Here is a 70,127-nt window from a genome sequence, read left to right as displayed (position 1 = left end):
GACCCCAACTTGTGTCTCTAAATTCTAGACCCTTCTCCGAGGTCACTGAAGGAGACCTGGGGTCGGGGTGGGGGTTGACATCACACAGGCACAGGACCTGAGGTCTCTCCAAGTCCCACAGTGTCTCTGAGGAGTCTCACGGTCGCCTCCCCAACCCTGTGAAAGACAAATGTCCCCTACGTGGCAGTGGCTGGCATCCCCAGTAGCTGCAGAAAGCTGCACCCAGGATTGCAGCCCCGCCTTGCCAGAGCCCGGAGCCCGGCAGCAGCTGAAAGCAAACGTGTCTCCTCTTTGTCACAGAGTAATAGACTCTTGAAAAATCACATCCTGGGAGGATCGCCGCTGAATCTGATACTCCGGGTCCCTCTGTCAGAGAGCCACGGAACCATAGGCTAACAATCTCCATGCAGGAGCCCTGAGTGCCACCTCTCTCCATTAGGGCTGGATTGTGGCTGGAAGGCTGGGGGTTTGGTGTGACCAGGAGGCCTAGGGGGTGCAGAGAGAGGGGTGCGGGGGTGGGGGCTCAGCCTGTCATTGTGCTAGAGCACTCGATTGGTGGGTGAAGCCTGGCTCTGTTACTGATGGTTTTTAATTATGTAAATCAGCCGAGGGCCTGCGCCTGGCACAGGCTCGGCATCCATCAGCTGGCAGCAGAATTAATCAATAAATAACCAGCTGGAGGGGGCCTGGGTATGAGAACCAGCCACTCCCCGCCCCCACCCAGCTAGAAGGAATGGAGAGAACATGGGAGCTATGAAGGGCTGTGAACACAGGTGTGCTGAAGGGCTCACCATGCTTGCAAATGGAGTGGCTACTATAGACTTGTACATTAGCACAGGTTAGACACACTTGTGCAACACTGAGGCATGATATGCAAAACACACACACACACATATACAGAGCCTTCTAGTACCCTGGCACACCCAGGATCACAACAGTAAGGGGCAAGGTCCCCATTCCAACCTCACACCTGTTCGCCCAACTGTGCTCACAACACTCTGGGAAGATGGTCGGGCCGAGCTGCGGCCTGCATCTAACAAGCTAAATTGCAGAGAGGGATGCCCAAGGTCATGCCCAGGGTCCTCCCTCCTCACCCCCAGCACTGCTCAATAGCTACAAACTCAAGGAAACTGAAGAAGAGATGGGGATGTCAGAAGGGGCTGAAGAAAGCCCCCATCCAGCTGGCAGGGTGGTGGCCTGGTGGGGGTGCAGGCAGGACAGGCAGAGAAACTGGCGTCGGCCTCCCTGCTCTCCAGTGAGCCCTGATGGATGGCTTCTCCCACTGCTGTGCTGGCTCCCTGGCACGGTCCATAAATCAGACCCTCATCCCAGCCATGGCTGCTCCTTTGATCACTTTCCAGCATTTAGGGAATGGGGCTCGGCATCCCTGGTGGCAGGAGGGGTTGGCAGAGGGGACAGTTAAATTGATGGACAGGTTTCCTCTCCCTCTGTTCCTCGTCTCTGCGCCCAGCTGTCTGCCAGTCTCTGCGCTCTGCAGAAATCATTAAATAGTGAGGGAGAAATGAACTGAGATGTGGGCGTGTCTCTCCTTGATGGGTCCCTGCCCCTGGGCCCAAGAACTGCTCAGCAGCAAATAGCCCCCAGGCCAGGTTCTGCACAGCAGCCCAGGGAGTTCCCAGCAGTGCCGTGGGGGCAGCAGAAGGTAAGGTGCCCTTCACGGCCATTGCAGGTTTCACAGGGTCTTGGGCTTGTGACCAGGAAAAGGCTTTGAGAACCTTGTGCCCTGAGCAGTCAGTCTTGGCCCATACCGTGGAACAGCTGACGGCGTGGGGACTTGGAAGCCGTACAGAGCAGCCGTGGATGGTGACTCAGCCTCAAGTCCTAGCTGTGTTCCTTGGTAGCTGTGTCACCCTGAGGAAGCAGCTCTACCTCTCTGGTTCTTGTGTGCCCTATGTACAGAGTAGGGTAACAGGTCCTGTGTGGCCAGAGAGCTCATGCGTGAGTCAAAGACTCTCGAACATAGCCACTGTCACCATTAAAAAATACACAGGCTCTCACAAGTCAGCATCTCTCGGAGCCTTTAAAACCCAGGTGCTGCCCCTGCCCCTTCCCCAGCATACCCCAGAATCCCTGGCTGACTCTGGTAATAGGGCCACACTCTGAGAGCCTCTAAAGCCCACACACGGGCTGGCAGAGCCAGCTCAGCTCCCACCCACTCTCCAACCCAAAATAGGAAGCTATACCCAAGGCCATGCAGGGTGAGGGTGGTGGCCCAGGCCTCAGCCTCCCAGGGCAGGGCTTTTCAGCTGGTAGGGGGAGGTTCTGCAGTGGGTGGGGCTCCTATGCCCACCCCCATCTCCCCTCCCCTCCCCACAGGAGCAAAAGGGTAGAATCTCCCCAACCTAAGGTAATCTTTTAATCTCTTTGGCTTTAATCTTGCAGCCCAGCATAAACCCAAATCCTCCAGGGGAAGGAATGGGGTAAGGGGGGCAGTCCCCTGTCCTAGCTGGCTGTTAATCTAAGCCTTAGGATCTTAGGAGGGCAGATCTCCCCTCCTATTCTGCCCTCTTCTCAGGAGACTCAAGATCAGGAGGTGGATCTAGGAGAGAAGGCAGGGAGCACAGCCAGATGAAGTGATAGGGTGGTGGCTGATGGGGTGATGGGTCATGGAGTCCTGGGATCATGGGTAATGGGCAGTATGGTAATTGAGTGGGCTGATGGGGCAATGGGGTGATAGGGTGAGGCCAGGTGGATTCACTGTGACCACTATGGCCAGCAAAGTCTTTTTAACCAGGACACCAAAAGCATTAACAATGATAGAAGGAAAGTATACATTAAGTTTAATTCAAATGAAGAACATATGATTAACTGGAAGGAAGGAAGAAAAGAAGGAAAGAAGGGAGGGAAGGAGGGAGGGAGGGAGGGAGGAAAAAAGGAAGGGAGGATGAGAGGAAGGGAGAAAGGAAGAAGGAGAAGGGAGAGAAGAAGGAAAGTGAATTCATAGATGCAGACAGAATGTCCCAGCACTACACCCGACAAGGCCTAGTATCACATAAAGAACTGCTAGGACCAGGACAGGCTCTAGAAACTACAGGGAAACCCTGTCTCGAAAAACCAAAAAAAAAAAAAAAAAAAAAAAAAAAAAAAAAAAAAAAAAAGAACTGCTAGGGCCGGGGGTGGGGGTGGGGGGGGAGATGGCTTCGACAGTAAAGTGTTTGCTGTACAAGTAAGAGGACCTGAGCGCGAGTCCCCAGCACCCACGTGAAAAAAAATGGCACATTATGCACCTGCAATCCCACAATCAGGAAGGCAGAGACTCAAGAGTCCCTAGGGCCATTGGCTAGCCAGTCTAGCTAAACTGGGGAGTTCCAGGTTCAGTGAGATGCCCTGTCTCAAAAACTAAGGTGAAGAATGTTGAGGAAGATAACCAATGTTGACTTCTGGCCTGCACACACAAACACACACACACACACACACACACACTCACGCACACATGCATGCACACATTAATATGTGCACACACACACGCTCACTAACTCACAGCACAGAAGCCAGATCTTATCTCCAAAACTATAGAGGGTGGGGCGTGGGTTAAACATCTGTGTACCCTTTCAAATCCACAGTGAAACTGCCACCAGTGGGACAGGATTAAGAAGCAGGGCCCTTACAGAGTGATTAGTCACAAGGGAAGGGCCCTCCTGAATGGGATCGTAACCTATGGAAGAACCTCAGGGGAGTTCTGCATCCCTTCTGGAGGACAAGGCAAGAAGGCTCATGAGCTCAACCACCTGAGGCCCCCCCACCCTTTGATCTTGGGTTTCTCGGCCTCCAAAACTATGTGAGATAGATTTCTAGTCCTCATGAACTACAAGCCTCGGGCATTTTGCTATAATAGCAGGAATAAACTAAGATACCTAGCTAAATATACAGCTGCTCTCCGACCAAACCATCCCTCTCCCTGGAAACGAGCCCAGGAAGAGAAGGTCTGTCAGCACAGTAAGCACGGATGCTCCCGGGACTCAATTTGTCTCCAAACTGGCTGGGCCAGGGAGATGGTGTGGCCATTAAACACACTTGCCAAGAAAGCCTGACCACCTGACTTCAAGCCTCAGCACCCACGTTAAAGTACAGGGAGAGAACCAACTCCACACAGATATCTATGGCCCCCCATGTCTGTGCCATGACATGTGTGTCCAAACATATACATTACACATATACATGTATATACATATACATACACAAAATAAGAATTAAAATATAAAATATATGCTTTGGGGGCTGTGTTTCAAGACAGGCTCTCACGACATAACCCTGGCTGGCCTGGAACTCACCAGGTAAATCAAGCTGCCCTTGAACTCATAAAGGTGTATGCCACTAAGCCCAGCAAAATATATACTTTTAGAAGCTTTAGTCTCTAAAAACAAAAACAAGACGCTGTCTCAGAGGGAGTGGAGAGGGAAGAAGGCAGGGGGTGGGGGGAAGGAGAAACGACGGGTTGTCGATGGCACCTTTGCACCACCACCTCCCGCCATGCTCTGTGTGAGAGGCACGGCTCTGTCAGGTTTCAGTCACTATCATCCCAGCCTCTGTCGTCACAGTGGACAGCAATCCCTCGCTGTATACTCTGCCTTTCACACTCACACTTTGCACATGTACCCTCATCCCTCTCTCCAGATATCTGTGACACCCAGAAGACCAGCGTTCTACACCTCCCATCCAGGTGCAGCGGCTCGTCCCCGGCCAACCAGTGGCCCGTGGCTGCCATGTCAGTGGTGTCCCTTGAGAGAGTAGCCACCGAGGGTTTTGACAGGGGCATCCGTTGGGCAGCCGGTGGTAGCCTGAGAGACATCCTGCTGCATTGAAGACGAGGGGGGGAGCAACCCCTCTTCTGTCTCTCCTCACCGGGCAAGTGGTTGGTCACTCTGGCCACCTTGGGCAGACGTATGTGAAGTGGTCTTCCACCTTCAGGGATGGAGTGTGCTTTTGTGGGACTCATGCTGGAATGGAACCCAGGGCCCGTGCATGCTAGGCGAGTGTTCCACCGCTGAGCCATACCCCAGGCTGAATGTCATGATTCATTCTGCATCCTAAATCCTCAAGCTTCTGGTGCGTGAAATGAAAAGGAGGCTTCTCCTTCCATCTAAAACCTCCGAACAGTGGGCGGACAAGAGGCTTAAGAGCCCTCGGGGGGAGCCCGACCCCTGACCCCCAACATCTTGTGTCTCAGTGCTCAGAGCTTCCTGGCGAAGATATTAGAACCATAACTTAAAGGATGGGCAGCTTAACTGCAGGTGGCGCCGTGAGCTGCTCCCATGCTACCTGCCACCTGGGGCAGCCTAGGGAGCAGCCACATGAAAGTGGCAGCCACTGGGCATGGTGGCTGGAGTAGTGAGGTGGGCCTGGGAACAGCAACGAAAACCAATGGGGTTGGAGTGGAACAAGGACATCAGATTCTAGGGGTACCTGGGCCCTGAGGCTGGGTGGGAGGTGCTGTATAGACAAGCCCCACGCCTTGTGGAGAGTTCTGCATCCCCTAGCCCTGTGCTGGGAGAGTGCTCGGCTTCCTGAGTTCTTAATGCTGTGGACATGGGGGTCCTACAGTTTTTGTCTTGCCAGGCCCTATGAAATCTATAGCAAGACCAGACTGGGAGGTGGTACCAGCTCAGAATGGGGTATTTCAGGTAGGTGCTGGGCAGTCAGGCTGGGACTGGAGAACCCTATATCAACGAGTAGCAGCAGCTTGCTAGGACCACCCCAGCAGGAATTGGCAACCCGGGGATTTGAACCCAGTCTGTAGGACTCCGATATTATCAACACTCCATTCTGCTGGCTGCTGTTGGACCCAGAGCTGAGCAGTTCTTTAACTGTCTCTGCTGTGTCTCCCTCCTCCTGGGAGGGTCTGGCCAAGTCCTGATCAACATGCCTTCCTACAGACTTCCTTCCTTCCCTCGGCCAGCCCTTCTCCACCTTCCCGCTCTGGAAAATGGGCATCCTCGAGTGGGGTGGGGTTCCAGGAGCTTCTCTGGCAGCAATCAGATGTATATGAGGGGTATAGAGCAACAGCCACCCTTGCTGCTTTGTGGTGAGACCACTTCCTCATGGTGTGTTACGGGGTTTCTTGGAGAAAATCACATTCCCTCCCTGGTGCTGGAACATTCCATAGCTCCCCTCTCAGGCTGCTCTCATGACAATTAACCCGTGTTTGGTCTCCTGGCATCAGGAAAAGCAGCCCAGCGCTTTTTCCTCTTGCTTAGTTTGGAGATGGAAATATGTGCTTGTGATCAGCAATTCATTTGTCAAACACAAGGTCAAGAATCCTAATTTGTCTCATCATGGAGGCGGCGTGAGGCAGCTCCGTGCATCCCACAATATTTCCCCTCTGACCTTGGCAGAAATTCCACCATCTGATCTAGAGAGCATGGAAGAGGAAGGCACAGCATCCCAGAGTGCATGCACGTATCCAGGTCAGCCGGGAGAGGGACCAGGGCAGAGAAGAAGAGCAGCCTTGAGCACGAGGTTTGCAGGGTGGGGGGACGGATGCTCTCCAGGTACTGGGGAATCTGCAGCCACTAAGAGCTGTGCACTCAGTCAGACACACACTCACACACACGGGGTGGGGGGGCGGGTACATAATCCCTTGGCCCCCAGCACTAGGGACTTAAGCCTCTATCTAGGCTAGCCAGGCTCATACCCCCAGCTGCTCTGGCTACCTCTGTCCCAAGTCTAGGTTTCCAAAGGCTCAGCAAGGAAACCCTACATGGCTAAAAGCCAAAACCCAGTAGAGGCAGCTGTTACTGGTGGGAATGTCACCAGAGCCACACACCGAGCACAGGTGTACACATGTGCTCATGGACACAGATGTGCAGCCAGGGAGGCACATTAGACACGGGCACACACCGATTTGTGTCCCCAAAGGCAAGATAATCCCAGAGAGACACAGAACCTGCTAAAGAGAGTGCACACAGCACACACACAGTCTACCCTGTAGGTATTCTGCACCTCAACTCTGGGCTGCAGGGGGGAAATGACACACCTATTCTTGTCCCTAGCTGGGCACTTCATCCTGAGGCTCCCAGCCTTCTGCCTCTGTGAGCTGAACCCAGTCCACCCCCGCCCCCTTGCTCTTGTTGCTTTCCAAGTCTGTTAGCCCTCCCAAAATCTCATCCCTTCCTCCTGCTTCCTGGCCTGTAGGCCTGAACCATGAGGACTCGGGGTATAAGGACAGCCTGCCATTGTCCTGCAGCCTCCCAGCCCCAACACAGAGGTTACTGCACAGAGTAACGCCAGACCCCAAACCTCCCACCCCCTGACTCTGGCTCCCTCCTCCTCTGCCTTCCCCAGAGGAGCTCTCCAACTCTTCTTTACCAATGAGTGTGTGAAAATACAAATTAGAGTGTAATTACAGCGGAGTCACCAGAGATGGAGGCAGAGCCCCTACCGCACCATCACGGCTTCTGGCAGGCCGAGGCAGATGCACCCAAACGCTCAAGTAGGAGGGGCCAGGCAGCTCCCTTGTAGATCGCCTGTCTTTGTTGTTTTTGTTTAACCTCCTCTCTAATGCCTTCACGCCCTCCCAGAGGCAGGCAGTGTGGGCACGGCTTCAGATCCATCTCTCAAAACAGGAAGCAGACACCCAGGGTACTGTAATAAATAGCTAGCAGAAGGCCCAGTATGCCCAGACCGGCCTCAAGATAGATAGGGATCAGGGTGGCTCCAGGCCCCAAGGAGGCATGTTTGTTGATCTTGCCGGTGAGCCTGTGGTCTGGCCCCCTCCAAGCCTACCCAAACCCAACTTGTTCAAAAGAAGCCAGTATTGAGGCATGAGTGCCCCCTGCTGGTCATGGCCTGCACTACACACCAGGACTCCCTCAGTAGGTGAAGACCACCAGGACACACCCTAGGGCTGCCTGGAGGGGTGAGGGGACTCATGGAGTCCTGAGAAGGCGTCTCAATGGGGCATGAAGATGGTGAGATTCCTGCTTCAGTAACCAGAGTGTGGCTATGAGTGACAGACACTCATGAGGGTAGCCAGTGGACGCCAAGTAGGGCCAAGCAAAAGAGCAGAAGCAAAGAGCTAGTGAGGAACATGGACTCTTGAAGGACCAGGACAAATGAAGGAAAATCCACTGTTTTCTAGAGGGCGGGGCAGACAACACTAGAGGTACGATGTGAGCCCTGGGGAGAACAGCAATGCTCTTGTTCTCTGAGTATCTTAGACATAATGTATGTGGCCCATCACTCATGGCATTGAAAAGTAAGGGTTTAAGGTACAAAAGGACATTGTGACAATGTAGCGAGTACCCACATACCACACGCCCAGCAGGGAAATCCCATAAATGCTGTCTGCGAATGAATGGAGGCGCGGGGAGAATGACTACAGATGCATTTACAGAGCGGTGGGGTCCACAGCTCGCTGTCCTTTAAAGTCGCTTGGTTAAGTCTGTGACCTTGATTTCCAGGGGGCTGCTGATGTGTGCCCCACGCAAACCTCCAAGGACACAGATACCCAACTTAGAGTGAGACTGCTGTCGCTGGAGGAGCCACCTGGCTTGGTGACAAGAGACTCCTCTAAAGTCTCGTGTGGAAATAGGGACACGGCTCCCATGACAAATCACGGCTGGCCTTGGGCTCATAGTCATCCCCCTTGTCACAGCCTCTCAAGTGCTGGGATGACAGGCATGTGCCCGTCCCACCCCCGGCTGGCATAGGTTTATTGTGTGTGTACGCCTAAATGTATGTCTGTGTGTCGCGTGGGCAGTGCCTGAAAAGGCCAGGATAGGGCGCTGTGTCTCCTGGAACTGGAATTACAGATGGTTGTGAACCACCTGTGAGGGCTGGGAATCGAACCCTGATCCTCTAGAAGAGCAGCCAATACTGTTAGCCTCTGAGCCACCCTCTTCTGCCTCTGGCATATGTCTTTATTACCACCAGATATAAATATTACATCAGCCGCTGTGCAGAGCACAGAGGACTTGCCATCCTGAGTTTATTTATAAGTTGGTTCATTCACAAGACTTTTCTCCCTGTGGGGGGGAGAAGGAAAAAAACCTTCCATGACTGGCTAATTACAAGCATGTATTAGTGTGCTGTAGTTAAAAGTGGCTATAATCTGTGCATCCCTCATAAGTGTGGCCCTGACTCACGCATAACAATTTTCTTTTTTCCTTGATTAAAGTTAGAAGGTGTGTGGTTCTGCGTGGGTTTGGAAGAACGATTGCCACTCACATCTTTAAGCCCATAGGTGGGACAGAGCATGAGTCAGGACAGTGTTTGGCAACGGAGCTGTTCCGTTATCTTGCCAAACTCTCTTGATAAGAGAAAGGGAATTTCCAGTCGTGGAATCTCGTGGTTGTACCCCTGGGAGAGAACTGAGAAGAAAAAAAATGGACATTGAACTTTTTGGGAAAACTGGCAGATGTTAGGTTTATTTGTGTGTGTGTGTGTGTGTGTGTGTGTGTGTGTGTGTGTGTGTGTGTGTGTACATGAGTAAGTGTACTACGCATGAGCAGGAACCCTTGGAGGTCAGAAAGGGAGTTGGATCCCCTGGAACTGGTCACAAGTAGTCTGTGAGCCACTTGATATGGATGCTTGGGACCTCTGGAAGAGCAGCAAGTGTTCTTAACTTCTGAGGCATGTCTCCAGCCTGAGTCTGCCTTTTTGAGGTGGGGAGACAGGGGGCTGAGACAGGATTTCTCTGCATAACAGCCCTGGCTGCCCTAGAACTTGCTCTGTAGACCAGGCTGGCCTCAAACTCACAGAGATTCATCTGCCTCTGCCTCCCGAGTGCTGGGATTTAATACATGCTCCACCATGCCCAGTTCAGGAGGATTTTAAAACATAAAACAGGCCAGTAGGTGATAGGCCAGTTTGACTGGTATTAGGAAATGTCAGGTCTATGTCCCTGAGAAAGACAAAATCTTTGGCACACTGTGGAAGACATATGTGCTTTGCTTCAAAGTCAGGCCTTGTGCTTACTGGACTAGTGGGATTCAAAACTAGCAAGTCTGTTCTCAGGGGTGGCTAGACGGTGAACACTGAACCACAAACACATCTTTCCTTCGATGCTCAGTCTCACTCCTCAAACTTACCCACCAGTGTGCTCACCTGACATCCGCGAAGACTCACGGAGACTAGTTTGAGGGACACGAGATTAGAAATAACTCCACTGTTCACAAGGAGAAAACTGATTGGTAGAAAATCAGAAACCGTGATGGGCGCACCGTGGAACTGTGGGAAAGAATGAGGGCTCAAGACAGACAATGAACTGGAACAGTCAGACACTCCTGCAAAGGAGGACTACGAACAACCAATAGGAGATCAGGTCCTGGGCATCACTGGTCACTAGGGAAATGCCATGGCACAGCTAAAATGAGGCACTGCATCATAGCCATGAAAGGTTATTGCATTAAAAACACTGACACAGTCAGGAGAGGGAAATAGCAGGGTCAGCGGGCTATGGAGAAATGGGTGTGGTAGCCCACCCTTGTAATCATAGTCCCTGCGAGGCAGAGAGGAAAAGAGCTGGAGTTGAAGGCCAGCCTCAGCAACATAACAAGCTCGAGGTCACTCTGAGCTGTAAAAAGATTCTAGCTCAAAACATCAAAAAAAAATGGGAATCATGGTGCATTTCTGGTGAGAATATAAACCATGTGACTGCTGTAGAAAACAGTATGGTGGTTCTTTTAAAAACTTCAGTACTTGGGCCAACAAGACGGCTCAGAAGGCAAAGGCACTGGCCACCAAACCTGACGACCTGAGTTCAATTCCCGGGACCCACATGGTGGAAGGAGAGAACCAGGCCTCACAAGCTGTCCTCTGGCCTCTGCATACACTTCATAGTGTGCTCACAACATAAAAGGTGTTCAATTATGATATGGTCCAGCAATTCCACTGTTGGAACCAAGAGCAGGGACTCAGGTATTTGCTCCTTCACCTTCATAGCGTCATTATCCACAACTGTCAAAAGATGGGGGCAGGCAGGGTGTGGTGGCTTACGTCTTTAATCCCAGACTCAAGAGGCAGGCAGACAGATCTCTAAATTCCAAGCCAGCTTGGTTTACAAAGTGAGTTCCAGGACAGCATGCCTACACAGAGAAACCCTGTATCAAAAAAGAAAGAAAGAAAGAAGAAAGAAAGAAAGAAAGAAAGAAAGAAAGAAAGAAAGAAAGAAGGAAGGAAGGAAGGAAGGAAGGAGAGAGAGAGAGAGAGAGAAAGAAAGAGAAAGAGAGAGAGAGACAGAGGAGAGGAAGGAAAAGAAAAAAGAACAGAAGAAGGAAGGAAGGAAGGAAGGAAGGAAGGAAGGAAGAAAGGAACCCAGATGTCTGTCAACAAATGAATAGTTGAACCAACCACAGGCCATACCTAGAGCAGAACACTGTGCTGCCATAAAAAGAAATAGAATTTTGATGTATGCTCCAACATGGATGAACTGTGCAGATATTATGCCTTAATGAAAATGTTTTGGTGAGGGCTTCACATTGTAAATAAAACCAATGCTGTGGAGCTGTACACTCACACTCAAATATGATTAAAATAGCAATTTTATATGATACATACATTAACACAATTTTCAGAGATTAATGACTGAGAATCAGAGGGTGTGGCTTGGTGATAGAATTCATCCCTGAAGTGCACAAAGCTTAAAAGGTATAATTTCTCCTGTGTCTAATCTCCTCAAAGACACAAAGCTACTCTCAACTGAATGCTGGGTGAAGCCTAGACCTAGGGGCCAGAGATAAAGGACAGATTTCCAATGACACTCTCAGGGCTCCTGGTCACAGGACCTCAAAATAATGCCCAGGACATAGTGTTAGGCAAGCCACCTGCCTATCAGATCCAGACTACAAGAAATTTGGGTGGGCATGATCTGACCAGAACAAGAAGAACACAGAGGACCCTTGAGGGCTGGGGGCTTGTTTGGATTTCAGGTTTTATTATATGTACATATGTATGTGTGTGCTAATGCATCTCTGCTGACTGAAGATGGCCACTGAGCATCTTCCTCAGCTGCTTTCCACCTCAGTTTTTGAGACAGGGTCTCTCTCTGAACCTGGAGGTCTGGCTGGCTGGGCTGCTGGCAAGCAAGACCCAGTGATTCTCCTGTCTCTGCTCCCCCTGTCCTGGGGTTACAGGTCTGAGGGGTCAAACTCAAGTCCTCATGCTCACACAGCAAGCCCTACTCACTACTGCACTATCTCTAGATTTATTATGAGGCTTGGAGACCCTAAAAGTAAGCATGGAGTGTGTCCACCCAGTCCTTGCATGGCCCTCCTGCTGCTCACTTCCTTACCCAGCCCTCACCCTCCACGTCACTGCTTGACTTCAGCTGTTTGTTACCTGGACCAAGCACCAAACTCCCCCTGAGCCAGCGAGATCAGGAACTAGGGATCCCTGGGAAATCGCCCTTGAAAATGGTGAAGATGAACTGAAGATGGGTATGTGTGTGTGTGTCTATGTGTTTTTTTATCCCCAGACCCTTGCCCGATAGTGGTTCTGGGTGGTGCAGGTGTCATAGGAGGCACTGCTGAGAACAAGAACTAGGGACTCTCTGAGGGATGCCCTCTGGAAGACTGGCCAGCAGGGAAGTAATAAAGAAAAGATGAGAGGATAAACTGAAGGATGAGAGTGGATTTTTTTCAAGTCTACTTTGCTAGCAAAGATAAAAATAAGCCACATAACGATGGAATGTGCACAGAGAATTTGGATTATGAATATTATTGTGTTTTCTTTTTGACTGGATAGAGACATTTGATTCTGGGGATTGCTAAGAAAGGTATCTTGATTTCAAAATATGGGTCTAAGGATTTGTTGCTTCGGAGAAGAGGTGCTGTTTTGTTTCCACAGAAGATGAGAACCTGTGGAACCCTTCCAGACTAATGTGGTTTGATGGATCAAAACTCCCTGAAAGGTCGCTGTAAACACCCCCCAAAAATACTTTGCCCAACTAAGAGCAGGAAGCACTTTGGAGAGAACTATGCCCAAATTCCCTCAGTGATTGTTTGCTGAAGGTTGTGGGGTCAGGGAGCAGCTTGGGGAAGTCATTGGGATGCTGGAAGATCCCAATATAATAATCCCAGGATAGAAAGCTCCTGGCATCGTGCAGAGGAGATCCAGAGTGAGGAAAAAGCCCCATTTGGATTCCTGAACAGATTGTGTGCCCTAAAGAAGGTTCTCCTGACCATGAGCCATGGCCGACAGCTGTTGGGTGAATGAGATAGCTGCCGCTGTGGTCCGGCTTCCAGGCTTGGTACCTATCCAGTGAGTCAGCTGGTGCTGAGCTGTCCCCAATGAGACTTTGGGATCACTGCAGCTGTAATGGCCACTATTGTCACCACTGTGGCCTCCACATCAGCTGGAATTGCCACCAGCCAGACAGCTGCAACTATATCTATTCATGTGGAAATGAGCATGTTTACTAGGACATTTTCCAGCTTATTGCTATCATATTTGTGCTGTGCCCAGGACAGTCCAGAACCTTGGTCTAATTATATAGAAGAGGGGAGCTATTGGGGACTGCAGACCCTCACACCCTGAATTTTATATGACTCCTTGCCTGCTGGAGTAAACAACTTGTTTTCTTATGTTTGCAGCTGCTCTGAGCATGAGACCCTCACGAGTGCCTGATGGCAGGGGAGTGGTTTCTGGTGGGCTTGCAGCTGAAAAATCCCGAGAGCTAGAGTGTGGCCATTAGTCAAGGAGAGCCCCATATAAGCTGCTCTAGAACGCAATAAAAGGGGCATTCTTGTTTCAATGATGACCCATGTCTCTGTGTGTATGTGTGTGTGTTTCAGTCTCCAGCCCCTTGCCCAACTCGTGAATCACAGCATGGTAGACGGGTGGTACTGTACAACAGCAGCCAGCAAAGGAGTAGAAATATCCTTCTAGGGGTCCAGAGGAAGAAAGAAAAGGCCATGTCTGCCTTATTCCTGAGGTAAAACACCCTTATTCAGGTACGGACCTTCGGAAAATGTGAGGTCTGTGGGTGAAGGGCAGAGACACTGACACTGAGTTGAGTGGGTATTTTCCTTTTAGGTGCCCTGTGGGGGTCCAAGGAGGGATGTCATCACCTCCAGTCCTCAGATTAGGAGACGATGTTAAGTAGTATGTTCAAGTCCACATGATCCATCAGGGCAAATTCTGGCCTCAGAGTCAGAGAGCCCCTACCACAGAGTCCTTTTGCCTTTCCATCCCAGGCTACCTCTCCTTCACACCCTTACTCTCAGCCTGGATAAATTCAAGGCCACTTCTCTTTCTCGCAATCAATGCACCAGGCTTTGGGTTCCGTGAAGCAGCATGTAAATCTCCCCCATCCCTCCATGGTCCTTGGCTATCAACACTGCCCTTGAACACAGTGGGTGCTCAAACCATGTCTGGGGGATTAATTTGTTCAGACAGGCTCAGGCATCTCACTGTGCTATTTGCCCAGTGTGGAGCCGCATACAAGTTATAAAAAATATCAAGGGGAGAGATATTTGCAATAGGTCCTTGTGTGAAGTTGGAGTCATACCTCCTTCAAAGTCATTTCTGAAGCAGAGACAAAGGTGGGGTCACATGAGGGACCAGGACCACAGGCACTGCCTGGGCCCCATAAGGTGGTACTATCAATGTCTGTCTCGCGCACACATGGACTGCCCAGATCCAGTAAGTCCAGGAAAAACACTGTTAGCCAGAGTACGGGGCTCTGTCCATAGTGCTGAACTCTCCAATGCCTCTCCCACCTTGTTCCCTAGCCCTCTGGACCTTCTACAGGTATGACTCCTGAATTCCCACGGTGGTGGTGGTGCATGCCTTTAATCCCAGCACTCGGGAGGCAGAGGTAGGTGATCTTTGTGAGTTCTAGGCCAACCTGGTCTACAAAGTGAGTTCTAGGACAGTTAGAGCTGTTTTTGAACTTCAGATCTTCCTGCCTCCACTTTCTAGGATCATGGGCATGTACCACCATGCCTGGCTGTATGCAGTGTTGAGGCTCTAACTCAGGGCCTCGTGTACTATGTGTTGGCACACTAGCAACTGGGCACTCCCAGCCACTGGAGCCTTTTGCCAGGCAACTGCGATTGGCACTTGAACACCTACTTCAGAAACTACTTGATGTTCATACCTGCTATGAGCCTGGCACTATGTCACAGAGAGACACTAAGGAACATATACAGAGTCTTTCGGCACCTGGATAGGCTGTGCCTATCGATTGAATATGTGCAAACGTACCAGGCACATCAGACTTGCTTTCTCTCAAATGGCATTAGCATGTGTGCAAGAACAGGGTTGGCTGCACACAGCTAATGCTAATGTATGGTGTCTCTTCCCCCTGGGTCTGTGCAGCCCTGTCTGTGTGTCTGTGCAATGCACCCCACTCCGTCCAACCTCCTCTTGGCTCAAGACCCAGATCTGACACCATATCCTACATCAGGTGCCTGGGTTCCTGCTACTTCCACACCCCTCCCTCGTGCCACCCCAGCTACATTTCATTACTGCTGGCAAGCTATGCCATGTCTTCACCAACACATGTTGTCCCCTCTGGGATTAGAGTCCCCTGTTCAGAGCAAGGCTTTGCACCTGGCTCCCCTGGGTAGGATCTAACACAAATTCCATCTGCCCACCCCAGGAGGGGAGCAGTAAAATCGCATTAGTGGATGAGTAATGGAGGGAGGCAGAAGTGGGGTCAGGCTGTGCCCAGGGAAAATGCCACTGGGCTACAAGGCAGCTGGGACCAGTGCTCAGAACCAAAAGAAATCAGGGTGAGCCTTGGGGAAACCAGGCAAGGAGCCAAACGCAGAGCAGGAGGGGCCAGCCCCAGCAAGCCTGCCTCCCCAGCAGTGGGTACCAGGACAGATGTGCCCATGGAAAACAGATGTTCTCTGGACCTGAATGTGGGGCAGGGGGGAGGGAGCTGGGCAGGGAGGAAGGGGAGAGAGGGGAAGAGCCTCAGCTGGGAAATAGAATGCCGTAGATGTTCTTTTATTATTTAGTATTCTTTTTATTGTAGAAAGTTTCAAATGGGAACAAAATGAGGGAGGGCGATGTCATAACGAAGCTAGCATGCTGCTCCACAGCTCCAGCCCCTCCCCCACTCTGCCATTCTTATTTTATGCCTCCCTTCAGGCCTCTTTGTAACACAAATTCCAGACATATTCCACCCATAAATATTTCAGAGTGTATCTCTCACATATTAGAACATTTCTCAAAAAATACCTCAATCCTACTGTCTCTTGTAGAGACGCTGATGCCATCTAACGCACTCCCTGCTCATATTTCCTCATTTTCCTCAAAAGCATCTCTTTAAGGCCCATTGATTTGAATCAAGATCAAAACCAGTTTTGAGAGCTGAGTTTCTTTCAGCTTTTTCTTCTTCCCATGTGGTTACAGTATCCCTTGCTGAAGGCACCAGATCCTCCATCCTGTACAACTGTCCCCATGGAGGAATTGATGAATTGAACCTCATGATGTCATTTAAGCCCCAGGGCCAGCTTCCAAGGCAGGTGACTTCTGAGCAATGCTAGGACTCCTACCTGCTCATGCCTGGAACACGCTTTGGAAGGATGCCAGCACTGATCTGATGTGACCAGCCTGGCCCATTATAAAACCCTGCTCCATCCACAGGCCTGCACTGGTATCAGCCCTTCAGGACCCTGAGGGATGGAAGAAACCCACTCCCTCCTTTTTCTCTCCATCCCTCAGATATTCCTGAGGATCTACCAAGTTATGAGCTGCAGGAATCAGGGCTGACAGCACCCCTGAATGCTGGGACCACTTAAAGTCAAGGGTCAGCAAACAAACACCTAAGTGAGCCAATGCCATCAGGAGACATGAGGCAGAGCAGAGGGTTTAGTAAAGTGCTTGCCTTGCAAGAACAAGGATCTGAGTTCAAACCCAGCATCCCCATAAAAAGTGGTGCTAGCATTCATTTTTCATCACAGTGCTGGGAAGGGAGACACAGGAGAATCCCTGGGTCTCCGTGGCCAGACTGTCTAGTCAAATCAATGAGTTCCAGGCCAGTGAGAGACCCTGCTGCCAAAAAAGAAAATAGAAAAAGAGACACACACACAAAAACATGCACTGAATACACACACACACACACACATACACACACAATCACACACACACACACACACACACACACACACACACACACACACACACACACACACATATATATATATATATATATACATGTGCTAGGGATATCATCGTACCCATCTTGCCGGGGGAGCCACTTGCCCAATGCACGGAGGCCGCGAAAGGCAAGAGGATGAAGCCCAGGCCTGCAGAGGCTTCCCCACCCTCCAAAATCATCCCACGCAGAGGCAACTGACACAGGCCAGCTACCTCACAAGCAGGCCTGAGTCATACCCCGTGCCTCAGTTTCCCAGTCTAAGAAATAGGAATAATAATGGTCCCTGCTTCAAACAGGTGAGCATGTAGTGACCTGGTTCATGTTAAATGCTTAGAACTGGGCTCAGGGCTGGGGGACGAGGCTTGGTTGGTAGCGCTGGCCTAGTGTGCACCAAGCCCTGGACTTGACACTGCCACGTGCACACCGGTTTCACATCAACTGGGCATGGTGGCCGAGCCTATATCCCAGCAACAGCAGGATAGAATGCCCAGGTCCATCCTCAGCTCCACAGTGAGCTTGCAGCAGGCTGCGCTACATGAGACAAAACGAAAATCTGGCCAACAGGGTTGTCCCGACGGCCTCTGCTCAGGTTTGTGTAGCTAGTGGCCTCTGTGTCCACAACAGGTGACATTGAGACACCCTATCACTTGCTTCTTAAATGCTGCCTGGGTCATCCATCCACTAGACTGACTCATGGGAGGTGTGGTGTGGGTGGGAGGGGCACAGGCTCACTTGGCCCCCTGCTAGCTCCTGACAGGGGGTGGGGACTGGCTGGAGAGATCCAGGCCCCTTCTAGCACTGTCTGTCCCGGTTTGCTTTCTGTTATGATCAACCCCAAAATCAAAGTGACTTGTGCAAGAGAGGGCCTGTTTCTGCTTCCAGTTCTACATCACACTCCATGAAGGAAGTCGGCACGGGAACTAAAGCAGAGACCATGGAAGAAGTGTTTACAGGTTTGCTTCCTCTGGCTTGCTCAGCTACCTCCCTCATATACCACTTGCCCAGGGGTGGCCCTGCCCACAGTAAGCAAGGCCCTCCTGTATCAATTAGCCATCCAGGAAATGCCCTACAGACATGCCCACAGGCCAGTCTGGTGGAGGCAGTTCTACAACTGAGGTTCCCTCTACCAAGTATGTCAAGATGACAACCAAGATTCGCCACCAAGCTGCCCCAGACAGTGACCTCCCCTCCATTCCCCTTGTCATGGGTTACCTCAGTTGCCCAGCCTAAGGGCCAGCTGTCACCGACAGCCACCCATCCTAGCTATGAGCACCCTACAGTAGGCTTGGCTCAGCAGTCCCAAGACATAGATGAGGGGACTGAGGGTCAAACAAGGCTTCTATGGGGTGACTCCTGCTTCTGGACTCAAATGTGTCCCCAGTAGTTTGGGGCCAAAGAGCTTGAGAACTCTCCCCACAGATCCCAGAAAGTTCAGCCCCACTCCCTAGTCCCTCCATCCTAGAACAGGCCCTGCTGGCTCTACTTCCTTCCCTGCCTAGCTATTCTGGGACAATGAAGGCAGCAGATGGTGGGAATTCTCTTCCTGCCACCTGACCCTCAGGATCAGAGAAGAACCCGAAACCCTGTTGCAGCTTCTAAGAGCAGCCGGCGGCCATGGACAGGACTGCTCCTCTCACCATGCCTGGCTCTGGGCTGCATGGCCCTCCCTCCCCCAGCATCCCATTCCCATGACGTCAGCCAGGATGATGGCAGACCTGGAGGTCTGTACTAGCTCCCCAGGGATGCAGCAAGCACTCTCAGAGACTGGGACCAGGCCTCTGGTGGTCCCCAACATGCCAGGCACAGACATCCTTCAAGGTCAGAGGACATGTCCAGAAGAGTTGTAGGCCCTGGAAGCCCAAAGTCAGGGCCCCTCTAACCACATGCTTCTCCCTCCTTACCTCTCTCAGGGCCCAGGCCTGGTCCCGATGCCCAGCATCACTGGGATCTGTGCAGGGTAAGACAATGCTGGCCCCCTCAGGCCCTGTCCTCTTCTGTGCTCCCTTCCCTGAAGGCCCCTACCATCCTGGTCCTGTTAAGTCACCATTCGGTCCCCCGGAGCCAGAGATGTTAAAGATCATTGTATTTACTTGGCCTCTACTTTGGATGGTCAATCGATCCTATCACCTTTAGCTGACACCCAAGGCAAATCCTCAGCTCAGTCACCATGCTGACTTCCCAGATACTGTAGGGTTCCAGTTCATGCCCTGAGGGCAGGGAAAGGAGGCGGGGCTCCTAGCACTGCAACTCATATCCACACAGGAGCATGGCACAGCCACAGATACATCCCCACATACGCATCACACATGCATAGCCTATACCATAACACACACACACACACCACACACGCCCTCAAAGTCCTCAGTCACCAAGCCTCCATCTCCCTGCACCAGACTCTGAGCCACACACCACATTCTATCACCAAATGTGGCCATCACCACTGATCAGAGACCTTGTCCAGCCAGGAGTACCGGCTGCCCATGGCAGGAAATGAGACAGAGAGAGACTTAAATAAAGGTTTGATTTCTCACAGATTGGATGTCAGAAAGAACAGCTTTAGATGATTGTCTTGGCCTTTCCCTCATGGTGGCAAAGTAGCTTCCCAAGAGCCAGTCATCACACCCACATTCACAGTAGGGAGAAAGGATCTTGGGCTGTGAAACTCCTTCCAGAAACCTCGGCTGGCTTTCCTCAGTTCTTGCTGAGTCACACGGTAGCTCCTCACAGCAAAGAAGGCTGGGGCAATGAACCAAGTCAGTCACAATTGACAGGGACCCACCACGGTCCTTCTGAGCCTGCTGAGCTTCCAAAGTCCAGGTTCCTTGGCCAGGCAAGGAGATCTAGGAGCAGCTGAGACCAGTCCCACAGCTGCAGGGCACAGACCCTGGTTTTGTGCTAATGGCCCTGGCTGGTGCTCAAGGAATGACTGAGGCTAGTTCCCAGCCAGGGCACATGTCACTCTCAGGAGAGTAAGGACCCCGAACATTGCCCCCACAGCCTCTGTGGAGTGACTAGGTCCCTGGGCCTGAGACACCTTCATCACCAACCACTGTCCAGGTCCTGGCCTTTCCTGTCACCCAGAGGCCCTACCAGGGACCAGGAGCCCTCAAGACCGCTTAGGAGATGGGGGAGGGGTCCAGCAGAAGCATCCATCCACCCCTGCTGCAGTTCAGAGTTCACAGTGCCACCAGCAGGGGACACCAGGGTGTGTCGGGATAAAGGAGACAATGGAGGGAGCGAAACCTGCAAGGAAGTCAACAGGGGGAGACGGTTACCCCAACCTCACTGCCCCACAGTGCTGTGAACACTCAGCCCAGGCAACTCTGAGTTACACAGGGCTATCCCATGCCTGGCAGGACGGTAGCATCCTCAGGTAACTCTGTGTCACAGGGGGAGACGGTTACCCCAACCTCACTGCCCCACAGTGCTGTGAACACTCAGCCCAGGCAACTCTGAGTTACACAGGGCTATCCCATGCCTGGCAGGATGGTAGCATCCCCAGGCTCTTCCTAGGAAAGGTTAGCAGCACCCCAAGGATGGAGCAATCAGAACTGTCTCCAAACATTGGCAAAATCACCCCCAATTTGAGGACCTCTCCTTTGAGACACCTTGAAAGCCAGAGGAGACCCCGAGAGCCCCTTGACTGAATTCTAGAATCTTTAGGCTCACAAAAAAATCTAACATCAACTAACTGAGACTATGGCTCACATGCCCCTGCTGATGGGCAACTCGCTCCACTAAAAGACAACTCCTTGCCAGGCGGTGGTGTCACATACCTTTAATCCCAGCACTCAGGAGGCAGAGGCAGGTGAATCTCTGAATTTGAGGCCAGCTTGGTCTACAGAGTGAGTTCTAGGACAGCCAGAGCTATACAGAGAAACCCTGTCTTGAAAAAACAAAACTCAAACAAACAAAAAGGCAGCTCCTTTCCTCTTGGAACTTCTAATTCCTTCCCTACACGGAGCCAATTTCATCTCCTTGAGACAAGGCTGTGTTTACTATAGCCTTTGCCTCAGGGCTCTTGGAACAGCTATTGGCTCCAGTGTAACAGATGGAGGGATGGAAGCCCAGAGAGGACCTCAGCTAATGTCACACAGAAAGTAGCAGAATACAAATGTAAATCTACTCTCTCTGCTCCCAGTTCTCTGTGTTCCCATGACCTGTGGCACTACTCTCCCTCCAAGCTCCTCCACCTTTGGGTGCCTAGGCTCGGTCCCCACCTCCATCCTGCACTTCAGCCACACATACCTGGAAGGGTCCTCTTCATGGGAGAAGGGGCCCTGCAGCTTGATGACATTCAGTTTCCCCTCAAAGACCCCGTAGCTGAGGGTGACCTGGGGGGAGATGAGAGGGTATTTGGGAGATGTCCCACTTGGGAGGCCCACAAGGGGAACATTTTGGTACCAGGAGAGAAGACTCTGGACCTCCAGAGAGGCTGACAATTGAGCCTCCTGTACCCATGGAACCCAGCCCCTCCCCAAAGGCACTGCAGCCTGAAGTCACGCTCCTGCCTCCGTCTGTCTGGCCCCAGCAGCCACACTTACCCAGGAAGTTGGTGATTCTTGCTTTCTACAGATCTGGACACCAAGCTCATTGAGAAGCGATCATTTCCCTCAGCTGAGTGCCCAGACTAGCTAGGTTTCCACAGCCCCATGCAGGCCTCAGCCAGTCCTGAACTACACAATGTCAGGAAGACATGAGACAGAGGCTTCAACTAAGAAACGGACACACACCATGACTACAGACTGATGACTTGGTGGCCACCAGGGCTCATCATCCTCCCCCTGGCTACCCCAGCTGTGAGCCACATTTGGCTTATTTTTCTGGCCCTAGGTTTTCCCATCTATAGAACGGGGATAATATTTGCGGTTGGCCTTTGGAGATTTTATTTATTTATATTTAGACAGGGACTGGAACTTCTGACCCTCCTGCCTCTACATCCAAGTGCTGGGGTTAGAGGTCCGCAGCACCAGACCTGCTCTGTGAAGATCTAGGAATAAAACTCGGGGCTTTACGACACTACATAAGTGCTCTACCTGCCACGCTACACCCCAGCCCTGTATTCGGCCCTCTGTATCTGCAGTTTCCACATCTGTGGATCCAACCACGGGTTGAAAATATCCCAACGACCGCGTCTGTGCTGCGCAGTTTCTCCCTTCTCGTTTGTTCCCTAAACAACACAGCATGACATTTTACCGAGTCTTTCTATCCTCTTAGGAATGGAAAATAACCCAATGCTGATTTAACACGTGTGGAGGAGGGGTGCAGATTCTGCCGAACACTGCAGCCCTTCACGTAAGCGACGGAAGCTGAGAGTCTGGGGATCCCCAGGGTCCTGGAAGCAGCCCCTGTGGACACTGAGGGAGGCCAGTGCAGGCACAATGTGATGACTGGCAGAAGCAGGCACTGAAGAGGGCAACCCCCCTCCGGCTGCCAAGTATATCAAAAAGCAATGACAGATGCTTCATTTCTGGCCACCCCAAACTTGTCCCCCTTTCCTGGCCCCCTAACAGGTGGGCCCCACACCCTGGTCCCTTGCCTGGTCAATCTACTGACTCCAGGTGCTGACCCAAGCTAGGCCATGAGACTGTGGGATCTAAAGGTCAGCTGAGGGTCTCTGGACCCTCTCTCCTTGGTGACTGCAGACCTAGGGCTAAGACCCTGCCATCCCAAGGCCCTAGTCATCTGAGGACAAGGCCGGTGAGGAGAGAGTAGATGGGACAGGAGATGGTCCCTTCTGAATGCCAGGTCCCATCCCTCCTTCTTACTCGATCTCATATGCACTTCTGTCATGTGTGTCCCAGGTTCTGACTCTGTAAGGCAGAAGACTTCGGGCCCTCTAGTCAGGCAGTGGGACTGGCAGGCAGGCCTACAAGCCAAGCCAGTCTGTCTCAAGAACAGTGTGGGCCGTCAGGCGCAGGTTAATATCTGTTCATCACTCATAATGGGCTTTGGGGACCAGTGAGCACGATCAGAACCTTGTGATGGAGCAGAATCCAGACAGGAGTCCTGGAAGGCCCACTTGGCTCTTCCAGTGGGTTCCTCAGGAGGGCAGTGTGGAGGATAGAGGATTCAGAATGGAAAGAGAAATGGGGGGGGGGGGGTGCCTGGGAGCATCACCTATGCCTGTAAAGTCTTCCCAGATCAAAGGAATAGGAGGCCTGAGCTACTGTGTCCAGATGGGGTGCACTACTCCCTGGGCCTCTGTTTCCCCACCAGTATGTGATGGCCCCATAAGATTTCGAGTACCCCAACCTTCCTCTGGGGAGACCCTTTCCCCCACCCCTCGCCCTCTGCTTGGCAGTTGGCTCACCTGCTCCAGAAGCTGGGCAGTGCCCAGCAGCTGCAGGGTCTCCAAATGGGAGTGGAAAAGGGGGCTGGGCTGCAGGTGGGCTCCCAGCTTGCACTCAATGATGTAGCCCACGGTGCAGTCGTCAGGCAGGCGGATGAGAGCCGAAGTGTCCATGAAGTGGGAGCCGCTGAAGGACAGAGGTGGGTGGTGGCCCCTGACCCAGGCCCTGCACACCTGCGCCCCCCTCCCCCTCCCAGAAGGGCCTGTGCTGGGCGGGCTAGCACTCTGCACTAGGACATTGACTCTTCCCCTGAGGAGTGGGTGGAGGAATGGCGAGGAGCCCTGCTAAATGTACCCTTCCTTCTCCTTCTCCCCACTTTCCTATCGTTCACTCATAGATTTGTTGTTCAGCCTGACACCCCGTCTTTGTAGCGCACTAGCGAGGAAGGCCCAGACATGAGAATGGGGCGCTTCTTGCCTGCCACAGACTGGGGTACCGAGTCTGGGGCTAAGTCAGAGGGAAGCATGTGGTTTAGGGGACTGGGGAGAAAAGGTGGACGTCCCAGAGGCAGCAGCAGGCTTTCAACGGCATCAACCAGCGTCCCAGAGAACAGCTCCTGACTCTCCAGGGCCATCAATGTCCCTTCCCCAGGATGTCTGGCCAGGGGTGAGGTGGGCACAGAAATCCAGGCTGGGACCACAGAGGTGGGCAGAGCACAGTGGGGCAACCCTAGTCCCTGAGATGACCTTTGGTCACAGGTGTGAGCCTGCTCTGAGCTTGCCCTAGGGACAGTGTGCCTAATGACATCCTGAATCCTCTGAGAAACAAAGGGCAGACAGGGACAGTGGCGGAGCAGCTGGGTGACCTTGAACCTGGGTAACCTAAGGCTTGTCAACCGCTCTTGAGAGTTCTAGAAATGGCATTGCCCTCCCTCCTGTTTGTTCCAGCCTAACTCAGGGCAAAGATCCATGCAAGCTTATGGCCACTGACAGCAACCTGGGAAAAGGTCAGAGTCAGCCGCTTCCAGAATGGCAGTATTCCACTCACCCACCCCCATGCTCCCAAGATTCCTCTCTCCTGTGGGGGGAGCCTTTGGGGATGTCTCAGATGAAATGCCACAGGCCCCCTGACCCACAGCTGCTGTCTGCCCAGACATTTTCCCACTAAGCCCTTACAGTGCCATTGGCCACGTATTTCCAGTTCCATTTATACCTGGGGAAACTAAGGCTGAGTGTACTGAACCACATTGCCAAAAGTCAACAGACCTCACAGGTCTGGGCTGCCCTGACACAACTGAGTAAGAGGCCATTTCCTCTGGGCACCCTCTTGCCCCTCCTGCCTCAAAGGCCCCTCTTGTACACCACAACCCCTCCCTCTCTCCTGGGCCTCTGCTTACCTGGCCCATGGGACCATTTTCAAAGCCAGTTGGCGGCTGATGCAGAAGCCAGCACCCCCTGTGGCAAACCAGAACCGTACCAGCCTCTGGAAAAAGGAGGACAGAGACGTGCAATGAGCCCAGGGAACTCAGGGGCACCAGTTAGACCGCCCTGTACCCCTGACCACCATGACCCCCAAGCTCTGAAGCCTGGCCTTAGCATGTCCACTTCACAGCTAGGGAGCCAAGGCCCAGTGCCACACAGCTAATTAGGAGTGCTGAGTCTATAGGGGAATCCCAAACCCAGCCAGAGTCTGGCTTCCTAGAAGAGGAGGCATTGGGTCTGAGACATCCTTGTAAACTCCCATGGAGAGGGATCGTAGGGGTCACAGGGACAGGGAGACGTGTGCCATTCTACCCTCTTCCTTTGGGGGGACATGGTCACAGAGGTGGCCAGGGACTTCTGGAATGAAGTACAGGGCTGGGCCCCTTGACCCAGTAATAGCACATGACTTAGGCCAGTCAATCAGGCCCTTCCCAGAGTGCTCTGGGAAGACCAGAGGAGAGATCTCCGTACAGGGTCACTAGCCAGAGGAGCAGGACTCCCTGATGCCACCAACACCAGGCCTCCTGTTCTCACTTTCCCCACTCCCAATCCCTGAGGCTGAGGAAGGCTTTCCACAGATGAGGAGCATGAGGCCACCCCTGGAGTAAAGAGGGAGCAATGTTGGGAGCACCTGTGGGCAGGCAACCCTTTGACATCACCATCCCCAGTAATGGGTAGCAGCCCTTCCGCCATTTTCTGAGTCCTCCACCATATTTGCCTCAGCCCAGGCCTCTTCCAGGTTCTCTTGTGACGACCCTGAATTCACCTGTGGGTTCTCCAAACCTTCTGGGGAATTTTTCCCTTCTGCCATTTCATCTCTTGGTCTAACAATGCCATCCCCCATAGCTTCCCGCAGGTCCACAGTTGGTGTTTAACAAACGCATTTTGCGTTGGATTGAGCATTCCCCATGATGCTTTTGTAGAAAGATCCCTAGGAGGAGGCCCAAGTCCCCATCTCCCCACTTTGCTCAGCTGCGGAACCTCAAGGGAGCCACTTCCGGGGCCTGGGCCTTAAATTAGACTTGGGAGCACAAATGCCCCAGTTCTGTCATCTGATGGCCCTCCTTTCTAATGTACGTCCATGAATGTCCTTTAGAGACAAGTTTAGGGTTCCAAGAAGCAGAATGACATCTCTTGAGGACCCAGCATTCAGGAAGTGCTCAATAAATGTGCTTTATTAAAAATTAACAAGTGTGTGGCTTCTGCTCCTGTGTAATTACAGCAACCACAGCATCACTGAACGGACCTCAGCCTGAGCCATCCCTGTGCCCGGCCCTGTGCTGAGGGCTGTGGAAGGGCTATACCCCAACCACAGTGACCAAGGCACAGAGGACGGAGGTCGCTTGCCTCAGAGCACAGAGCAGGAACCAATGCCAGGCCAGAGCTCTTTGGCCTTTGCTGCCCCACTCTGGAGAACTCCAGGCTCTCACCGGCCCAGGGGACTCTGGGATTCTGGAACAGTCCAAGGCAGAAGAAGGGGTGAGGGGCATTCCCTTCAGCGCTGTGTGCCAAGGAGAGCATCGTGCGTGTCTGGGTGTGCTGGTTACCTTGACACAAACTAGGACACCTGGAAAGAGGGGCCCTCAGTTGAGACGATGACTCCATGGGATGGGCTTGTAAGTAAGTCTGTGAGACTTTTGGGGGGTGTGGGAACAGTCCAAGACAAAGTTTCTCTGTGTATGTAGTCCTGGCTGTCCTGGAACTCATTCTGTAGACCAGGCTGGCCTCAAACTCAGAGATCTGCCTGCCTCTGTTTCCCCAGTGTTGGCATTAAAAGCATGTGCCACCACCCAGCTATGAGGCATTTATTTTCTTGACTAATGGTTAATGTGGAAGGGTCACATAGCCCACTGTGTGGGCCACCAGCCCACAATGGGTGGTGCCACCCTGGGAAGTGATCCTAGGTTATAACAGAAAGAAAGTTAAGCAAGCTGTGAGGGGCAAGCCAGTAAGCAGCTCTCCTCCATGGGTCCCTGCCTTGACTTCCCTCAAAGATGGGATGTGCTTGGGATACATAAGTCAAATAAACCCTTTCCTCCCCAAGATGCTTTTGGTCATAGGACTTATGACAGTAACAGAAAGCAAACCAGGACAGTGGGGCTCAGGGTCTGGCTGTACCCAATAAAGTGTTGAACTGGCCAGGCAAAACATGGCTAAGAAATGACTCCTGTAATGTTTATCCAGTGCCCAGTCCAGGGACTCTGACAGATGGTCCCACCCGATTCTACTCCTCACAACCACCCCGTGAGTCAGAACTGTCATCACCTGCTCCGCGAATGAGAAACTGACACACAAAGAGGCTGACCAACTTCAGTCAGGGCCACCAAGCCAGGAGTGACAGGGCTGCCCTGTGAACCCAGGGAGACAGGCTCCAGTCTGGGCTCCTCAGGCCTGGAGAATGAGGGTCTCAGGCTTGATGGGAGGTCAGAGCAGAGGCTGGGGACACCCCTTGGCTCACCTGGAGTGGCCCATGCACGCCCACCCTGGGGCCCAGGAGGATTTAATTAGGGCTCAGTGGCTGATGAGCTACTGATAATTAAGGCTCCAGTTTCCCCAGAGCAGCAGATGGTGGCCTGGGGAGGGAGGGGAAGCCCCAAGCATCAGCTCCTGCTCCAAGCAGGGCCTCCTGAGAGGGGCCTCCTCCTCCTCTTTCCTGCCTTCTCCCTACCCTGCGGTTACTACCCAAGGTCCAGAAACTAGTCAGACTAGGGGCAGGGAAGAGCCGTGCAATTAGAGGAACACAGGCCAAACCGGGTACCTGGGGGATGGTTCATGGGCGGAGTCAGAAAAGCCCAGCGGACTGAACAGAGGTCTTCTTGCCAAGCCAGGGCTGGGCTCCTGGATGACCCAGGCCTTACTAAGCAACCAGGTCCCGCCTCCTGGACAGGTCCCGCCCCTAGTATAGGCCCACCCCTGAGAGCAACAGCCAATTGGAAAAGGAGGAAGGGACACACCGTGCGGTTTTTTGATTGCAGCTCAGAGGCGTGGATGGGCCGGTTCAGGCTGGGCTTTCCCACGTAGACATCACAGTCCCGTGGGAATGTTTTCAACAGCTGTAGCAGTGCCCTGGGATTCACGTAGTTGTCGTCGTCCACGTGGCAGAACCACCTGTGGGGATGGAGCCCGCAATGAACTTGTGAAAATGCTGTGTCCCTGGGCCCCCACAGTCAAGAGCTAACAATGAGACTCAGTGCTGTCTTTGCAGGCACTAGGTCAAAAACAAAACTTCCAGAGTCTGAGTTAAGCTCAATAAAACTTTGGGAAAAGACTACCACGTGACAATCATCACAACAAAGCTTTAGCATAGCTATGTCAGGATAGTGAAACACCTGTGACCTTTACAACAAGAATGAATGCTATTGGGTGATAAACAGAGTTCAGGGCTAGAGCGTAGGTCAGTGGTTCTCAACCTGTGGGACCAGACACCTCTTTCATTGCGGTTGCCTAAGACCATCAGAAATACCAGACATTTGCATTATGGTTCATAACAGTAGCAAAATTACACCTATGAATTAGTAACAAAAATAATTTTATGGTTGGGGTCGCCACAACATAAGGAACTGTATTAAAGGGTCACAGTATTAGGAAGGTTGAGAACCAGTGGCCCACAGGAAGGATCTGTGATAAGCATAAGGATAGATTGTTGTGGAATATTATTTTAAGATGTGTTACATTTGTTTATGCTGTGGAACAATTGTTTTAATGATGCAAAGATGTGTTGCATTCTTTTATGTTGCATTTGTTTAACTCTGTGAAGCTGTGTTACTTTGCCTGCCTAAAACACCTGATTGGTCTAATAAAGAACTGAGCCAATAATAAGGTAGGCAAAAGGATAGGTGGGGCTGAGAGGCAGAGAGAATAAAGAGGAGGAGAAATCTTGGAGGGCAGATAAAAGAGCAAGAAAAGAAGGGACGGGCTGGACACAGAATAGAAAGTAAAGAAAAGATGTACAAAAATAGAGAAAGGTAAAAGCCCAGAGGAAAAAGGCAGATGGAACAAATTAAGTTAAGAAAAGCTGGCTAGAAACAATCCATGATAAGACCAGGCATTCATAAGTAATAAGTCTCTGTGTGATTTATCTGGGAGCTGGGTGATGGCTCTCCACCCAAGAGTAGAGAGTAATAAAACAACAAACTACTATAGATTCTACTGGGGGGGGGGGGAGAGGATGCAAACTACACAGGGCCTCTTCCAAGGGGATGGGTTCTGATTACTGAAAGACAAAGCCCAGGTTTAGAGTCTGAACAATGCAGGCCGAGGCTGGCTCCTAACAGAATAGTTTGACCGCTTTCACTGGTGTTCCCGGTGACCACGCACCAGTCACTTCCTTCCAGTCAAGAAAATCAGAAAATCCTGATTTCTCCAATGCATACTCCAAGCCATGCTTCCTACAGATGCTTCTATCCAAACCCTGTGTTTTGGGTCAGGCAGCATGCTGGGTACCCTAGGAGGAAGAGATATCTACAGAACAGATGAAGACACAGACTTCAAAGCCATGCAGCCAGTGAGTGACAAGATTTGACTCCAGGTGGTCCACCTCCTGTCTGCTAGGTGGGAAAGGGTGAGTCAGACCCGAGGAGGCCCCAAGATCTCTTCATTGGGCCCAGGTCCCTCCATTTAGTGGGGGAGCAGGGTGCAGGGTATGTTTGTCTGTACATGTTCAGGCACAGATAGGTACAAGTATCCAGAGGCCAGAAGCCAGCCTTGGAGGGTGTTGCTCCTGTTACCATCCACCGAGATGGGATCTCTCACTGGGACCAGGAGCTTAGGATGTAATGACCAGCCAGCCAGCCCCAGGACTTGCCAGTCTCCACCGCCTAGCACTGGGGTTAGAAGCATATTTTGTGCTTTGGGGTTGGTGTTGGGTATCAAACCCAGGTCCTTTGACTTGCGCAGCTAGCGCACTTTGCCCACAGAGCCATCTCAGCCCCACCACTCCACTTTTTTGACAGGGCATTCAGTGCAGAAGGTGGTCTGAGGCCAACGAGATGACTCAAGAGGGAAAGACACCTGCCGGAAATACGGTGGAGAGAGAGAACTAATCCCAAAAGGCAACGCATACACCTACACACGTATACACCTACACACGTATACACCTACACATGTATACACCTACACACGTATACACCTACACACGTATACACCTACACACGTATACACCTACACACGCATACACCTACACACGTATACACACAGACACACACACATAGATAAATAAACAAACAAACAAATGTAATTTTAAAAAAACTAAGCCAGCCACGCTTTTAGTTCCAGCACTGGGGAGGTAGAGGCAAGCAGATCTCTGTGAGTTTAAGGCTAACCTGGGCTACAGAGCAGTACTGGGAAAGCCAAAGCTACACAGTAAGACCCTGACTCAGAAAAAAAAAAAAAAACAAAACCAGAGCAAAACAAAACATGGCCTGAGGCAAAAGTCACTCCAGCCCCAGCGGCCTAGCAACGCGCACCTGAGTCCGCTGGCCAAGAAGGCGTCAAATTCTGCAGCCATCTTGCAGGACAGAGCAGGGTGGCTGTGCTCTGCAGAGCAGTTGGTGACCACAAGGTGGGAGCCTGGAGATGGGAAGCAGTCAGGGGACCTGCCCAGCCCCTCCCCCATAACACTGACCCCCCCCCCCCCCCCCCCCGGGTTGGACCTCAGAGAGCCTGGAGGGCTCATCCCCTCCCAGAGGAACTGAAGGAATGGAGCCTTGTCCAGCAGCCTCTTAACATGTTCTCTGCTCCTGGGTATTACAAGGTAGTCCCCAATGCTAATGGCAAGAGACAAAATTCCTGCAGACCACAAGGCCCCATCACAGCCTCCCTGCTCTTCCTGCCCACAGTGGAGGAACACCACCCCAGCCGAGGAGTTACCCAGTTACCCAGTCTCTCTTGGAGGCTTTCATCTGGGCTGTCAGTGAAGACGAATGTCTGTGGGGAGACGGAAGCATCAGGATAGGTTGATGGAGGAGGCCCCAATCCCCAGCCCACCGAGGCCACACCCCAGATTAACCCACACACAGGGGGACTGCAGACTTCTGTCCTCTGTCCTCAAACACACCCTCCTCGTACACATGTACAACTAAGCTCTCAAGGACACACACTTGGGGTAAACCAGCCTGCTGTGGCTGCTCTCCAGGACCACACACCCTTAGCCAACTCATCCTTCTTCTGCATTGTATAAGAAAGAAAGCGGGCTCTAAACCAGGTAGTGGTGGCTCACACCTTTAATCCCAGCACTCCAGAGACAGAGAAGAGGACCTCTGAGTTAAATGCCAGCCTAGACTACACATAGAAACCCTCTCTTGGCTGGGCGGGGGTGGCGCACGCCTTTAATCCCAGCACTCGGGAGGCAGAGGCAGGCGGATCTCTGTGAGTTCGAGGCCAGCCTGGTCTACAAGAGCTAGTTCCAGGACAGGCTCTAAAAAAAAAAGCTGCAGAGAAACCCTGTCTCGAAAAACCAAAAAAAAAAAAAAAAGAAAAAAAAAGAAAAGAAAAGAAACCCTCTCTCAAAAAACAAGCAGAAGAGAAAAGTGTTGAAGGTTTCTGTCCTACCTGGTCCCTTGGCGGTTCAGTCCCAAAGAAACAGAGGCTTATATTAATGAAAAGCTGTTTGCCCTATTAGCTCAGGCTTATTATTAACTAGCTCTTACAACTTAAATTAACCCATAATTCTTATCTAAATTTAGCCACATGGCTTGGTACCTTTTCTCAGTAAGGCATTCTCATCCTGCTTCCTGTCTGACTGGTGACTGTGTCTCTGCCTTTCCTTTTCCCAGAATTCTTCTAGTCTGATTGCTCTGCCTATACTTCCCGCCTGGCTACTGGTCAATCAACTTTTTATTAAACCAGTGTGAGTGACAAATCTTTATAATGTACAAGAACATTATCCCACAACCAAAAGAAAGCCATGGGAAGCAAGCCAGTAAGCAGCACCCCTCCATAGCCTCTGCTTCAGTTTCTGTTCTGGGTTCCTGCCTTGACTTCCTGCCCTGAGTTCTTCATGATGGATTGTAACCCGTAAGATAAAATAAACCTTTTCCTCCCCCAAGTTTCTTTCTGTCATGGTGTTTATCACAGCAAAGAAAGCAAAGCCCCTCTAACCCTAACCCACAGGCGTGTACAAACTGAAGGACTTCCCTCATCCATGCCCTCATGCACCACACCATTAAGGAATAGCCACACCATACAGCCACACCATACAACCACAAACCCTCGTCCAAGAACAGCGACCACTAAGCACCCCAGAAACCTCACACACTGGCACAATCCTGACTTCTCAGATTTGGCATGTGCCAGAAGGGTCACCCATGCCTCCTCCCCGTGCCCTCCTAAAGATGAGGCTGAGCGGGATTCTAGCACACAGACCTGGGCTGTTTCTTATTTTGTTTATTTATTGAAATGAGGTCTTACACTATGGATCGGGCTAGCCTGAAACTCAACTATGTAACCCCAAACTGACCTAAAACTGGTGACAGTCTTCCTGTATTAGCTTCTTGTGTGCTGGGATTACAGGTGTGACCTGGCGTGACTGGGACATTTCTTGCCACCCCTAGATGGGTGAGAATCAATCGCCTAGTCAAACAAATACCAACTCCAAACCAAACAGTTTCAAACCCTCCAGAATCTGCCTGTGGGCAAATCAGAGTTGCAGCAGGCAGGTAATATGTCATCCCCACTCCAGAGCTAGCTCAGTGTATACAGACCTTCCCTACTGCCCAAACAGAGCATTATCATAGAACATCTTGGAGGCCTTTGGTGGTGTCCCTAACCTTTGGGCTGCTCAGCCAGCATTTGGAACAATTTTGAACCACTTCTAAGTAAGGGCTGAAGAAACAGTGTCCCCATGTTCAAGACCTCTGGAATCCTTATTCCCCACTGGACCCACTGTGTGGCCTCCTCTGTCATCCTTCCAGGACCAGGATTCCAGCTATAGCGATCCTCCTTGTTCACCCACGATGTCTTCACACCACAAACCCTCCCAGACCAAAACAGACCCTGTCCTGAGCCTCAGTTTACCTATCTGTAAAGTAGGAGAGCACAGCAGCTGTGTGAACAAAGTGAGATTCATGTAAGACAGGAAGAGTGAACAGGAAGTTAGAGTTGAAAGGGAACACAGGCTCTATTTCTTATATCTAACAGGGAAAAGGGGCACAGGAGCCCAGAAGCCGGGGTGGGGTACTGGGAATGGGGGGCATAAGGGAACCAGACCTCTCTCCCAAGGCCTACGGCCCCAAGTTTACTTCCGAGCCACTGTCATCTCTCTACCTTGATCCTCAGAACTACTGTCCCCTCAGGATCAGATGGATGACACCTGATAATGCCATGAGTCTCTATTTCCCTTAGGATAAGTGTGGTCTGGATGGGAGAGATGGCTCAGCAATTAAGAACACTTTCTCCTCTTCCAGAAGACCCAGGTTCAATTCCCAGGACCCACATAGCGGCTCACAGCTGTAGGTAACTCCAATCCCAAGGGGATCCACTTCTGCCCTCTTCTGGCCTCCATGGGTCCTGCATGCACATAACGCACAAGACATTCATGCAGGCAAAAATACCCATACACACAAGAAACAATTTTTTTTAAAAAAAAAGTTAAGTGTGGTCAAGGAAGAGACATCTGACCCTTGTCACCTAATGTGACTTTACCTCAACCCTTCCTGCCCTGCCCCGGGGCTTCTCTACTTGGATTTCTTTCAGTTACCCCAACACATTACAGACACATCTTCTGCACATTCTGAGCCCTTTAAACCTGAAACTGCCAACTCCAGCACCGCCCCCACCCAGAGACCTTCCCTGACACCGCCAGCTACTCCAGAGGCCCCCTGCGCTGCTTCCCACTTTCTCCTTGGCCCCTCCCACCAGAAGTTAGCATCCTGTCTGTCCCCAGTGTGTCCCAACACAGGTAGGAAGGCCTCTCTCAAGGCCTTCTGAGCCCTCTTCCTGGGGTCTGCTTCTGCCCATCACATTGAGCTGGTGCCAGAACCCTGGATATTCAAGGGAGCTCAAGGGACCTAGGCCTGGTATCGTCCTCTCTACCTCTCTCTCACACATACAACATTGTCACCTGGACCCTAGAGCCCCTATCCATACCTGCTGTGTGGCCTTCTGTTGAGCCCCAGCCTCTCAGATCCCTGTCATTGTAACTCTTCCCTGGAGGCTAGAGCATCAGGACTAAGTTCCTAAAAACTACAAGCAAGGGCCAGCACCGAAGCTGTGACCTAACACTTACCCAGCATGCTCAGGCCTTGGGTTCAATCTCTAACACTAGGTGAGGGAAGAAGGGGAGAACCCCCCCCCAAAAAAAGGCAAGAGCCAGGGTTTATTGATAGAACAAGCACTTGTACTTGCCTGTATGAGACCCTGGATTCCATGACCAGCATCAAAAAGGTGAGGCCCACCACCCATCCTCTTCCCACTTGCTAGGTCCCAGAGCCCTGGAGCCACGGTGCCTGTCTTCTTCCCCTTGTGCCCCATGCGGTCTGTCCACCCACCTCACCTTCCGCAGAATCCTGGCTTCTGTCTTTCTCCGCTCCCAAGGCTGGTCCTGGCCCACCCTCCTCCTGGGTCCCCAGGCTGTCTTCCTTGGCCTCTGGCTGTATTCTGCTCTCACCCAAGCCCTACTCACAACACAGGTCTAGAGGGAGCCGACCAATGAGTCAGGCCTTTCTTGCCTGACCACGTTTGCCACCAAATGGCTATGGAGTAGGAGAAGTCACTCAAGTCCAGAGCATGGGACAAACAGACTAAGAATACTTGCTGAGGTGGGTGGGGGGTGGAGCAGAGTTAGGAAAGGACTAGGGTCCAGGCCAGAGTCTGGGGGACCGGAGAAGGCTCAGGAGCCCACGGTTTTTGCACATGGTGGTGGGTGGGAGCAGCAGGCTGCTTTTGATTTATTTAAGCAAGAGACCCAGACAATAGTTAGTGGCGGTTTCACAGGCCAGGGAAACAAAGAGAATGGGAGGCTGTTGGGGCAGGGGAGGGGGTGGCTGGGGGCCATCTGCTGCAGTGAAGGGGAGCCGGGGCTGAAGCCTTCTCCCCCTGCCCAGCCCCCACCCGGGAGGGGACTAGAGGAAGAAAAGCTCCTTGAAGCTCAAAACACACAAAACAGCCTTCTCCGCCCACCCCCTCTGCCAGACAAAGGCCATACATGAGTCTATCCGGGCACACTAAGCCAGGGCCACCTGTCACCCCATCACCTTTAACCAGCCGGGTGCCCAGCACTGGAGTTAACCAGCTAGGGCTGTTCCCAGATACACTTGTGTTGTGCAAATGTGGAAACTGAGGGCCTGTAGCCAAGATCACAGGAAAAAAATAAAGCCTAGAAGTAAGAAACGGGTCTCCCTGTCTCCTGTCCTTCCAGACCTTTTCCTTTGCTCTGGTTTGGGGTTCTAACACTTCTCCTGCCTCTGCCTAACCTCACTGTGGATGGGAAGTCAGTACCTGACTTTTAGGAGGCTAGCACCATGCCTCTGACTGAAGCCCCTTAGAGAAGCTGACAGGTGCCCCTTGGCCAGGTCAGTTAGGCTTCAGCCTCTTTGCCAGCCTTGTTCTGCCAGGCACTAGCACCTCAGCTGATGTCCCAGGACCAGCCTTCCAGTAACCCTGGCAGCTCTGATTTGGGAGCCTAGCAGAAAGAAGGGGGCCCCACTGAGAAGCAGGAGGGAAGCCCACTATGCTGTGGCCCACAGGCCTTCTGGGTGACTCTGACCAGCCTGTTCTATTCTGCAGCCTTAATTTCCTCATTTGGGGCTAGGGCATCATCATGGTGAGCAAGACAGGAAAGGCAGGGACCACGTGAGGCCTTGTTCCCTGGTACACATTGATGCAGCTCCATAAACAGGAAGGTCTGCGTGGAGGGCCAGCCCTGCTGGCTTCCGAGGAGGAACCACGCTCTCCTCAAGACAAAAGAAAAAAGAAAGCTGTATTGGCATGGGAGTTCTGGGGATGCAGGAAACTCTACTGGGAAGGGCTCATGCCTGTACTGGATGTTGTGCCAGGAAACGGGGAGGTAGGCATCCTCTTCAGGTACCCCCACCTTTCCCTTGCTGAACAGCCTCCTCTCCTTGGCCTCCCCTACTCAGGTTCAGCCACTTCCTCCCACAGAGCCAGCAGCCACAATGGGGGCAGACTATGTGTATGCACAAGTGTCTGGAACCACTTCTGCCTCCCGTTGTGGTCTCCAGTGCCCTCCATCCCTGGCTTTGACCGATAGGGTCTTGAGTATGGGGAGGAGGGCTCTGGCTTTCAGGAACCACACTTATTCCCCACACTTCCTTATTATTGTGTTTAGCATATGTGACTGTGTGTGAGCACATGTACATACACGCACACACCAGACACCACACACACACACACACACACACACACACACCACACAGGTATTCCACATGCCGGGCAGATCTGCACCTCACCTTGACCTCCTGCCCACTCTGCCTTAGCCACAGCCTCTCAACAGCAACACAGGAAACCAGGAGGCTAGACACTCCCCTCACACCCTCGGCAGCACAGTGGGGCAGGAACTGAGAGGAAGCCTCCTTCAAGCAGGCCCCACCTCAATGTCTGCCCAGCATCCACACCACACCCGTTACAGGCAGCCTCATCCATCCCCAGAGCCGGGGTAGGCAACTACTCAAGTCTGGTGGGTTGCACCTTCCTGCAGGCTCTCAAATATCCTGAGGCATGACACCAAGGCAAGTTAGGACCAAGAATCTAAGAGGGGGGGGGGCAAAATGGGGCAGAGGAGCCTAAAGCAGGACCCCAGACTGAACCCAACAGATGTAGACTTGTGAATCTGAGGAGCCCCTGGAACATGGCAGTGGGGGGCAGGCATGGAGGAATGAACGACTGGAGAGACCCCAGAAAGCCCCCCCCCCCCCCGGTGGGCAGCTTCTCCCCAGACCATTAGGAAGACCTCTGTGAGCTCCTCAGCCAGGAGCTTTCTCAGGCCTCAAGGGGCCCGCCTGTCACCTGTTGCCTGGTCCTGGAGACCCACGTGTCAAGTAGCAGGTCCAGGCGAGAGCGGTGGAAGGCCCTGGTTGTCTTGACTGCGATGAAGATGTCGCCAAGCTGCAGTTCCAAGGACCCTGGGTTCTGTTGGTTCAGCCTGAGTGTGTCCTGCGCCATCCGCAGGGACAAACTTGAGTGGTATCGTAGAGACAGGAATCCCACGCACAGGAGGGTAAAGAGGGCTCCTGCCAGGCCCCGAAAGGCCCGGCAGTGCATTGGTACCGGCCCCCAGACAGTTCAACCTCCGACTCCCCAATCAGTCTGGAGTGGGAGGCTGGTCAGGCGGGGGCCCTGGTATGAGCAAAAGTCTGGCAGGCATCAGGGGCGGGTACCGATGGGAAAGGAGGAAGCTGGGTCTTCAGACCCAGAGCTGAGCCACTACTGTCCCGCCAGCCGCCAGCCGGCGGAGGCCACCATCCCGCCACCTGCTCCTCCGCCCTCCCTCCAGGCAGGGCCGCTTGGCTCCTGGCCCCGCCCATGCTTCAGTCCGAGGGGCGGGGCTAGGCCTGGGAAGCCCCAAAGGCGGCTGCAGGGAGTCACCCACTGAAGGGGGCCCAGCACAGCCTTCTGCTGCAGCCACACCAGACCCTGCATAGGAAGAAGCCCCTCAGCCTTCCTACGCCCCACAACCCTGCCGCTGGCTCCTATGAGCCAGAGATAATACCCGTTATTTCAATACCCGTTATTAATTTCAGAGTCAACAGAGTTCTGGTTGACCCAGCCTTGGGTCCTGGCTCACTTTCCCTCCTGCCTGCCCTCGGCAACACCCACCACACACCAGGCCTATATGTGCCACAGGACTGTGCCCACTGTACCACGCTCCCTAGAGATCACTTCTTGCTTTCGAGTCTTTACACAAACATTATTTCCACCATGAGGCTTGCCCTGTCTACTTCATTTAAACAATCCTCCTTTCTTGGGGAAGCCTAGGTCCTTCTCTCCTTTCTCTCTTTCAGCTGCACAGCGTATTTTACATATTTATTGTATTACTCGTGAGACTGCTGGGCCAGGGGGTTCTTCCCTTTTGTTGACAATCCAGAGCCCAGTACGGTGCCTGGCACGTACTAGGCACTCAATCAATACTTGCTAATTAAGCACAGGAAAGTGCTTGGTGGCTGTGAATGGATCTCAGCCTGCACTAGGACAATGAAGGCAAGTCAGCCCCTGCCTGTCCCCTTCACAGCCCACCTCCTCAAAGTGCCACCAAGGAAAAGCATAGGCTTGGTGCTGGGTTCAGATCCCAGACAGGACCACTCCCTGGCTGTACGGCATTAGACAAGATACTCCTGCCATTGATAAAATGATGGTGAGGACTGGCAAGATGGTTCAGCGGGCAAGGGCGCTTGCCACCCATGCTGAGGACCTGAATTCAACTCCCAGGTACACACAAATGCCCATTCCTGAGAGTTGCCCTCTGACCTCCGCCCAGGTGTGTTACCAAAGCAAAGCCCTTAAAGAAAGGAATCTTAGGGCAGGTGAGAAGGCTCGGCAGTAAAGCAGCCCACTGACTAGGCTGATGGCCCACGTTTGAGCCCCAGGACCCACGTGACGAAAGGGGAGAAGTGGCTCCTGCAAGTGACACACTTCATGCACACTGGCTCCCAGATGCACACGCAATGAACAGTTTCGTAAGTGAAATCCTAGCCCTCAAAGCCAAGGGGCACCTTTTCCAGTCAATCTGCCAGGACTGCTCCTGGAGGTGACCATCCTCACTCTGCAGGAGCTCTATCAGGGCCAACCACACACCCACAATGCACTCTGGGTTTCCTGAACAGCCTCCTTAAGCCGCTCACGCCTGCTGGCTTCAGTGACCTGCACCGGAGGACACTGTGGATGGGGCAGGGCAGGGCCGAGGGCCCCCCACCTGGCACTGTGGCAGGTAAGGTGACTCCTGCACAGATGGCAGGCGTTCTCTGGGAGGAGTCAAGGGTAATATGACCCTGCCCACCAACCAAGCAAGATGGCAGGGACTTGAAAGGTGGAATCTGCCAGCGATGGGGATGGAGAAAAGGGGAGGGGTGGGTGTCCCAGGCCAGGGACAGAAGCAAGCAGAAGGCCACCAACTTCTATGACAAACTTTAATGACTCATTATATGCAGCTTGAGTGAACAGGCCTGGGAGTCACCCACAAGCCGGACATTCGGGCGGCCTAGCAGCACCGCCACCCTGGCCTCCTAGAGGCAGGTGGGGAACAGGAAGCCAGCCAAGAGAACATATTCTGGTGTGCTGTGCAGAACACACATTTGTTAGTGCCCTGTGTCACAGGGATGGTGTGACGTTTACACACAAGGAGAGATGACACAAAGAGACATAAGGGTTCGAGCAGACTGGGGCAGCCATAGTATCTCACGACACTACACACGAAAACAGATGTGGACTGTGGCGGCCACACGATGGTGGCAGAGCAGGCTGAGGACCCCAGGGGCCTTGGGCACCCAGGTGGAGGGACAGAATCAGAGATCCATGAGGCCATTAGTGTGCAAAGTTGGACCACGGTGTGAGAACTCTATTCCAGGGTGCATGTGTAAGGAGAGGGCCCAGGCACACACGTAAGTCCCACAAACGGAAACCTTGGGGTAAACCTAGGGATACGGGAGCCAGTGAGGAGACAGAGCAGCAAGTCAGGGGCAGGTGCAAGGTCAGCCCTGTGGGCCCCCACAGCCTGTGCAAAACCAGTGGCTGACTCTGGTCAGAGTCCAGGGCCGATGTCCCATGCTGGAGCGTCCATGGGACAAGGAAGGCCCCAGCCGGGAAATCTGACGCCACTGCAGACACAGGATCGCATCCACCGGCAGCCTCTCTAGCACAGGTGAAACCAGGCATAAATGGGGAGTGTTCAGGCACTGGGTGGAGGAGGCCCAGGCATCGGATGGAAGAGGTCTGTAAGAGTCCTGGCCACAGGATGGTCCTCAGGCCTCACTGCTGCTGCCGCTGCCCCCTCGGCTGCTGCCTCGCTCTACCCACACAAGGCGAGCCTGTTCTTGCAAGATGCGGCCACGCACCACCTTAGCCAGCTCTTCTGCGTGGCCCCATGCATGAGCAGGCACCTGCACCCAGGAACATGGTAGTCCCCAGAGCCATTGTTCTGAGCCCCGGCACTGACGAAGCAGCTCTGAATCCCGCCAGCCTGGACGGCCCAGCAGGCCCCTGCAGAAGAGGGTGGCAGTCAGAGCAGGTTGCGCGCACGCGCACACACACACACACACACACACACACACACATGTGCACACCATGATACATATATGACATATGCATATAACACATATTATATGTACACATATAACAGACAACATATCACACATCAATACATGCTGATACACAATACACACAGCTATAACACACACAATTCAACAAAAGCACAATATACATATACATGATGTGTATATAATACATAATGTATATTATGTGTGGCAAGCCTGCTGTATGTACACTTGGCATGAGGGCATGAGGGTTATACATATGACATATGACCTGCATAATACATAGACAAGATACACTTGAAAGCATGATATAATAAATATAAATATATATATAATAAATAAATAATACACTGGGATATACTAATCTGGAACATATGCATACACGATACATATGATACACATACAACACACATATGATAATTTGCATGTCTGAGATACATAGTACATACACCTATGATACATACATGCACATGATACACAAAATACAGACCTACCTGTGTTACAGAGCTAACCCTCTCTATTATACAATACACATACATAATACAAGCATGCGCACACAGAGGGACAGGCAGGTGACAGAAAGATGCAGACAGAGGCTTCCACAGGGGGCACCCACTGTGGCCACCACTCACCTGATCTCACGGACATTCTTTTCAGTCACCTCCACATGAATGACGATGGGGTAGACCTCGCTCTGCACCAACTCCCGCACGCCCCGTGCACCCAGCTCCAACAGACAGTGCTTCTTCTCGGACAGACAGACAGTTTACTCCTGGGACAACCCCCCCCCCCCCCCCCGCCGCTGACCCACCCTGTCATCACCTCCCAGGAGAAAGTCTTGCTTCATCAGCAAAGGACTAAAGCAGACTGGAGACCCAGGGTCAAGAGGAACCTGGATCTCAACTGCCACTCCCCCATCAGTCACCTCCCGCAGCCCCAGCCAGCAAGCAGGACAGTGGAAGATCAGAAATAAGGATGCTCAGGTAAGAAATACCAACCCACACCTCAGAGTGACCACAAGAGTCATGGTCCCAACCCAGCCATGACAGGGAAGACACTGAAGAGCCCAGGAGATGGCACAGCTGTTGGTTCTGGGTCCCAAATGGCATCCTAGCCTAGCACCCTGCAGCACCTACCTTCCCAACAGACTCCTGGATGGCACGGATCCTGCTGCCCAGCCCGGGGGTGGCAGGCCAGGCCTTGGGGGCTCCGGGAGCTGAGGATGCGCACTGTTCCTCTCCAGAGAAACTTTCTGCTGAGAACAAGGACACGCAGGACGAGGGGCCATAGGCTTGGCCATCCAGTGCCACCCAGCACTCCTCCACCCCACGCCAATCCACCCAACCACCCAGGTGGCAGACTCACCTGCAGGGCACACTTGGAAATCTAGCCTGGAGCTGGGCAGATCCAGCAGGTTGCGGATGAGCCGGGGTGCCAGGCACTCAGGCAGGAGCACCACAGGCCGCAGGGCAGACACTAATAGTGGCCGCACCAGACTGTAGGGCTTAAGGCTTCGCTCTAGCTCTGCAGAGGAGAGGGGCGTGGAAGAGATGAAGAGCTCCACAGGATACTTAAAACCAACATCATCTTCTGCCACCTAGTTTCCCTTCCTGAGTCCTGCTGTGCTCACAAAGACAGACAGACAGACAGACAGACAGACAGACAGACAGACACACACACACACACACACACAAGCTGGGACTCTTGCAGAAGGCAGCTTTCTGATCCTGTCTCAGATCTGCCCCCTACAGGCCACTCCCTGCTCAGCACTTAGGGAGAGGCTTCAAAAAGCCATCCAAATCACGTGATCCCCTGCTTTCAATGAGCCCTGCCACTGACTTCCAACACATCCCAGGGCAAAGGCCACGTCCTCCCGGTGGTGACATAAGTACTACCTGAGGGCCTGGGGAGAATCCAGCCTCTGCCTGAGCTGTGCTCCTGTGTTAGCTGTCTGCAATGTCAGAGCTTTTACCTGCAGCTCAAAGCCATGCACCTGCCATCCGTCAGCCCAGGTCACTTCCATCAGCCACCCCACGCTCGAGTCACACCTTCCAAGGTCCCCAGCACATGCTCCAGGGCACCTCCCTCCGACTACACTCCCTGTCTCTCCTGACAGACAGGGAACCCCTGAGCGAGGGTTTGCTGAGTCTCCTGAACTTCAGACTGGCTCTCCACATCCATCTACTCTGCCCACCAAAGTCACGACCCACACCACGCTCCTGTGACTTTACATGAACTTTGTCCTCTGTCAGAAATGGGCTCCCATCAGGCCTTGGAGGCTCTGGTAGAAAGGACCTCTCTGCCAAACCCCTAGCCTCTCTGCCCCTCAGAAGTGCATCTTCCTTATCCAGCTCCTCTCCAGCCCCTGTTGCTGTGATAGGTGGTGCAGATATTAACCCTCATCAGATACACACATACACACACACACACACACACACACACACACACCTGCCAATGGGCTGCCTTCAATCCATCCCACCATCAGGGGTCTTGTCCCTCAAGACTGTCCCCACTTCTAAACCAGCCTCTGCTCAGAGGCGCACTGGACACTTGAGCAGTGGGCTTGCTCCCCTTGCCCTCAGATTCACCTGAGCAGGGCTCTGCCGATAGCTGTTCAGGCGAGTCTCCTGCAGCGCCCCCTGCAGGCTTGGGCCTCACCAGCCCCAGGGCTCGTTTCTTCAGCTAGGAGCACAAGAATGAAGACGTCACACAAAGCACAATCCATCCCAAAGAGGGTGCCCATCCCACAGGGGACACCCATCCCAAGGGGGGTCTTCCTGCCACTGCTGTCCAGGCTCAATAGGTCTGCACGTAAGTCTCCTCCCAGGCCCAGCCCAGCCCAGCCCCTGGCTAGTTCATCCAGTGAACTAGCAGCAAGACCTTGGGTAGGAAAATCAATGACACCCACACTATTTAGCTCAAGCTGGACAGCTATGGAGCAAGCACAGGGGGCAGGCCTTCAGGGGGCGGGCACAAGGCCCCAGATATGTAGGGACTCGTAGACACAGCTTGCTGTGCAGGAGGCAACCCCGTGGCTACAGGCTCTTCAGTCTACCTGGTACACACACTCCCTGCCAACTCTCCAGCAAAGGGGTCTCCCAGGAACCTACTCAGGGAAACTCACTTTGCTATGGGCACAGGGGTGACCCGGCCCGGAGACTGAGCACATGGCTGTTCTCGGGCCCACAGTGTACGAGCCACACTCCTGAGTCCAGGGCACATCCTGTTACATTTCATCTCTCTACCGCCCCGCACAAGGAAACTAATGCTGTTTCCTGGGTGCCTAGCAGGTCAATCACATCCCGCTGACATTGTAAAGTAGCCCCACCCCCTGCTCTATCCTCAAGGATGCTAAGAATACTCAGCCTACCCCTCCCTCTGGACACCACCCTATTGGTCTCTCCCTGCCCGCCATCCCTGCTTACGTTGCTTCGAGGACTTCGGTGCCTGTTGGAGAGCAGGCATTTTTCCTGGCCTTCTAGAAGCTGCTGCGCCCTGCAGGAGGAAGTTAGGTCACACACTTGAAGAGAAAAACAAGCCCCAACTCCTCCTCCAACTCATCCTGTCCCAGAAGGCAGTGAGGGAGTCCAGGGGAAAGAGGGCTACATCCCCGCACCAGATCCCATGGGTCCCCATCCCAGGCCTCCAGTATCACCTCTGATAATTGGGCACAGTGCCCCGGTCCAGGTCCCGTAAGGTGAGGGGGTCAACCCGAGTGCAGAACCATTCCTGACTCCGCTTGTATGCGGGGTCCACCAGCCGCAGGATCTCTTGGGCTTTCACGCAAAGGGCATGGGGGTCTGGCCGCTCGGGCAGGGAGAGGTTGGCTCGAATGTAGAAGGGCTCTGCACCCGGTCCCTTTGCCCAGGCATCCAGGGCCTCATGGAAGGACTGACAGGCTGCATTTGGGCAGGACAGGGAGGACAAAGGAGGCGAGTGAGCCCAAGGACTGGCTTCCAGGAACCTCACTGGCCAGTGATATAACCCTCTATAGGGCTGCAAGGGCCATCTTCAAGTGGGGAGCTTAGGTGAAGACGAATAAGGGATTTGCTCAGAGCCCCCTAGTCCCTAACAAACAGTGCCAGACTCAAAGCCAGATCTCTGGACTCTTAATGCAGCGCTGCTTTCATAGTTAGCACCTAGTCAACACAGAAAGGACACGTGAACACACGAAAAGGAGGCCACAGCCCCACGGGACACCAGACATGGACTTCTGCCTCCGCTGCTGGGCCCTTCTACTCCTACCCCCATCCTCAACTGAAGGAGCCCCGACCGCCTGAGTCTCTGAGTCCAACAGGTCCACCCACAGGCCAGGCTTACCCTTTGAGTCCAGCAGGAAGGGGAGTGTAGAGCCCTGGTTCCAGGGCAAGGTCCTCTGCTGGGTCTCAGCTTCTAGGCTTGCCCCCTCCAGGCCAGTGCCTTCTGCCCGTGGCTGAACAACCCAAGCAGGGAATGATTTTTAGGGATGTGGTTCTGTCAAGATGCTGTCTGTCATCCTGCCCCACCTCCCACTCTACCGAAATAGATGCTAGTCACGGCAGGCTGAGGGCAGAGCAGTTCTACTTCTGCCAGTCCCCAGGAGCCCCACCCATGGATGCTGCTCCACCAACCAACATCTATCCTTTTTAGAGCAGGAGTCTCGTCCCCGACTCAGGGAGAGGGACCTCACCTCTTTCTGTTCTGTCCTGGCCGAACCAGGTCCCGACAGCACCCTTCGCACCACGGCCCCAGACCATCTGTCCCCAAGGACTGGCAGGCTATCTGGACTCTTATCCTGGGGCTCCAGGCCCCCAGAAGGACTCCAACCTGAGACTCGGATGGCCAGAGACCTTAGAGAAAGGGGAGGGATATGGGAAAAAGAGTCCAGTCAGAACTGTAACACTGCCTGAAAAGCAACCAGGATTCTGCTGCCTAAAACAGGCCACAAGTTTCACCCAGGGCCAGCGCCCCTGAAGTGCCCTCTCCTTTTCCCCCTCCCCAGCCCGGTTGTACTGCTGCTGCTCCAAAGCTCAAGTCAGACACAGCCTCTCCCTCCCAGACACACCCCCACACACACCCAGCCCCACCCCTACCCCAGTTTCAAGCCTACTCCAGCAGCACTCCCTGCTAGGTTTTGCATTTTCTCTTTAGAACCCTTCAGGCCCAGACACCTGTGGAACCCAGCCTGTATCCCTAATTCCCAGACCGATGTCTAACACATCTAGGATGAAGAACCAAAGCCTGTCTTGCTCACAGACCAAGGAGAGTGGCAGATTCGGAATCTAATCCAAAAGCAGCTGCAGGGGGAGCAGAGGGTAGGAAGAAGCCCCAGAGGAAGATACATCTGGGTTCCCTCTCAGTGAGGAACAGCGGTACAGTGACAAATGAGAAGAGTCGGGGCTCCAGGGTGATGGGAAGCTTGGGCACAGAACACGGGATTTATAGGCGCTTCAACATCAACAGCAGCAGCAGAGGCAGCAAGAAATTCCAGGTGCCACACATGCTCCCCACCAGCACCCCAGCTTTGTACTTTGATTACCAACTTAGAATCCCGAGCAATGCTGGGCGGTGGTGGCGCATGCCTTTAATCCCAGCACTGGGGAGGCAGAGGCAGGTGGATCTCTGTGAGTTCGAGGCCAGCTTGGTCTACAAGGAGAAGGAAGAGGAAGAAGAGGAAGAGGAGGAGGAGGAAGAAGAGGAAGAAGAGGAAGAAGGAGAGGGAGAGGGAGAAGGAGAAGAGGGAGAAGAAGAAGAGGGAGAAGAAGAGGGAGAAGAAGAAGAAGAGGAGGAGGAGGAGGAGGAGGAGGAGGAGGAGGAGGAGGAGGAGGAGGAGGAGGAGGAGGAGGAGGAGGAAGAAGAAGAAGAAGAAGAAGAAGAAGAAGAAGAAGAAGAAGAAGAAGAAGAAGAAGAAGAAGAAGAAGAAGAAGAAGAAGAAGAAGAAGAAGAAGAAGAAGAAGAAGAAAGAATCCGAGCAATGGCTCTCGGGAAAGTCAGCTGGAACCAGCCAACTGTCTGAGCCACAGGAAGGCATCTGTCCAACCTATACCCTGACACAATGGGGGCTACTGACTATGAAGCCAAAGAAAGGCTGGGATCCCCACAAGGCAGAGTCCTGTCATCCCTGGGTGAGAACCAGTAGGGCTCAGACAAACTGGCCCCTCAGTCAAATCAGATAGCCAGGTCCATGGGGCCTGTCCTGCTTTGTGGAGGCCTAGAATGGGGAACCCTGACACTTGTCCAACCAGCAGTCAGAGCAAAATATTCTGGAAGACTCCACTAAGCGTGACCAACTCATAGCACACAGGCCACCCAGGACAGCAATCAGTACATCCCAACACAATGTCATAAATTACTTAAAACATTATGGGATTTTTTTCTGGCATTTTTTTGTAACCCGGTTGCACAGAGTGTAAACTAGGTAGTGACAACCTCATCCTAGACTCACAAGAATGAACCGGCTGCTTGTCCATGAAATGAGGATGCCAATGGTGTCCCTCTGCCCCATGGGCGTGAGATGAAGGACAGACAAGGTAAGCAACTGTGAAGCCACAGTAGGCTGAGGAATTCCCCGGGCCCAACCAATTCTGGTCTTAGCAGAACTGAGTACAAAATGCAAGCCTGCCTCCTCTCAAGCAAATTGAACCATTGAACCATGCTCCATCTCTCTTAGACAGGGTTTCAGGTATCCCAGGCTGGCTCTCTATGTAGCTGAGGATGACCCTGAACTTCTGATCCTCCTGCCTCCACCTCCCAAGTACTGGGATTACAGGTGTGCATCACCATATCTGGTTCACACTGAGCTGTGCTCTGTGCATGCTAGGCAAGTCCTCTCAGCGGAGCCACAGCCCCAAGCCAGGACCATTGCCTCATGAGCCGTTGATTTCAGGTTCTTCCCAGGCTTTTCTTACCAAGGCGTGAGGTCAGAAAAGCAGAGAATGGAGAGTGCCTTAGAGGGAAACAGTACGGCCCGACGCCACCGATGCCTGTGTCCCAGCCCTTGACGCCAGGTCATCTGGCATGTCCAGCCACGAGTGGAAATGCAGCGTACCCTCAGCACAGCGTCAGCATCTATGTCCTTAAGACTGCAAGTGTTCAAGAAACTCTGGCCAGGCTGATGAAATGGCTCCGCAGGCAAAGGTGCCTGCTGTCAAGTCTGGTGGCCTGAGTCCCATTTCTGGGACCCACACACACAAAAAAAGAACAAATCCCACAAGTTGTCCTCTAACCTCCATGCTTGCTCTATCACACACACACAACACACACACATACACACTCATACATAAAAACACACACACGCAAACCTACATACATACAACACATGCACATTCACACATGTGTGCACGAGCACACGAATGCATGCACACACACATGCATACACACACATGCACACTCACACACATAAACACACATAATAAATAAGCAAAATATAATAACAAAAAACACATTGGCAACTTCCTATCGTCAGACGGGACTGAGGAAAATCCCATTGGCCCAATTTCCCCAACTGTTGCAAACCCAGACTACAGTTGTCATTCACAACTGCACCAGAGCAGCTGCTCTCAGATTCCTCCCGTGTCCCTGTGCACCCCACGACCTAAAGACTCAGGAACACTGTGGACAACCACCCCTCCCAGCGTCCCCAAAGGACCCTGTGACTTCTCTGACCTTCTCGAGCAAGCAGCCTGCTCTGAGTACTTGGAGTTCTGGGAACACCCTAGGGCTGGGTGGGAACAGTGCAGAGATCCTCTTGTTGGGAGCTTGGCAGATTCAGAGAAGGGGAGAGAGCTGGAGAGTCCAGTTGACCCTGACCCTGGCTGAGACTAAGGCACTGGGACCTGGGAAGGACAGGGGCTCTCCAACTCCAAGAAGGGCTCCCAGCCCCACCCTGTGGTGTCAGAGAATCTGCCATTTCTGCCAGCCATGAGCGGTAAGGGCCTGTGAGTGTCCCTGTCCCAAGCACTGTGGGACAATCTCCAGGCTGTGTATGCAACTGATTTCCATGAGTCAGGAATCTGAGGCTGAGAGCTCCTGATAGCCCTCTGGGAGGTAGCAACACCACAACCATGTTATTGATGTGGGAAATGTTGGGTACAAAGCCGTTACCACTTACCAACAGTGGCCCAAGCTGTGGGTAGTGGACGTGGACAAGACTGTTAGAACTTTCTCTGTGTGTGGTCAGAAGGTTCTAGAGGTCTCTAGGACCACGTGAGTGAGTATAGACAGGTGCAGGGTTCTGCTGAGAGACGGCAGACCAACTTTCTCTAATGCTCTCCCAGTACCCAGCGCCTCATGCCATTCTTGGACTCCTCCCTGCCACCTCCCCCGACACTGCCATCTATTGTCATCTTCTAGCTCTACCCACCCACCCCAATGCCTGACTGCCCGCTGTCCCTGCCCTGCCCTGCCCTGTGCCCTAACAGAGGAGTGGAGAGGCTGCAGGGGTGACAGAACTATGTGTGTGACACCCAACACGAGCATCGCAGACAGAAGTCAGGTGTGCCCAAACTACACCAGCCTCCAGTGGCTTTGGACTTAGAACAATTCCTGAGCGGGTTCTGGCCTTGGGAGATATCTCAGTAAATAAAGTGCTTGCTGCATAAACAGGACCTGGGTTGGGATGCCTAGTGCCCACATGAAAGCTGGGCACAGCATCTGTAACATCAGCACTGGGGAAGCAGAGGCAGAAGGATCCCGAGAGCTTACTGGGTAGCAGCTGGTATGGATGAAACAGTGAGCCCCAGGGGCAGGGAATTAAGGTAGACAGCCACGCAGAAAGTCATTAATGTCAACTCTGGTCACCACACCTGCACACCCATGACAGCACTACCATACATGCATACCACAGACCACATTTGCTTGCGTGCCCTCGTACACGTACACACACACACACACACACACACACACACACACACACACACACGGGCTCTGCAAAGCCACAGCAGTAGCTAGAATACCCAAGAGTAAGCCAGGTTCTGTTCAAATCAGGAACCGTGAAAACAACAACAACAACAACAACAACAAAAAAGGACCTGAGAGAGAGAAGCCTTGTCGTGAATCCATATCACACAGGAGACTGAGGCGCTCAGAAATTAAGTGCCCTGCCCAAGCTCTCAAGGTAGCATTAAACATCAAGATTTGAACTCAAGTCTCAAGGTGCAAAGCCTTCTCTCCCCCACCTTTGTCCCATCCTGGGACCCAAGTGGTCACCCTGTTCTGGAGTTAGGGAAGGGCCTGTCCCCTTCCTCTTTCAGCCACCCCTGAGTCCAGCTCATCCTGTGTTCTTCCTTCAACTCCTGCTTTCCCAGAACAGCAGGGGCAGCAGGGGTGACCCTGGTGATTACAGCCCAAGCCCAGGAGGGGTGAACCAGAGCCTTGCTCCCGGTCCTGCATCCTGGCGCCCCCTGGACGACAGCCAGAAGCTCGTGGCAAGCCAGGCTGGAGGAAGGGCCACAGCAGGCAGGAAGGGAGGGACCTCCGCCCCTTCCCCCATAAGCACATCCTGCACAGGCTGAGACAATGTCACACTGGGCCCACTGCCGGGATTGGGACTGCAAGAGGAGCAGGGGGTGGCGGTAGGTGGGTGGGGTGCTGGAGGCTTGGCCAAGCTGCCTCTAGGAGGCAGAAGGCCTCTGGTCCTGCTCTGTCTTGCTCTGTCTGACTTGAGATTCATTCCCCTGCTCCTTAACCCCATCTCACACTGGCTGGCATTCAGTGTTTCCTAAGGTCTTCCCAGAACCCGAGTGTGACGGGGTCCCTGAAGATGGCTCTTGTACTTTTCTGCTCTATGGTCCTGGACAAATTCATTAATGCCTCAGAGTTTTATATTTTATGAAACAGGGACACAGCACCTAAACCAGACAGAGGTGGTGCACGCCTTTAATTCCAGCACTCGGGAGGCAGAGGCAGGTGAAATCTCTCTAAGTTCGAGGCCAGCCAGGTCTACACAGCAAGTTCCAGAACAGTCCAGGCTATACAGAGAAACCCTGTCTCAAAAAACAAAAACAAAACAAAACAAAGCAAACAACAAAAAAACACCTAATCCCAGGAGTGTGGCAGCTAGCCGCTGCCCTGGCACTCACCAGCAGCCAAACCCTCCCAGGCATCTAATTCATAAAAGCCAAAATCCACATGTCCTCTGCCTGAGTCACGGAGCCCACTGGGACTCATCTGGCCTGACCTTTTACCTTCCATCTTCCCTTCTTCCCTCCTCACTGACTCCAGGCCCTTCCCTGGCCAACCTTTCCTTACTTTCCCCAGCAGCTCTGAGTTCAAAGGTCATGTGGCCCTGGGGAGGTAGAGGAGGGGCTCCTTCCCCCATGGACATAGTGGGTCATTGTCAGGGCATCCTGCCCTAATGTTTTGTAACTTCTGTTTTGGGTTTGTGACCACAACAGATACGGGGGCTCCCATGGTGGCCCCAGCCCTGGCCATCCTAAGTGGTTCGGTGGCTCAGCAGGGTACTGCCCACAAAGAGCTCAGGGCAGGGATGACTAGCAAGGAGGAAGCTGGAGTGACCGTGGCATGAGCAGCAGATACTGGGCCCGGCAGAGCTCGGTTCACATGAGCCAGAAGTTTCCAGACACCCACATGCAGCAGAGATCATTGTTGCCTTTAGCCATGTAAGGAAACTGAGGCCCGGGGAGATGTGAGCAGCTGGGGCTCACAGAGCACAGAATCCCAGAGTTGCCATGTCTGAAGACCTTCCCGTGGAAAGATCCTGAAGTAGAGGTGTGGCCTGCTGTCTCCCTGCTAAGCCCGGGACCCTCTGCAGCCATGTGGTGACACACAAACCCTACTCCACCATCCTGGAGAACTGCCTACCTATTGAGGAGGTCCAGGCCACAGCCCCGAGCCAGGAGGCCTTCCGGCTTTCCCAAAGGCCACACACTGTCAGAGGAGGAGGATGAAGAGAGGCCGGGGGACCAGGGCTTAAGGGTCACACTCCCTAGAAAGGAAGAGGAAGGTCAGGAGTTTGGAAAACAGAGACAGTCAAAGGCAACGAAAGGGGCCTTGGCAGGCTAGTGGCCCCAGGAGCATAGAGCTGGGTCAGGGCCACAGGGGGAGGCTCCAGTTTCCAAGAAGAGGAAGAGGTGGGAAGGAAATGAGGGGCCCCACATGGCACACCCAGGAGCAGGTGTGCAAGCCAGACCCTAATCCTCAGGAGCCTCCCACACAGCCTATCGCCTAGACAGGGGCACAGACAGGCCAGGGGGAAGGGAACACGCAGGTTCAGGCCAGAGGCAAGAAACTCCCCCAAAGTAAGCCTCCCCCAGGGCCCTGGGAGTTACCTGTGATATCCGACATGCTGCTAAAAGACCTGAATGAAGAGAAGACAGGGTGGCAGGTGAGGCCTGCACCACCATGCCCTACATCCTAACTCAGTCCCCCAGCAAACACTGATCAGACCCTAGGCCCAGGACACCCAGCTACCCAGCCCCCTAAAGCCACAAGGCAAGGAGTTAACTGATTTGATCCGTAGCGGACTTGTCCTTTGATGCCACCTCCCCTGACCTCTGACCCTGCTATCACCTTCTCCTGCTACCTTTGATCCTTGACTCCTACTTGTACTTCCTGGGTTAGATCGCCTTCCTCACACCCATCCCTATGAGAGCAGGGTCACTTCACAGCAAGCCTGTGGGCACCATAGCCTTCCCCCCCCCCCCAGCCTCCCATTAGGAGGCCACTTAGAGGGGGAAGGTTGTAATGGGAAGAAGCAGGAGACAGGAAATCCCACATCCTGCTCTGGCTATTACGGATGTGGCCTGGGCTTTCTGACCTGCCTGCTGCTGCTGAAGCTGAGGCTTGGTTTTCTTACTTTGAGTGCCCCGCCCCTGAAAACCTCTCTATCCCCAACCTAAGCCAAGCGGTTTCTAAGATTGAGAATCTGAGCTCCCAGGCTGCCTGTGGTGACTTCCCCAGCCAAGTGCTGGGCTGCAGCTGAGCCCACTCTGCCCTTTGACCTTACCCTGACCTGACTTGGTTCCTCTTTGGACCTCATTGCTTCTAGAGCTCTGATGGCCACAGGGCAGCCAAGCGAGAGGACCGTTGGTCCTGCCTGACTTGCAGTTGAACTCAAAGGATGTGGCTGTTCAGGGCCCAGCAACCCTTCCTCAGGAGGGAGCTCCCGCTGCTCCCAGCAGTTACCTCTTAGGGGGCTCTGGGTCCTCTTCGCGTTGCCTGCGGAGAATGGAGCCGGCACTGGGTGGAAAGGGTAGGATGGAGAGCCGGTTGATCTCCTTCTCGCTGTCTGTGGCTTCCTCCTGCAACTCCAGAATAAGGCCTGTCACCTCCAGCCCACCTATCCCAGCCCTTAGCTCACTGGTAAGACCTGGGGCCCACACATGCAAGACTGCAGTGTACGAGGGCCCCCACACCTGTGGGCTCTGGGAGAGGCTTAGGCAGCAAAGTGCCTGTTGAGCAAGCCCGGGAACTTGACTTGGATCCTCAGCTCCCCCCCCCCACACACACACACAAAAAGCCAGGTATAATGGCACACACACTTGTAACCCCAAGGGTGGGGAGGCAAAGATAGGAGGATCTCTATGGATTGCTAGTCGCCTAACCTAATGAGAGAGGTTCAGGTCCCAGTGAGAGTCTGTCTCAAAAACAAACAAACAAATAATTAAAGAAAGGAAGAAAGAAAGAAAGGAAGAAAGAAAGAAAGAAAGAAAGAAAGAAAGAAAGAAAGTTTTTTTTAAAAAATGGGGGGAGGCATAGAAAGGTGGCTCAGTGGTTAAGAGCACTGACTGCTCTTCCAGAGGACCCAGGTTCAATTCCCAGCACCCACATGGCAGCTCACAACTGTCTGTAACTCCAGTTCCAAGGGACCCAACAACAATGCACATAAAATAAAAATAAATAAATTTTAAAAAGAGAGAGAGAGAGAGAGTGAGTAAGGGCCAAAGAGATTGCTCGATGGTTAAAAGATTCTATTGCTCTCAGAGGACCTAAGTTCCAATTCCCAGCACCTACATCAGACATCCACAACTACCTGTAATTATATCTCTAAAGGGACTAGACATTTCTGGCATCTGAAGGGACCTGTATTCACGCACACACACCCACACATAGTTATGCACACATACATATAAATAAGAGAATAATAAAATAATTTAAAGAAACAATAGGGCAGATGGTTCTTGAGGAACGGCACCTGAGGTTGACCTCCAGTCTTCATATCCATGCACACACATGTACCTGCGCACACACAAACATGCAAAAACACCTGCACATAGAAACACACATGGGGGGGAAGGGTTCTTAGCCTCCCTGGGTCTTAATGTGCTCGACCATGACATGCGACAGTTGGCAAACTGGAGATGGTGTGCATGTTGGCAATATAGAAAAGGCCCAGGCTTCCCTTGTTTGGGGCAGGTGACAGCTTACCGAGGTATGGGCCTCAGATCCCCCGGCTTCTCCTGCAGCTTCAGGGCCTCCCGGCGGGGATGGGAACTCACTAAGGCTCCAGGTACTGCTGAGGTTGGAGCACAGGGAATGGGAAGAGGCGCAGGCCTGCCAGAGGAGGAGGCAAGGGAGGATGTAAGCAGGGCTGAGCTCAGGCTGGCCACGGTCAGGACTACACACCTGCCACATGCCAGGCAGAGGGAAGATCTGGGCACAGGGTGTTAAATCTGGGCCTTCATGGAGTCCATGCCTCAAAGTGGGAGAGATTGAAAGCCAGCAGAGGAACAAAATCACCCCCAAAGGCGAACGCAAGAGAAGGAATGTGCCCTGGGCTCAGAGCACAACAGGGGCCCCACCCTGCCTGGCATTCAATGCTTTCCAGGCGAAGTGGGACCTGAGCTGATGACTCGGGTCACGGGAGTTAGGAACAGGTGCAGTTGAGGAGGAAGATGGGGCAGAAGCACGAGCAAGGTTCCTGAGGACTATGACAGAGTCTAGGATTTGCAATACTGAGACCCATGAGACCTGGCTAACAGGGTGGAGAGGCCCAACCTACTGGGCCTAGGAAGCAGAACTGGTGGTCTGTTTTTACTTCAGCACAAAAGCCACCGAGGTTCTGACACACGAGAGATCACACACTCATGCGTCTTCCTTCTACTCCTCCAGGCCATGAGCTCATCACAAGTGACCAAAAACAGGAAACTGCAGAGCTCCTGGCAGAGCCCAAAGGCCACTCTCTGATTCTCAAGAGTCCAAGCCCCTGACTGTGTGATGTCCAGCAGACCCTTGACCCACTCTGGGCCCCGCACTATGAAAAGCTTGAGACAGCTGGTCTCTCGAGGAACTTCAAGGTCTAGGCGAGACTAGCCTCGCTGCCTCTGAGGGCCCTGCTCACAGGCCCTCCAGCATCCAGGCTCACAGCGCAGTAGCAGAAACCCAAAGGCCAGCCCACCTCTCAGCTGCCAGCTATTGTTAATCTCAACCACGTTCCCACCCAGCTGAGGTCCCCCATTCAGACCCCACATGTTCCCCAGCCCTGGCCCAGAGCTTGCTGCAGAAGCCCAGCCTTAAGCCAGCACATTTTTCCCCATAAAGCAGGGTTCCCCAAGTCCATGGCACCCCAGCCCCAGAACACTATGCTTCTGCCCCACTCACCTTAAGAGAGGAGCCCCCCTGCGTCCGCTGCAGCTGCGCCTCCAGCATTGCCTTGGCCCCCTCCAGGCTGGTGACTGTGGTGAGCAGCTCATCCCGCTCCGCCTCAAGCCCCCGCACCTGTTTGCGGTACTGATCCTTCTCAATGAGGCTCTGGGAGTACTGCAGCTGGATCCGGTCTCGGCTCTGGATTGCCTGGAGAGAGCAGGACAGCCAGCCTCTGAGGGAGGCACGCTGGCTCAGTGGGCTGGATGGAAGGAGAATGGTGCTGTCGCCTGTGGGCACCTCCTGTGGGGGGGGGCCTGTGCTTAGCTAACAGCAGTTCATTTCATCTATACGGAGACTAAGAGGACTGATCGCTGGCCTCACTTACAGGTGGAAAAACAACACCATCAGGGCTATGGGTGGCTCTAGCTAGAAAGGCCAGAGTCCTTAAAAGGCTTCCAAGCCAGGTGATGGTGGCACATGCCTTTAATCCCAGCACTCAGGAGGCAGGGACTAGCAGATCTCTTGAGTTTGAGGTTAGCATAGTCTACTCTACAGCCGGAGCTACAAAAAGAAACCCTGTCTCAAAAAAAAAAAAAAAATGCTTCCAAGAGACCCACTGTACACCTAACTTTAACCACAGCACTGGTCCCTATAGGAGCCAGTAATCCATCCCAGCCTGGTGCAGCCAATGTGTCTTCCCATGAAGATGAAGTCCCCAAGAGCTAGGTCCAGGCCCAGACTTGCCCACAGTGCTTCTGGGGAAGCTAGAACCAAAGGCTTGGGGGCTGGGTAGCATTGTGGCCCCAAAGCACCAGAATCACAATGGCAGGAATGACACCCCAAACCTACATTCTAAGGACTCCCAGGGGATTCAGAGAGCTATTCTAACAGAAGTGGTGGGACAAAAGCCTCCCACCCCACCCACAAGGCGGGAGGGGGGGAGGCTCCCACAGAGTGGACAGGGGCATAAAGGAACTGGTTTGAAGCAGCCCTGCAGCCTTCATAGGAGACAGGCCAGGCCAGCTGTGATGCCAGGAACACAAAGCCAAAACCTTGGGGAATTTCTCCATCAGCAAATATTTTCAGGTCCTCCTCCAGGCTGAGAACTGAGATTCAGGAGGATCCTGGAGGGCAGGGGAGCTCAGGGTCTAAGGCGGATCTCTAAGTGCTCCTAGGAAAAGGCAGAACTCCTGGCTGCAATGCAAGGACCCCTGGGTGATTGACCAAGGGTCTGGGCCCAGCTCCAGTGCCGCTTGCCCAAGTGATCATCAGCAAGGCGGATCCTCTATGAGAGGATTGGAGCAGAGTCTCTGGGGGACTGTGAGGCCCATACTGGACCAGTGGCCGTCAGAGGCACACGTTTCATAATCCAGCACACTTGCCTGGGTATATGTGAGGATGCTTACCTGTCTCCCTGGCCTGCCAACCTCATCTCAATTCGCCAGTGCACTTTTAATGTCTCTTCCTGCAATGCCGGTCCTGCCTCTGTCTCCTCCTCCTCCTCCTCCTCCTCCTCCTCCTCCTCCTCCTCCCTAAATCAGAACCAGCGGTAGGAGGAGGGATGCCACCCAGCGAGCCACTGCTCACCTGGTCCCGCTCTTTCTCAATCTCCTCCAGCTGGGCCAGCACAGTGGCCATGCGGTGCTTATAGAGGTCACAGTCCTTCAACAGCGTTCGGTGTTTGAGCCGTAGGTCCTCCATCTCTTGCAGGTACTACGGGCAAGGCAGGTGGGCCTGGCTCAGAATCCAGAAACCCAGGAACAAGTGCCCACCTCTCCGGGGGGATATCCTTGGACGTTGTCTTTGTCTTGCTGGGCCTCAACTGCCTAGCTCATCAAGTGGGCTTGATGATTCCAACAGCATCCTCCATGCCGTGGTCTCCCCCAGAAACTTCAGCCCACACCCCCTTACTCTTCTCAGATTCTTTCCCAGCATTGCCTTGGGCTCTCAGGTGTGCACTCTGTACACCTACCTGTCTGCTAGAAACACCCTCTACAGGAGTGGGAGCCTTGGAGTTAAAGATTTATTTTTTATTTTATTTTTAAGTATGTGTATATGGGGGTGTGTGTGTGCACATAAGTATAGACAGCAGCAGAGAACAGACAGAACAACCGACAGAAGACACCTTGGAGCCCTCGGGAGCAACCTGACATAGGCGCTCAGAACTGAACTTCAGTCTGAAGCCAGGTTCCTTTGTTTGCGAGGCAAGTACTCTACCACTGAGCTCAATCCCCAAACCCTGTGGGGTTTCTTTTTTTATTTAAGATTTATTTCTTTTATTTAAGATTTATTTCTTCATTCTAGGGAGTCTTAGATGTGTTTTCTAATGACCCTGCAAAGCCTAAAACGGCCCTACTGACACACAAGGATGAATGAGTGTGGATTAATGAGCCCAGTGCCTGCTGAAAACACCAATGGAAGGCTACCAGGGTACATGAGCAATGCCTGGCAGTATCCTCCTCCTAGACCAGAGCATTAGCAGAAGGTGGTGGAGCAGGGTGGGAGTGGGGAGGTGGGCAGCAGTGCCTACCTTGTCCCGCAGTTCCTCGGCCCACTGTAGCTCGCCTTGCACGGCATGCAGCTTCTGACACAGCTCCTGCCTGCTGTCCTGTGCCTCCCTCCAGTCATGCTCCAGGATGTCCAGCAGGATGCGCTCAGAGCCTGCAGGCCCTTGCCGGCACACCTCCTGCCAGGTGAAGGGGGCACCTCAACCCCGAGCCCTCCAACCCCACCCTTGGGTATCTAGAGGAAGGGAGACACACAACCCTCAACCCTCCGAATCAACCGAGTGGGCTACTCTCCCAGACTTAGCACCTAGACCTCAGGTTCTGTACGTGGAGAGTGGGTGGCTCCTCCAGCCCCATTGGCCTCTAGGAGACATGTGTAGCTCAGGGAGGAGAGCAGATGAGGATGTGTCCCGATCTGAGTCAGGATCATGGCTGCTAACACGACCCTAGCCTGCTCCCACTTGCTCTAGCCCCACACCTAGACCTATCCCCAGCCCTCTGACTACAGGCTTTCACGGGGCTGGCTGGTCCCGAATCCAAGATCCAGACTCTAGGCCCACATCTGGTCAAGCACCCCCAAACCCACAAAATAATGTTCTTTCCTCTTTCGGTGTAGAACAATAGCCAGTCCACACTGTCACTGCCACCACAGACACTAAGCAAGTCCTGGGGTCACCCAAACCTAGGAACTGTCTCAGACACTTCAGGGTCCGAGACTCCATCACAAATTTCTGAAGACCCAGGAGTGGTGGCCTGGGTCTATAATCCCAGCACTCAGGAGGCCCAGGCTGGAAGATCACCACTAATCTCAGGCCAGCCTGGGCTACATAACCAGTTCTAGAGCAGGCAGGACTAGAGTGAGCCCAGGTCAAAACAGCAGGAGAAACTAGGGGTGGAGTATAGGTCAGATTCTGGATTTGATCTCTAACATCACATTTTATTTATTTATTTATATTTATTTATTTTGGTTTTTCGAGACAGGGTTTCCCTGTAGTTTCTAGAGCCTGTCCTAGAACTAGCTCTTGTAGACCAGGCTGGCCTCGAACTCAGAGATCCGCCTGCCTCTGCCTCCCGAGTGCTAGGATTAAAGGTGTGAGCCACCACCGCCCGGCTCTAACATCACATTTTAAAAGAGAAATTTGGACCCCTCTCTCTAGGAAAATGCTCACATATACCCAAGGGTACAATTTTATGGGGTTCGGATACCTCTGGGGATTGGCTACAGACCCCAGATTGAACCCCCAGGGAGTGCAGTATGCTAAGGCCTAGAGCTTCAAGTGAGAAGGGAGCCCTCTCTCAGCCTCTGGTTCCAGAAGGACAGTGGGGAGCGGAGGCTGTCTTCTGGCTGTCCCACACCCCCAGCACCAGGGTCCTACCTGCTGAAGGCCTTCCTGGAGCTCCTGTAGTGACGCCGTCAGCCGCTGGTTCTCTGCACGGAGCTCGGAGAGCAGCTCAGCACCATCTGGCTCCCTCTCCTTGTCTTCAGCCCCAGGCAGCGGCCCCCGGGCCCTCCGCAGCAGCGCACACTCTTCCTCCAGCCGGCTGACTTTGAGCTTGAGTTGATCCACCTGAGGTCCGAGACATGAATCAGCCTGGATGAGACACATTGGAAAACACCCCCAAGGTGTCCCCAGGTCCCTGAGAAGCCTAGGCAGGGGTTCTGCCTGAGATTCAGTGAGAAGAGGAGCCAGGGTGGCAAATATGGCAGCAATAGGGAGGAGGGAAGGGGAAAAGCCAAGACTATCCTCTCAGGGACAGTCTTGAAAAGATGCCCTGCATATAACACACAATTTGACCAATGACAGTGTGGCAGAAGGGGATGGAAGGGGAACAGGGTCTGGTCCCAGCTCTGCCTGAACTGAGGGTGGCCCTGAGCAAGCTGTGCCTCCCTGAATCTCCCTATCTAGACCAGAAGGAGAAGAAAGAAGTGATGGGCCTGAGGGTCTCATCCAGCCCAGCAGCCAAGGATGCCCCTCCAGCCCAGATCCCAGCCCCCCAGACCCCATGCACATAGGTGAGTTGGGGGGGGGGGCTCAGAAAATTCTTCACAAAGGAACTATGTGCAGTGGCACATGCCCATAATCTCAGCTCTCAGGAGGCTGAAGCAGAAGGATTGCCGAAAATTTCAGGCTAGCCTGGGCTAGTATTAAATTCTAAATCAGCCTGGGCTACATATAGTGAGACTGTGTCTTTAAACAAAGAAAAAAGAGGAAAGAAATTCCTTACATAGAGGTTCTCTCCAAGAGATGAGCTTGCTGGTTCATACCCAACTCCCCCACATCCAGACGTGGGCTTCAGTGTCAACCGCCTGTGCGGTGCCATCCCAAGCAAGTCCCTCATCCCCTCCCAGCCTCAGCTTTATCATCAGCACAGTGGGTCCCTCCCCTCCCGCTGCCTTCCAGAGCTGTTGAGAACTGAGGAAGACAATAACGGGGCAAAGCAGGCTGTGAGGCAACCACAAGTAAGACACAGCCATTGTGGGGCTGTTAGAAAGAAAGCCAAGAGGCCTGGGCTGTCACCAGCTCAGTGTGGGAAGCCAGAGCCTTTGGCCTGGGAGCTGGGTGGGGGTGGTCAGCTGGGGATGCCTGGCCCGAGGTCTACCACGCATGGTCAGTTCGCTGGAGTATAGTGTTCTTGTTCCAGGGGATCTTTGCCAAGTGCGTGTGGGATCTGGGGTGGCCAAGCTGAGGGAAGAGGAGCAACAGGTGCAGACCATCAGCGAGGTCTCTGGGGTGAGAGGGGGGAAGAGGACAAAGACCTCTGGTGATGTTCTCAAGAGAACCAATGCCTGGTGTCCTGGGAGTGTCCTGGTTAAAAATGACTGCTGGTCTTCCCGGCCTCGGAGCCCAGAACAGCACATACATACACACCCCAGGCTGAAGCTGGGTGGGCGGCTCCTCAAATGAACAGTGCACTCCTCCTCCGCAGACTCAGAAAGTCTTGACCCCCGCATTCCTTTCCACTCACAAAACATGCTTTGTGACCCAGAGGAGAAAGACAGCGGGTTTCAAGGGCTGGCCTGGCCACACCCTTCACAGCAAACCGCAAATGCACACCCAGGTTCCTGCCTGACCCTCGGGCCAGCCGGCTTCCCCAGTGAGCTCAGAACACAGGTCAGCCAGCCAAGCCCCGGGAAACCCGGATGCCTTTAATCCCAATGTACAAACTCTTGAGCACGAAATTACAGCGTTCACTCCTTAAATTTATGTTGCTTAGAAATAACAGCTCATTAACTTTGCACCCTATAAAACACGGTATTAAATCAGCCACCACAGACACCTGTCCGCGGCAGGAGGAGGCCAAGATGGGGGAGCCAGGCCCATTGGCAGCGCTGAGAACTTCCACCTGCGAGGCCTCTTGAAATTCTAAGACAGGGAAAGCTCGCGGACATGCAGGTGGGTGAGGGGTGGGTTCCTCTGTTCATCTCCTCCTCACTCTCTACCCGTATCTGCAAGCGCAGCCCCTGGAGCAGACGGTCCCATCTGTGAGCAAAGGACCCTTCCTCTGCATCTTTTCCAACCACTGGCACAGCCCAGCAGTGCCCCTCCCCGTGACACACACAGGACATCCCCAGTCACCCACGTACAATCGGCTCCCGACTGCAAACACACCACCTGCACCTCAAGTGGGGACACGGCCTCAGGAATCTCATCTGGGCTCCCCTCCCCAAAACACTGAGCCGGCCAATAAGTACACACCCAGACAATGGTGCCCCAGAGTCCCACGTACTGTTCCCAACCCCCAGTCCCGATCTCATCACCACCAACACTGAAGCCAGGCTTGAGAGAGAGGGACTCCAAACACCAAGATCAGAAGCCACTGTAAACAAATTCCTGGAGGAGGCCTGCTGTGTGCCCCTGGCACAGGAAGCCTCTGAGCCATATAATTCCTCGGTGCTTGGGCAACACATGGCGCTCATCAAACATGGCAGAAACTCCATTTGGAGTCTCAAGCAGAATGGAGGCGAATGAGAAAGGCGCTCCATCCCTCGGCCTTTGACAGACCCTCAGTCCATGAGAGGCTACCTGGGGCTCCACTGGAGAGGACCCAGTGGGAGTTCACTGGTCACAGACAGGCAGCATGGCATCCCCAGGAGGAGGCCTGCTGAGGTACCAGACAAGTGCAGCTCATGTCTAGACTCTGTCCTTGGACACACCCTCGACCACTGTGAACCCCTGCGTCCGTACTGGAGACAGAAACTTGAGCATCGTGTGTTGTAAGAACCTGTGTTGGATGACTGCGATGATTGACAGGGCACAGGCTCAACACTGCCCTTGTCAAGAATTCTCTGAATTTGACATTCCCAGCCTGCACCTCACTGAATCCTCACAGCCCAAAGCGTTCATCACCTTGGCACCTACTGACATTCTGAGCTGCATAAATCTGTTGCAGGGGTTATCCTGGGCATGGTATCCATGTGGCAGCGTCCTTGGCCTCTACTTACTAAATGCTAATGGCATCATTGTCCTACTTGTGACAACGAAAACTCTTCCCGGAGTGTAGGGGTAAGCTTCAGCACAGCGCTTGCCTAGCATGCACCAAGTTCCCAGCACTACACACCAGGTAAACAAGACGCCTGTGTAGCCGGGCGGTGGTGGCGCACGCCTTTAATCCCAGCACTCGGGAGGCAGAGGCAGGTGAATCTCTGTGAGTTCGAGACCAGCCTGGTCTACAAGAGCTAGTTCCAGGACAGGCTCCAAAGCTACAGAGAAACCCTGTCTCGAAAAAAAAAAAACAAAAAAAAAAGAAAAAAAAAAAAAAAAAAAAAAAAAAAAAAAAAAAAAAGACGCCAGTGTCCTAGTATTTGGGAAGTGGAGGCAGGAGGCATCAGAAGTTTAAAGCTCTCATCAGCTACATATCAAGCTTGAGACCAACTCAGGATACTTCAAACCCTGTCTCAAAATAATAACAATAATAGTAATAATAACCTTAGTCCCAGAATGGCCACATGCTTTGTGGGGTGTCTCCCTGAGTACCGAACGAGTCATAATATAACGAGACATGAACACAGAGCAGTCAGTGAACTAACTCTCAGTCAAGACTGGGTCCATGATGGCTCTGAAGAAAAAGATGGTGACCATTTACCATCTTTTTCTTGTTCAAACATCTCTCTTCTCTACCCAGCCCCACCGTCTCCTCAGGGCCTACCGCAAGCTGCAGGTCTCGGCTGCGCAGCACAGCTGAGTTCTTCTCCTCGCTGAGTTGAGCCAGGCGCATGGCAATCATGTAATTCTCGTCCTTGAGCCGCAGCAGCTCCAGGCTGCCGGCCTCCCAGTCCTCACGCAGCCGCTGGCAGCGTTCCTGAGCCTGTTGCTGCTCCCGCAGCCGCTGCTCCAGCCCTGCCCGCTCTTCTTCCAGTGCCCGGCCCCGGGCCTGGAGCTGCTGCTCTCGCTGTAGCTGGCTCTTCCGGGCTTCCCGAAGTCTCCGAACCTCAGTCATCAGGAACTGGGTCAGGCCCTCGGGCCCCTCCTCATCTGCCGGGAGGGTTGAATAAAACCAAGGGAGATGCTGAACTGCACAGAAAAACTCAAACCATAAAATCACTTCATGGAAGATATTCTTGCTATTGTTAGACAAGGAAGGTCTTCAAAAACAAGGCATAAAATCCAGGAGTTAGAGAAAAATAAAGTGGAAAAAATCTGTATTAAAATAAAGTTTATCTGCTTGTTTATTTGTTTTAAATCTCTGGCAAGGTGCAGTGGTAGATGCCTTTTAGCCCAGCACTAGCAAGGCAGAGGCAAGTGGATCTCTGAGATCGAGGCCAGCCTAGTTTACAGAGTTCCAGGACAGCCAGAGCTACACAAAGAAACCCTGTCTCAAAAAAACCAAGGTGAAGGGTGAAAGAGGTAACAAAGTTAAAGAACAAGCAAGACTGAAGGAGGAAAAAGGTATAATGGGACTCAAAGCCCTAATACACAAAGAGCTCCCACAAGACAAGAAAAGCAAACAACTAAATAAAACCAGGAGGAACAAAAAACTAAACACGTTCCAGTCTACCAGCAATAAGTTAATGCCAGGCACCAGTGTTTGTTGGCGTCATTCTTTATAGCAGACACTGTATCAACTTATTTAAATTTAATAATCACCACTGGACCCATCTTGTTTACTCGCCGATCACTACATAGTAAGCTACGAACTACATCACTTAAGAAGATAAAAACCTTGCTGGGGAGGTGGTGGCATATGCCTTTAATCCTAGCACTTGGTGGGCAGAGGCAGGTGAGTCTCTGAGTTCAACGTCAGCCTGGTCTACAGGGCGTTACGCAGAGAAACCCTGTCTCAAAAGGAAAAATAATAAAAACAAAAACTAGAAGATACAACCCCGAAACATGACTTTTACATATCTGCCAGGCAAAAATGTTTTAAGATCATGCTCAAGAGCCGTAAAGGTATAGCAAAGGGGACCCTACACTGCTGGGGGGTGGGGAGGCATGGTCATAAAACACTTAAAATGTGTGCATTCTTTGAGAAACTCCATTTCAGAAACTCCCCCAGCCCAGGGTAGAGCTGCACAGAACTGCCCATGGGAGGATAAAATGTTACAAAACCAGAAACAACCTGGTTATCCACCAGCAAGGGATCCCACAAATGAGTTATGTTACAGCTTCACCAATACACATTGATTATGCTGTCACTTCAAACAAGTGGGATCAACCATTCTGGAAAAAAAAACCACCACCATAACAACAAAAACCAAGATCCTAAACAAGACAGGCAGGCCACTCCTGAGTGTTATGTCTAACTGCTCAGGAAAGAAGCCTCACCAAATGTCCCAAAAAAACAAAAAGGCATGAGGTCTGGGTGTGTAGTCAAAGCTGGCTTGCAGCTAAGTAGCCTAGGCTGGCCTTGAACTTGGCCTCTGCCTCCTGAGAGTTATTACAGACCAACACACCACACTGGAATTGAATTTCTTATTATATTACCATGACATACATTTATTTATTTATTTATTTATTTATTTATTTATTGGGGGACAGGGGAGAGCATGTACGTGGAGGTCAAAGAACAACTTTCCGAAGGTGGTTCTCTCCTTCTGCCATGTGGGTCCTGGTGACTGAACTCAGGTGGCCAGGCTTACTGGCTTGTGTCCTTGCCCACTGAGCCATCTCAGTGACTTGTGAATGTTTATATGAGAAACTCTAAGCTGTGTGTGCAAGTCATATCATTCGGGAAGGTGCTTAGAGAGAAAGAGTCTTGCTAAGCACATGAACTCTGAACTCTGGATCCAGCCTACCCTCCGCCTACGGTGGGAGCCCTGAGTAAACTTCTGCAGTCTCTGCCTCAGTTTCTCTATCTGTCCAACAGGTATAGTGGGAGTAGGTCCTGATATGACTAGGGTAAAGAAACCTCTGGCCTGGCAGTGAGGCTGGGGCACCCATTGAGATTTCTCACCAAGGATCATAGAGCAGCGTTGGGCAGGTTCCTGGCCAGTGAGCAGCGTGAAGTGTTCTGGGTAATAGAATTCCAGGGCTTCCAGGAAGGCTTCGAAGCCCCTCTTGCCACGGCAGCGCAAGATGTCTATGAGGCGCCCTGAGGGCAAAGGTTGAAGCAGCGGGGTCAGGATGAAGGCTTCCCCGGTGCCCCTGCTCTCCAACACCACAATGCTCCAGGGCTCACGTTCCCCAGATTTTTGGACTGTGACACACACAGGGGCCTGTCCCAACACATCAGGGAGCCAAACTCAGTCTTCTCTGGCTGGCAAAAAAAAAGACGTTCCCCACAGCACCTGCACTGCAGCAGATCCCAGCACCCTCTACACACACAAACACATACACACATGCACACACGCGCACACACACACACACACACAAACACTCACGTTTGCCCAAGGGCATCGATGCCTGTTTTTCCCAGGCATTAAAATGCCCTCGCTGGCTTAAGTTCCCTGAGACAGCTCCGTTGCCAGTTCTGGCCCAAAGACACAGCTCTGGCTCAAAGACACCCAGTGAGAGAGAAGTCTCAGAAAATTGAGGCCAAACTTCATCACTTGAGGAAAACTGATTCTCTAAGTGTTGCGTTGCCACACAAATGGGACAAGGGAGAGCCAGAGAGGTCAAAGAGCACAGGAAAGATCCCACAAGGATCGCCATCCGCACCCGCAACTACATCCAGCCGTCTATCTGGAGTGGGCCCAGGAAACTCCTGGCTGCGGCGGGCTCACCGGTGCGGTTGGCACGGCACGGGAAACGGTATGTGCTGAGCACCTCCTCCTCGTCCTGCTCGTCCAGGACGCGGCACTGGCGCAGATACGGCGTGAGCTTGGCCGGGTTCAGGGCGCGCGTCAGCCGGTGGCGGACGCCCTCGATCCGCTCCCACAGCGCGTCCTCCTCCGCCTCCGACCCCGAGCCGGCCCCCGCCTCTTCATCGGCCTCGCCCGCGTCCGCCCGGCCCTGCATTGTCGCGTCCTCGGAGTCTGCGAGCAACAGGCACGGTGGGCACGGAGCCGCGGCCATCGCACCTGGGCGTCGCCCGCGGGTCCCCGCGCTGTCCGGCTCCATGCTCCCGGTTCCCCATGCTGCTCTGCCTGTACCCTCCCGAGTCCATGCGCTGTCCTGCCCGCGTCCTCCCGTGTTCCCCAGCTGTCCCGCCCGTGTCCCTCCCTATCCACGCTCCGTCCCGCCCTGGTCCTCTCCGCACTCACCGCGGTTGCCGCAACTTCCCTGGACTCCGGGCTCGGTGCTCGGCCGACGGCTCCGGCGGCGCGACGGGGCGGTGCCCTCGGGGTCATTGGCTCCGCCCCCGACCCCGCGGCCGCCCGGGCCTCCCCACATCGCCCGCGCCCCGCCGCGATCCGGCTGTACTCCCGGCCGCTCTCCGGGCCGGCCGCGCCTCCCCACCCCCCACCCCACCCCGCTTCCTGTTTCCCGCCGGCTCTCCCGCTGGTCCTGGCGGGGTCCCCGCGGCCCGCCCACACCTGCCCGGCCCCCGGCGGGGCGGGGCCGCCACACGCACGATCACACCCCCGCGCACCACCGCCGCACACCTTGTCCCGGCCACGCGCGCAACAGCTGTCCGCACCCACCACACGCCGAACGCCAGGGTGCAGCCGGCTACCCGGAGCCCTGGACAGGACAAGTGCTATCCACACACGTCCTGCGGCAAACAGGTCATATCAACTCAGCCGGCTCTGGGTTCAGATCTCACACGCAGGACCCCCAGAGCACCCACTTCAACCTGGGTGGTATATCCACTCTTCCTGGAGCCACATTCCTGGGCATAAGGCATGTCTATTTCTCAGGAAATGGCTGTAGAGTGTGGGACAGGGCCCTCAGAAGCCAGCAGAACTTTCACACTTGTTCATCTTCTGGGATAATAGCCTCACAGTGTTGGGCAGGACTTCAACCCGAGACAGGACACTCACATGACCCTTCCCACTCCCCGAAACATCTTGTGTGCAAGAATTTGCAAGACCCTGATCTGCTGCGCGCCTCTGTAGTTCAGTGTGGGAATCATTGCATCCTGTTCCCAGCTGGGCCTCTTATCTGCGAGTGACCAGGACAAGGGCTTGCCCCTCCCCAGTCTCAGTGTTCCCGAACACACTGTCAAGAGCTGGCGTCTTCCCGCAAGCTCAGGACAGTCTGTGTGGACCGCCGAGGGGAGGGGTTACGAGAAGCTTTCCAACGGTGGGATCAGTCCCTGCAGGCATGCACACTGCACCTCCCTTCCTTGGATGAAGATGATGGTACATGGGGACCTGGATGCTTGAATTTCTCAATGGCTGTTTCTTCAGATTGTAGTCCAAGAGATGCTTGAGGAGGGCTTTGTGGTTAAAGACAATTATGTTTGAGATAAGAGCCTCAAAACTCCCTCCACCTTGGAGACCAGCTCTCACTCCCACAACAATGTAGGTCTGCACTCTCGTGATAGCTGCTCTCTAGGTCCTGGAAAGTGCCCTGGGGGAAGGGGAGCACGGCTGAGAGGACACAGAAAGAGCTGGAAAGATGTGTGAGTCCCCAAACCCACCCATACTTTCTGAATTCAGTGCATCACCCACCCAAGGAAACAAAGTTTAGCCGCAAAAGCCCCGAGTGAACTGTCCTGCCGTGAAGAAACTAGTTTACCCACATAACCTGCTCCTTCCCAACCTTCAGGAATCACAGATGCCGCTGACTTGGTTTTGTTTGGAATATCACCTTCTCACCTTCAGAAGAACTCCTTTAGAAAGTCTAAATTGTAGTGCAAACCTACACATTAACAAAGGAGGAAGCAGAGGCCCAGAGGGCAAGAACTTGCCACACAGTGAGGTAGCTCCGAATCCATTCTGGTCCCTCTCCTCTCCCAAGGCTCAGTGTCCAGATTCACGCTAGACTCCCTCCCAGGGAGTACCTCTCCTCTGCTGGCCATGGACATTCTGGCTCTCTGCTCCCCCAGCAAGCAGCGTCTCCTCCCTATAGTGAATATTTTCACTTGGCAGGGATAATGGGAAGGAAGCCTGGGAAATGAGTCTTTGGTTAATTATTCTCTCATCAGAGGCGAAAACAGGGCCAAGGATTAGGCACTGAAACTAGAGTCCAATTGAAAGCAATAACGTGAGGGTCACTGGGTCAAATCGGGTCCCAGAAGCTGTAGGGGGAAACACCTGACATGTGCACACACGCACATGCACACTCACAAGCATGCACTTGGTTTCACAGACACATTCCCATGGACACACAGATATATTCTCTGTTTACAGACATACCAACATGCATACACAGGATTACACACACACTCACAGTCACACACACACATTTACAATGACACACTCACGTGGATGTACGTGGTCACACAGACACAAAGCCACACACACAATTTTACACACATACCTAACAGATACATATGCACAGTTATACAGGCGCACATCCATGCACATACATGGTGACACACGATTGTATACACATACACACATGCACACACACTCACAGGCAAGCACACACACTTGCCTCTGTGGGTATGGAGCCAGGCAGCAGACACTCAGTACTATGCCACAGCTCCATAGTCAGCAGATGCCCCTGCTCAGTCTGCTGTCAACAGATGTCACCAGCATGGTGGGTGGATGGATACCACTAAGCATCCCTCCCAATACTGTCTTCCTGTGGCTTCTGCTCCATTACTCTTCCCCCTGTCACCATGCCAAGGAAGCAAGGCTATAGCAGGGAGACAGAGGGCAGAGCCCCTGTGCCAGCACTCCTCGGTGCCCAGGCTCCTGACCAGGAGTGCTGGTCCTCCCTAAGGCTCCATTTCCCTGTCTGCAGATGACACCTAGGGAGGACAGTGGAAGAATAGATCTGTTCCCTGGGGTCTGACACTGGGCCTTAGCCATGCACTCTTGGACAAAGGCCTTCCCCTTAGAGGAATGGTTGGATGTGGGTAATGATGAATCCTCCCTGTGCAGGAACATATGGCGTGTGTGAGCTGAGGCAACTCCACCTTCAAAGTCAGTTCTCTTCCCAGCTCCTTAAGGCGCACGTCCCCAGGTTTAAACCCCCTCCACATCCCACCTCTGACCCCTCCACACGCCCAGCTCTGAGTCACAGTGTGTTTCCCACTGAGAAGCCAGAGGGTTGTCCTTTATTTTGTTGCTGAGATGAGATCACACTAGCCTCAAATTCCCTGGCTCAAGTAATCCTCCTGCCTCAGCATCCCATGTAGCTGGGACTACAAACGCACAACATCCCTAAGATTTCAAGGCAGATACCCCTCAGGTTTAAACCTTTCTGGGTTTTCCACCAAACTAGAAGATATAAATGCCCCCGACCTGCCAGCTATGTGTACTCTGCACCCTCGCCCCCACTCACCGACAGGTCCCAACCAGTTTCTGCCAGCTGCTTTAGCTTGGCTTTCCCTCCACCTAGAATGTGTGGCCCTCTCTCTGCTCCTAGCCTGACCTTCCTTTTGGCCATGCAGAGCTGAGATCAACCGTCACCCTCTTGCAGGCAAGGACTTCATTCTACCCCTTTGACCACTTGTCTGCTTTTTCAACACCCCATCTCCCTGGGACTACCCTGCTCACCTGCTAGAAGTAGGCTAGAATGTTCCAGATTTAAGGATGAGGAATGGGGCAGAAAGGAGAAGAAGTTAGAGGGGACAAGGGTCAGGAGCAGAGCACAGGCTGGTAGGGCACCAACAGGGTGTCCATGTTCACGTTTGTCAGGAGTGAAGCTGTGTCTTCCCCAGGCCAGTCACGGAGTACACAGAGGCTGGGACTCCCCATCTTTCAGGGCTCCCTGGGCTTTAACACCTACTTCTTCCTCTCTGAAGACCTCTGATGGTATCCCAGGAATTGGGATCTCCTGGAGAGCTGGGAACATCCAAAAGGGAAAAAGAGACAGACAGACAGACAGACAGACAGACAGACGAGGGGTGTGTGTGTGTCGTGGCCCTGTCCCCATGTCCCTTCCCCCACTTGGCCATCCCCAGCAGCTTGGCAGCACAGAGCAGAAATGGTGACTCATCCTAGTTTCAGGCAGTGACAGAGATCTTTGCCCACCTGGCCTCGGGTGGGGCAGGAGGCCAGAGGTGAAGCTGAGCTGAGAGGTGGGGACAAACGGGGGACAGCTGTGGGGAGACAGGATACTAAGGCTGGACTGGCCATGCCTTCCCCAGGCTGTACCACCCAGCTTCCTCAAGGGTCTTGTGTGTGCCTCCTCTTCCCCCAAGGTGGTTGGAAGAGATGTTCGATCCGGCAGACCTGAAGAAGAGAGGAAATTGAAGGTGGAGGGCAGCTTGAGTAGTGTTTTTATGGAGGGGGTGCCCCACCTAACAAGAGGAGGTGGCCAAGAACACTGCCTGGGGCCCAGAATTCCAGAGAAAGGCCCTGGACAGTCTGACTGAGTCAGCTGGAAAGGGAGGGGTGGGAGAAGAGATGTGGGGACCTGCCACTGAGTCACTGCCCCCAGGGCCTGGCAGGATTCCTGCTACTGCCTGCCCCACCTGGTGTCCTAATTCAAATCCCAACCCCCCACCCCTTTTTGTGACCAGAGCTGAGCAGGAGACAACAATGGATGTATCTGGTGACTCCGAGGTAATGCTTAGCACAAAGTCAGTGACCATTTATATACCAACACATCTGT

The 70,127-nt window shown here is 53.1% G+C and overlaps 2 protein-coding genes across 8 annotated transcripts; both read right to left on the bottom strand.

Annotated features, from left to right (window-relative positions):
- Positions 1 to 19,583: 19,583 nt before the first annotated feature.
- Mfng (MFNG O-fucosylpeptide 3-beta-N-acetylglucosaminyltransferase) lies at positions 19,584 to 37,269 on the bottom strand. The gene is made up of 8 exons (XM_038344000.1): positions 36,807 to 37,269; positions 30,722 to 30,770; positions 30,311 to 30,413; positions 27,800 to 27,953; positions 24,761 to 24,846; positions 23,385 to 23,550; positions 21,320 to 21,405; positions 19,584 to 20,314 (listed from the first exon to the last, which is right to left on the bottom strand). Exons 1-8 carry the CDS (start codon positions 37,059 to 37,061, stop codon positions 20,248 to 20,250), a joined length of 966 nt encoding a protein of 321 aa, XP_038199928.1. The 5' UTR covers positions 37,062 to 37,269; the 3' UTR covers positions 19,584 to 20,247.
- Positions 37,270 to 38,909: 1,640 nt separating this feature from the next.
- Card10 (caspase recruitment domain family member 10) lies at positions 38,910 to 67,474 on the bottom strand. 7 transcript variants are annotated; one of them, XM_038342334.2, is made up of 21 exons: positions 66,059 to 67,474; positions 65,237 to 65,488; positions 64,468 to 64,605; positions 62,224 to 62,549; positions 58,452 to 58,643; positions 57,099 to 57,254; positions 56,156 to 56,281; positions 54,584 to 54,868; positions 53,411 to 53,536; positions 52,169 to 52,290; positions 51,313 to 51,341; positions 50,846 to 50,969; positions 44,715 to 44,874; positions 44,366 to 44,477; positions 43,701 to 43,944; positions 43,471 to 43,540; positions 42,634 to 42,727; positions 41,411 to 41,569; positions 41,182 to 41,300; positions 40,678 to 40,790; positions 38,910 to 39,992 (listed from the first exon to the last, which is right to left on the bottom strand). In XM_038342334.2, exons 2-21 carry the CDS (start codon positions 65,469 to 65,471, stop codon positions 39,755 to 39,757), a joined length of 3,168 nt encoding a protein of 1,055 aa, XP_038198262.1. In that variant the 5' UTR covers positions 65,472 to 65,488; positions 66,059 to 67,474; the 3' UTR covers positions 38,910 to 39,754. The 7 variants fall into 7 exon arrangements, with proteins under 7 accessions (XP_038198262.1, XP_038198257.1, XP_038198258.1 ...); XM_038342329.2 differs by lacking the exon at positions 66,059 to 67,474 and adding an exon at positions 65,717 to 65,896; XM_038342330.2 differs by lacking the exon at positions 66,059 to 67,474 and adding an exon at positions 65,717 to 65,894 and having other exon boundaries at positions 41,182 to 41,297.
- Positions 67,475 to 70,127: the final 2,653 nt, after the last annotated feature.

This window comes from Arvicola amphibius, chromosome 9 (genome assembly GCF_903992535.2).
Source record: "Arvicola amphibius chromosome 9, mArvAmp1.2, whole genome shotgun sequence".
NCBI classification, from domain to species: domain Eukaryota; kingdom Metazoa; phylum Chordata; class Mammalia; order Rodentia; family Cricetidae; genus Arvicola; species Arvicola amphibius.
This window is presented reverse-complemented; position numbering and strand designations above follow the sequence as displayed.

Excerpts from the sequence above, each read along its gene's own strand:
- Mfng (XM_038344000.1), bottom strand. The coding sequence starts at position 37,061 with ATGCACTGCCGGGCCTTTCGGGGCCTGGCAGGAGCCCTCTTTACCCTC. Across the intron at positions 27,954-30,310 it reads TTCTTGGCCAGCGGACTCAG|GTGGTTCTGCCACGTGGACG; the intron begins GTGCGCGTTGCT and ends CCATCCCCACAG. Across the intron at positions 24,847-27,799 it reads TGCAATCAAAAAACCGCACG|AGGCTGGTACGGTTCTGGTT; the intron begins GTGTGTCCCTTC and ends TCCTTTTTCCAG.
- Card10 (XM_038342329.2), bottom strand. The coding sequence starts at position 65,846 with ATGTGGGGAGGCCCGGGCGGCCGCGGGGTCGGGGGCGGAGCCAATGAC. Across the intron at positions 52,291-53,410 it reads GATCTGAGGCCCATACCTCG|TTGCAGGAGGAAGCCACAGA; the intron begins GTAAGCTGTCAC and ends CTTATTCTGGAG. Across the intron at positions 50,970-51,312 it reads CAGCATGTCGGATATCACAG|GGAGTGTGACCCTTAAGCCC; the intron begins GTAACTCCCAGG and ends CTTCCTTTCTAG.